The sequence below is a fragment of the Camelus bactrianus genome, chromosome 16 (assembly GCF_048773025.1).
Source record: "Camelus bactrianus isolate YW-2024 breed Bactrian camel chromosome 16, ASM4877302v1, whole genome shotgun sequence".
NCBI classification, from domain to species: domain Eukaryota; kingdom Metazoa; phylum Chordata; class Mammalia; order Artiodactyla; family Camelidae; genus Camelus; species Camelus bactrianus.
The window spans coordinates 50,672,861-50,744,949 of record NC_133554.1 but is presented as its reverse complement, the minus strand read 5'-3'; positions in this window follow the sequence as shown (position 1 = coordinate 50,744,949).

The window sequence follows — 72,089 nt, the reverse complement described above, 5'->3', positions numbered from 1 at the left end:
GCCTGTAGGAGGGGGCACAAATTACAAGTTCAATAATTCACAATAATGGCTATACATTTCGTAGGCAAAGCCAAAAGTGTCGAATTAAGAGATGTTCATTAGGAAAATTTTACCAGGTTCTTTTAAAATGTTGAATCTTCTTTTTGACTGTGAATCACTCCATGTTTAAACAATAATTAGTAAAAGTGGCTTCACAGTTTACCTTTGGGTAACCTCCTTTATGTAACAAAAGCCTGACTGAACAAACTGAGAGTGGTTACAAAAATAATTCTTTTTCTCATAAGGAAATGTCTAAAATTCTTCTTCTAACCCCAAAGAAAGAAATCTTAAATTTGATACGATTTAAACAGCAAATTTTGTGAAGCGATTCATGGTTTTCTAGTGAAGAAAAAGTAAACTTCTCCACTATAACTTTGGTGCGTCTTTACAGAAAGATGCTTCTTGTTTTGTTCTTTCTGTACAAAAGCCAATGTATTTTTTTTTTACCATCAACTTTCTGAATGTAAGTCACATTTAATGGTATCACTTATATGAGAGGTTTTTTTTTTCTGTTTTCCTTAATTTATAGAAAATAAGAAAGAAAGAAAAAGAAACCATACTATTTGCCAGAAATCATGATCAAATTTCAAATGACTTTTTGCACTCCACAATGAGCAAATGCTAAATTTAAGCCAAAGAATCTTCTGACAATCCTCAATGACATTAGGTTTTAAGGGATCATAGTTCAGACATCCAAGTGCACACTGATCACAGGAATTGCTAAAGACAGACATACAACAATTTATCCCCCAGAAGCAACTTTTGCCTTCTGCTGTGTTGGCAACCTCTTCAAAATTGCTTAACAAATGCTTTAAATTGTGAATACTGTTACAGTAAGCACCATTGACCGGTGGAATCCAGGAGCCCAGAATTTACTAGAACACTCTCATCCTTCATCAACAATTGCTAATATTTGATGGACATAGTAAGCGGCTTCTAACAAAAGCAGAACTATCTTTCCTAACATCACTCCCTTTTCACCTACATGGGCATTTGTTTCTTACTAAGATGTGTGAAGTAATAAAGCCACATACAGGCCATATCAGATCTGCCTTCCAGGAGCAATCACTTATTCCATAATTTGTTCAACAAATATTTAGCACCTTCTGCATACTAAGTAATTTCCTAAACATTGAGAACTCATTGGTCAACAAGAGACAAATTCATCCTTACCCTTGCAGAGCTTACATTCTGCTGGGAAGATGGAAAACAGACAAAAAAAAAAATGACCAATAATCTAATTTCAGGGGTTATATGTGCTATGACAAAAATAAAGCAGGATCCTCAAACAATAAGAGAATGTTAGTGCACAGTGGATAAAATCTGAGTAAGATCTGCAGTTCAGTTAATGTTACAACAATGCTGAGCTTTCTGTTCATGACTATTGAATTCGGGCTACATAAGATATTAACACTGGGGAAGAGGGGGAAGGGTACAACTCCTTCTCTGAGGAGATGACATTGGAACAGGCTTCTGTGTGCAAAGATTGAGGAGAGGAGTCATCCAGACAGAGGGAACAGCAAGGGCAAAGACCACGAGGTGGGAATGAGCTTCACAGATTCAAGAAAGAGAAAGAAGGCCAGTGTGGATGGAGTCGAGAGAACAAGTAAGGAACTGGCCACAAATTAGGCAGAGAACCACGTGCGGACAGACTGCGCTGGGCTACCTGGGTCACCGCCCCTGAGAAGCCATTGGGAGTTTTTAAGGAAGAGAATGATGTGATCTGATTTAAATATTTCTAGTATTTTAAGTCAGGTGGAGACAGAATGGAGGAAGACAAAGACAGAAGCCTGGAGATAAAATGGGAGACAACTGTAGAGCTCTGCACGTTTCTGGAGGAGTCTCTAGAACTAAGGGACCCAGGGCAGAAACGGGGAACTCTCCGGATCAGTTCTGAAAGCAGAGCCAATGGGATTTATGGATTGATGGGGTGCTGGGTCTCAGAAAAAGGGAGGAGGTAAGTATGACTCCCGGATGTTTGGCCTGACTTTTAATGTAGGACAACCTGGAACACTGGAGGCGGTTTCAGAGCACAATCTGAAATGTGAGTGCGGTTTATGTTGAATATTCTAGAAAGCCTTAGAGAAGAAAGACCACAATATGTTGATTTGACCATAAATATATGTTTCTCTTTTCATCCTGGGGTATTGATACAATCAAATTACATGGATTACAAAATTCATTACATCAGAAAACTTATGCAGTTCACGAGACGGCTTTCCCGAGGGGGAATCTGACTTTCACGTCACCCCTACCTGAAGCAGGACTTGCCCTTCCTCAGATTTACCATAGAAAATCCATTCTTACTGAAACCTTACCAAGTAATATATAGCTGAATTACCATTTTAAAGGGAAAGTGTGGAGTAAGGTTCAGGCCATACACTGTGACTTAGCAAATGGCCCCTGTATGACTGTAAAATAAGTGCTTCTCTCCAAGTCTCCTCCCTCCTGAAGCTGAACATCTATTTTCCCTTCCTTTTCTCCTACAAAATATTATCTCTCCTCAACTTCGCCAAAAAAAAAAAAAAATCAGTTCTGGTCCTAAACATGCCTGTTCCACTAGAAGAAGCAAACATTCTGCAGTTGACCAGACCACCCTTCATGCAGGACGGTTTGGGGCAGCTCTTGTTCCTTGCACTTGCTCATTGAAAGTCTCCCTCCCTCCATTCATCAAAATGTCCCTCCCCACTGCATAGAATATTCTTCCTTAGGGAAGCTCTTATGAACACAGCTTCATCCAGGTCATTATAGTCACCATTCAGTGACTAGAGAGTCTGCTGGGACATGAAAGAGGGTAGAATGTCATGGCTCACACTAAGGAAGGAGCTGTGGTTTATATAAAAGAGACTAGAGGAATGTTCACACCATGCAACTTTCAGGAATAACTGTATCCTAGGAGGGGTTTCCTCTATCAGTACATCTCCATTTTCCATCATTGCAGGTGGCCTGTTGGGTATCGTGGTGTATCCTGTGTTTCTTACTCACGTACTCCTGATACATTTTACAAACTAAATAAGACGTGCATCCAGGAAGGAAGGGTTATCGTCCTAAGAGTGACAGCAGGAATCTCAAAGTGCTCTCTGGCAGCTTGGAAATGCACGAGCTCCCTTGAGTGATACTGGGGGCTGTACTCTAGAGTAAAAAGAGCCCTGGACAGGGACTCCCAGAAACTCAATCTACATCCACCCAAGGGATGCCATATGAACAATGTAGCTATTACTACGTGCCAGACACTGTGCTATGCACTTCACCTGGACTGTCTCATTTAATCCTCCCAATAATTCTTTGAGACAGAGGTTACTTGTAGGAATACTATTATAATCCTTGAATTACGTGAGGGAAGAGAGGCCATCTGGTAGGGATGGTAGGGAAGATTTAATGAAAGAAAACAAAGACAAATATAAACACGTTTCCGTTACTTATGGGACTATGGCAGTGCTGGTAGCTGAAGTAGGAAGACAAAGACATAGATATAATCCGTCCCATGAAAGGTGAAGCTATTGTGCTTGCATGGCATTGTCAATGGTATACAGTCAATCACATGGTGGCTATCAAATTTGGGGCAGAAGACAAAGCAAGCGTCACTAGGTTTCTTCTAATATAAAGCAGCAAAAGAGAAAAGAGCTCAATCTGAAGAATCCTTTCAGAGATACGACTAGAGCTTGTGTGCTGCTCAAATAAGCTGGTTGGACAAGCTTTGGATCCTGGAGAGAGAAGATACTAAGTCAGTCTGAGTCATACAAAGGTACAAGTGATGTTTAAAAAAGAAAAAGATGTGGGGTTGAGAAGCACACTGTTGGCCACGAAGCCAGAAAGGGGAGTGTGAAGGACATGGGTTTCAGAGTTAGAAGCCTCACTTCCAGTCACAACACTGCTACTAACTTGCCTTCGGCAAAGCTTTTAACTTATCTGAGCCATAGCTTTCCAACTGTGAAACCATAATAATAGTTAATATCTAATTCATACGGTTGTTATGATGAATATGAAAAGGTTTAGGGTATAGCGCAGGGAAATATATTCAATATCTTGTAGTAGGTCATGGTGAAAAAGAATATGAAAATGAATATATGTATATTCATGTGTGACTGAAGAATCGTGCTGTACACCAGAAACTGACACAACATTGTAAACTGACTATAACTCAATAAAAAAAAATGAATAAAAATTTTTAAAAAAAGACGAAAGAAAAGGTTTAGAGACTACATATGGTTACTAGCTCATCCAAGAATATATTTCCTAGGAGATAGTGGCTTTCCAGATGTGGAGTCAAATAAGGAAAAAAATGTGATAATCCTCTCTAAATAGTAAGCAATTATAATGATATTATCTTTCTGTGAACTTAAGGATTGTCTGTGTTGGGAATCAAGGTAGATGGATTTCAGATTAAAAAGATGGAATTTTCTACACAAATCCTCACTTACTCATCTTCTTTCTAATTTAAAGTAAAATTCCAAATATGACAGCTGATATGACATCAAATTACTTTAAAGAAGCTCATTAAGGTAGCACATCACCTCATCCCCCTTCTCTAAAAATAAATTTACCCTAGGCCCCTCCAAAAAATTCATTATTTGTCATTTATAAAAATAATGCATGAAGTACAGAGCTGATCCAATTTTCTGATTAATCTGGACTTTAATCCTGTGTGATTCCCATGAAATAGGGGAATGTGATCCACAGCCCACAGAAGTGATGGCTGGCACTCCACTCCCGACTGTAGGCATCGTTTTTGCTACTCTCTTCCTCCCCATGTTTCCTTCCCCTAATCCTGCTTTTGGGGCCAAAGATTATAAATAAAAATTAGTGTATAATAATCTTAGTGAATAATCTCAGGAGTCTATTTATGAAAACAACCATGTGTGAGAGCTTTTGTCTTTTGATGCCACTAAAGAGAAATGCAGATGGCAAGAGAGGGAAGGGCGCTATTCCGGGAAAGAGTATTTTTTGCGCATGAGGCACACAGAGTGTTCCATTCGACCCATGTGAAAACGTGAGGCGTGAAAATTTGGAAGAAACACCCACCACTCTTGTATAGCTTTATTTTTTTTCTTGACAATTCACCGACAACTCAGGTGCTGAGGGCATGCAGAAGGAGCAAGCTGTGTTACCAAGAGGAAAGTTAAAACAAAGGGAGAAAAGACGTGATTATGTTTATTTCTGTGATAGCTGTTGGTGCTGCAGCCCACCATGGTACTCCCCCATCTGGTGGCAGGAGCATGGGGTTTGCTTTTCGGGGAGTATACTCTCCAGCGTTGAGCCCTAGTGCTTCTGGTGAAGCTAATGCTAGCCCTCAGCTCCAAAAATGAAACACACAAGCAGGTTAAGGCAATCAGTACCTTCCATGACCCAGGCCACAAGCTCAGATGTGAGCACCTGCCCCACATTAGACCAACCAGAGCCACAGAAGCTCAACTTGGGTTTTCCATTTGAAGTACTGGAGAAAAAGACCTTCCTTTCAATAGTTCTCTGAATATCCTGTTGAGAATGTGGCTACCACAAGAGCTTGACAACCAGACATCTAGGGAAACCAGAGACAAGAAATGGCTTCTACTGACATCTTTTGAGCCCAACTCAAGTAATGCAATAAGCTAGTGCTACACTTATGTTAATACTCCTTTTTGGTTTAAGTTAATTTGAGTTTACTTTTCTATTACCTGTAAGGGAAAGAAACAGTACTCCCAGAATTCCCAAGATGATATCAATTTAAACCATTCTATATAAGTAACCTATGAATGGCCATGTACATCTATGTTTATGGTGACTACAGGCAGCTCCTACAGAGGTCTGTACTGGAATGAGAGGGAATTGCTATTAGGGACTCTGCAGAGCCAAAGGGGGAAAAAAAGTCTTGGGAAATGAAAAATTCTTTGAAAGAAATATAAAGTATCAGAGACCAATTCTGACTGACTCATAGTTCAGAGTTTTCCCTGGAGCCAACTCAGTGTGATAACTTGATTCAAACTGCCAAGGGAAACCATCACCAATGACATACACATCCTTAATATCAAACAGGGGCTATGTGGCATTATAAGATCTGGTCACATCTGTTCTACAGGTTTAAAGTCCAAATGAATCAAATAATTGGATCAACTACCTTCTTTAGGTGGACACCACCAAACTTCAAAAATTAAAGACCTTAAGTACAGAATAACTGGATTTACCCATCTTTGAAATACCCTGACATAAAGAGTATTAATTACTGAAAGGGACCACTGAGAACTAAGGCATAACTGAAGAAGTTCAGATATTAAAACTCCTGAGAAATCAAGGGTGTTTCTTCAATCCGTGGATGCGAACCTGAGGTAAGCAATTTGAGACAGTATCTTGGTCTCAAAATAGAAAATTAAAATTGACAATAAAATATCGGCCCCATGATACTTGGTGAGTATTTTTTTTTTAACATTCTGTGTTAAAACATCCAGTGGAAGTCAGAACACAGAATGTTAAAAAGAAAAAAAAAATATTAAAAGCCTCAGAGTGAGAACAAGAGTCCCACTATGAGAAACCTAATTCACAAAATGGAGGCAACATGGGAGACTGTCTCCAAGACAGCTGTCATCCACAGTTCCTTTCCTGGACGTGTACGCCAAAGGCCATCAGATCTATTCCTTCCATCCCTCTGAATCTGGTCTGACTTTAGGAACTTGATTGACCAATAGAATGAGGTTAGGTCCTATGAAGTCTCTCAGTTTCCACTTGGGCCTTTTGGTACTTTCTACATCAGAAGCCAGGCACTATGTAAGAAGTTTGACTCGCCTGAGCCACCACACTATGAGGAAACACGAGGTGGTCATGTGGAAAAGTCATGTGAAGAAAGAGAGAGAGGAAGACAGAGGAAAGAAAGAGAGGAATAAGGGAAGAGTGAGGAGGAGGAGAGGGGAGAGGAGGGAAGGAAAGTACTTTCTTGTCTGGCCCTACCTGTTCCAGCCATCCCAGCCCACACTCCAGACAGGTAAAGGGATGAAGAAGGCATCTTGGATATTCCATCCCAGCAAACGTGTTACAGAGACAAACTGAGGAAGAGAACCCAACAAGGCACACCAAAGCCCCAGTCTAACCATCCCACCCAACTCAATTCGCCAGTCAGGCCACCTGAAGCCCCCAGTCATCATGGAATGTTGATCAGCAATCCCATCCCTGCCGGGTTTGAATTCCTGACCCAGAAAACCATGAGCACAATCGAGTGATTGTTGTTTCATGCCACTAAGTGTTAGAGTAGTTTGCTAGTCAGTAATAAGTAGCCAGAACAGCAAATAGCATTGGGAGTCAACAGTGTGGCTGGATTAGTACTTTCAAAACGAATTGCTCACTATGATCTAAAATCTGCATCAGGAAGCAGAATATTCATATGTTCCACAGAAGCAAAACCAGAGCTAGGATACCAAGTTTTTTTAATTGTCATATTGTGCTTTTTTAAAGCAGGAGAGCAAGTAAATCATATTTCACAGATCACTTTAAGGAACAAAGAAATGGAAGCAATATTTATGAACCTGACTTCTGAGACCTAGTCTTGAAACATTACAGGCCATTAAAAATCATGCAATCAGCAATTGATCACTTAAGAAACAAAAGCCTCTCACCATCTGTTTTAGTTAATTTGTGCAACTTAACACATATGAGATGAAGCAGTTTTGCCAACAGTCTGTGTTTCTGATTTTCTAAACTTATACTACCTCTGACCTTTATGATTAAAATCTAATTAAAAATATGGTTATTTTTAAAAGGTAGAGATGGCGTAATTGTTTCATCTATTAAAGTTATGACTAATTGTTAACCTTCTTAACTTGCTGATTCACTGCCATGACTTTCATTTCAACCTTTTTCAAAGCAAGATCCAAAAAATCCAGATTGCGAAACAAACTCTGCTGAAAAAAAATATGCAATTCACTTTCATTGCATGATCAAAACAATTGGAGAGACTTTCACAGATTTACAAGTCTAATCTTCCAGAATTGTAAATTAACTGAGTCTTTGACTCAATTACCCAACTTTTCAATTTAATCGATTAACCAAAGCATTTATTTAACAACTACTATGTGTCTTTCCTTATCTCGGGTTCTACGAAGGAACATAAAAGAATTACATGGCATTGCCCATGCTCAGGATTGTGAAATCTAGTTGGGAAAATAAAACTTGTGAATGTGGACAAATTCAATGATAAGAGAGATCTGCTTTCTTCCAGGAATATAATTCACCCACAAACAGAAGAAAATCATATATGCAGACAATAATCTTCTAATCTACCAAATGCCACAAGAGCTTTCCCAGAGCTCTAACTGGAAACTATCTAGACATCCTGCAAAATTTACAAGAATCCTTAGTGATTTTTAAGTTAGTGCCTTCCTGCTGTTATCCTCAGTCACAGAGTTGCCCATTTGAGAAACAGCCATCACAGAAATTGCAACATTTCAAACTTTGTTCTTGAGACTTTTGATTTGGGGCTCATATGTGGACCCACCATGTTCTCTGTCCATGGTCCTCAGTATAAATTTCATGTCTGTTTTGAAGAGTCATTAGAACCTCTTGTCTATCTGGTTTCATCTTTTCAAGAGGATGACTCAATATCTCTTTGATGTGTTTCCCAGGGAGTCTCCAAAGTTCATCATTTGTGAGCCACATAACTATATCTGAAGTTAGGTCAGCACAAATATGCTGTGCAAATCTGGCAAAACACTTCGCAGCCATCCTCACACAAAGCACCAACAAGTGCAACTTTTCTTCTTAATTTAGCTTATTAAGATATAGAAAGCTTGTAGGAAGGGCTAGGCATATTTGAATCATATTGGCTTCCAAAAAAATTAGGAAAGCCTGTGTACTATCTCCTCCAATAGTATTTTTTTTTTTAAAGTGTGACTGCTTTCAGGAAAAAAAAAATCTTAACTAGAAAGTCAACATAAAACAGATAAAGTAGTATTGCTTTGATGTTCTTCAAAATACTATCTGCCTTGTGTCCACTCCCTGGGCTCAGGGCCCGCACACAGCCCACAGTGTACCAGTGTATTTCCCAGAATGGCTAGGACTCTGCTGAACCTCACCACATCATTCTCTCTCTCTCTGTACGTGTACACACACACACACACACACACACACACACACATATTTTTTTTTACCACTGAATTATTTTTCTTCTTTTCAAATACTTCACCTCAGATTCTTACCATTACCTCAGAGTCTTCTATCCAGAGACAGAAGATAGACACATTATGGATGTCCAAATACTTCACTAATTTTTTTTTCAAATGCAACTCCTTGAAACATAGTTCAGGATTAGATGTTCCAAACTCAAGACAATGGAAAGGAAGGAAGGAAGGATGGACGGACGGACGAATGAAGGAAAGGTGGAGGGAGGAAGAAATGAAGGAGGGAAGGAGAGAAGGAAGTGAAGGAAGGAAGGGGAAAAAAAGGAGGTCACAAAACCTTCAACAGTGTCTGTAAACTTACAGAGAATCACAGAATTTACTTTGTTTTTCTCATCTGTCTAATCCAAAATTTTCCATGTGGATTTTAGGTTTGTGAAAGCAAGCTCATTTTTTGAGGCAGCACTCCCAAACTTATACACTTAAGCCTCTCAAGCAGACACTTTCTACCATGAAATTATTTTCTGTGGAGCGCAAGATTTAATTCTTTGATTTGACGTGAACTATTACCACTAGCTTCCCCGATCTCCTTCTTTCCCACTCTCCAGCTAAAACAAACTGTGGACTGCCCAGTCCTTCATTGTTCCTGTGCTAGCTCTCACTGCCTGAGACCATCCATCATCCTACCCGCTTTCCAAGTTGAGCTGTCTCTCTGAACTCTTCTGGCTAACTTTTGAGTTAAGGAAAGTGCTTTAAGTCATTAAGAATCCTCTATTGTTTCTTTAAGGGCTATTTCAAGATGTCCTGTGTACCTCACCCCGGTTAGACTATGATATCTGAGACTTTTTCCCCTTCAAATCTAAACTAATAGAGAGTCTTTTTAAAAGAATGGGTAAACATTCCAGAGAGGTTCTTGTTTTTCCCCCAACAGGTCTGCCCATCCCTACAAGTTGCATTCTTTTAAGAATAGTCCCAAAGTGAGTCACAAAAACAAGAGAAACAGAGTTTCTCAATGTGACACAGGAAGAATTTTTTTTATCTGAATTTGCATGTTGTTTATGTTTTCAAACAGGAACTGGAAGAAAGGGGTTTCACTCTCATTGACTATATCCAGTCATGAGTTCCTTTTAAGCTTTTCTGTTTGCTCCGTTCCCTTACGCAGTGAATATTTGGAATGGGGGACTATGACTCAATTTCCCTTCCTTTCATCTCACTCACTCTTTCATCCGTCTTTCCCAACATGCTGAGAGTGGATTCTTTGCCAGTGTTGATTCCAAACTTCAATTCTAACCACATCTCTCTACCAATCCCTCCCCATCTTGGAAAGCCCAAGGTTCCACCCTTTCAAAGCCCTTCGTAACCCTGCCTCATTCTCTGTTACTTCCCCCAAATGTTACTGCTCCAGCTAACCTTTTCTAAGTGTCCTTTCTCTCCTCTTTCCTAGAAAAATATTTTTCTAAAATGCTGCATTCCCTTCCCCTTCAGTTTTTGGTCTCCAGATCTATAAATAGCTATTCTTAAGTCACCAAGATTCATTCTCAGAAGAATGACTTTGCCTTCAATTATGATATTTTCACCCATGACTCGTCCTTATTTGCCTGGTCCATAACACGCTGCCTGCTGTATATCGTCTTCTCATAGTCCTTGATTTTAATGTATGAATGAATCATGTTTGTCCTTGTTGCTGCTAGTTTTGTTAACAATGACTCTTCCTTGGGTTAAGTATAACAAGAACTCAGATTGTGGGTTCTGGTTTGGTCCTGCTGCTAAGATCAATACACGATGAACACCTTTGATATCTCATCGTGAGCCATGGTTGTGCCGTAGCCCAGAAAGAGACAAGAGAGGAGTTCTAACGCTGGGCAGGTGTCAGGGGATGGGGGAGGGAAGGACAGTGGTAGATGGAGAAGCAGGAGGACAGAAGGAAAGCGACTCGGTGGGAAAATGACTAAATCCAAAATGGCCATAATTTGCCTTCTCCTTTTAGGGAAGTGATGTGTAGTAAAGTGGCAAGATGAAGCTGGAGGATGTTGTAATGTGTGGGAAGTCCTGGTGTGGTGTCAGGTGTAGAAGCCCTACTAACGGAACAGAGGAACTGCAGGAGGGAGAGGCACAGCTGGCGAGGGGTGTAGGGGGAGGAAATTCCAGGTCATCCAAAACAGAAAACAGAATAAGGAAGCCTCATAAGTTATGCTGGAGTGGGTGGAATTGGAACTGACGTTTATTTAAATACTTCTTGGGTCAGGATTAGTCAGGGAAATAGAGTGAGACTGGCTCCACATATAAGAAAACAAGTCAGTCCGGCTTTGGAACGAAGAAACCCAGAGGGAGGAAAAATGAGAGAGAGAAACCAATAGTAAACTTTGATGAATGGGTCGCTTCATTCCTTGGGCTTCGATGTCTTAATCTGCAAAGTGGAGAAAGTGCTGTTTGCCCTTTGGCCCAGCTGGATTGTTGTGACGCTTACACGAGAAGGAGGTGCAGAGCCACTAAAAACCTGAAGATAAATGATTGTTGTTGCTACTATTGTCTCCGCTGGGGACTGGAAGTTTCCATTAGCTCAGTCTAGACATTAACGCACTACTTACTAAATGAGATCTTCAAAAACGGAGAAGGGTGATCCGGTGGAGGGAGCCGGTTTGTAGAGCTGTTTGGAGGCTAAGCGAACATGCTTAACACTTGTGATATGCATGGAAGAGCTTCAGTTGCTATTAAAAAGTAATACCTCCCATGTGCCCCAGTACGTAGGTCTCCTTGGATGCACTCTGTAGGTAGAGTGGTTAATCAGCTTGCCCAGAGTCGTCCTGATCATTTGGCTGCAGGCCTGCCCGATTCCAAAAATACTGCTGTTCCCACTAATCCAGCTCTTTTCAAAACTTCTATTATTTTAACAGAAAACCTTTTCTTTTCACTAACTGCTACTCAGAAGTCCTTTGTAGTAGAGCTGTTCCTCTGAAGTGGGGAGGAGTGGGAGGAAGAAATCCCATCTACTTAGTTTCTCTCCACACACCCTTCACCCCCAAAGACAGTATCCCCAAAGACACACTCAACGCTCCCTTGGAGTTCCTGGAAAATCATCTGGAAGCTCCTGTTTCACCATGCCTCCTTGTCCACTTTCCAATGCCCACTGAAAATTCAAGGGTCATCCATCTGAAAGGAGGAGGGGGGACATGCTTTAAAAGAGCAGAATCCTTTTCAGCCAGCACTGAAGCAGTTTGTTTAAACAAATGTGCTTCTTTTCACATCAGTTTCGATGGCATTCCTTGCGGGTCCTTTAAGAGACCCAGTACTCACCATGGACAAGCTACGCGATGAGGCTGATTATGGCTCTTAGGCATTTCATATGAAATGGGTGACAGGGAAGGCAAATTGCGGTGTGTGGTCCAGTGAGAGAGACGAGGGCTGGTCGTACAAGCCCCGGGGCTGCCATTTATGTGCCGTGTTGTCCTGGGACATCCATCCTGACACTGAGCCTCAATTCCTCATTTGTGAAAATGAAAAATGAAGTGGTCGGGTCAGGTTCTAACCAAAGACTTTCTCCTTTCCCTAGCCCTCTACATGTGGGAAGAACCTCTCCAGCCTTGTTCAACTCTACTCCCCAGTCCAATACTCTGTCCCAGCCAAAGCACACAAACCCCTAAACAGGTTTTTGTGATTTCTTTTGTCTCTTTTTGGTAAACATGGTCCTGCCCTGTGGTGTGCTGGTAAACACTTCCCAGTAGTACGATTCTATCATTATTATTATTATTATAAGAGAGCTGGCTGAGAAACAACAATGTCCCAGGCCTATGCGGGCGCTATGGGAGAAGCAGAGGAAAATTCCCAGAGCTGACTTCCTTCTTTGCCTGGCTTACTTGTTTATTTTCCAAGTCTGCACTCAGCAGTCGCCCCTTCTAGAAAGTCTTCCCTCATTATAACTCCCAAGGTGGGTTCCAGTGTTCTTCACCACCAGTGGGCACCAGAATCCCCTAGGCAACTGCATTGTTACTACTGTAAGAACACTTAACAAGAGACCTACCCCCCTCAACAAATGAGTAAGTACGCAACACCGTGCTGTTAGCCACGGGCACAACGTTTACACAGCTGATCACTGGAACGTACTCATCCTGCATCACTGAAGCTTTATGCTTGTTGAACAGCAAGCCCCCGTTTCTCCCTCCCCCGAGTCCCAGCCTCTGGCAATCGCCCTTTTACTCTGTTTCTATGAGTCTGATTACTTGAGATACTCCATGTAAGTGGAATTGTGCAGTATCTGTCCTTCTGTGGCTAATTTCACGTAGCATGATGTCCTCCAGCCTCATTTATGTTGTCATGTATGGCAGGGTTTCCTCCTTTTTCAAATGCTGCATAATCTTCTGATGAATGTCTATACCAAATTTTAAAGTATGTCTCAATCCCCCTGGTGTAAAAACTCCCAAATGGCCAATGTCTACCTATCAATGTGACATCCCTGAATACAGAGCTGAGAAAAGGCGCACCACAGCTCACCGTGATGCAGCATTTCCACCATGCAGCTGCAATGGACAGATAACCTCGAGAAAACAGGTAACACTGAAATGTAGTAGAACCATTAGGAAGTGACAAGTGTGAGTATCTCTTTCTTCTGCTTTTAATGTAAACTATTTAATTTTATATAACTTAATGTTTAGTAAGGACTCTCACCATATTTTCTCTCCCATACGCGCACGCTCAGCTGGGTAATCTACTGCAAGTCTTAAAAGAAGTCTAGCTCTCTTACACAAAACAATAATATAAAATCAGAAATATTAGAAAGGTCACCTTTCAGAGTGGAAAGAAATGAGTCCATCAGCTTAGAGAGACTGAAGACCTGCAGCTTGCAGCTTCAACCATGTGGTTTTAAAGCTCAATGACTGGAGAGAAAACCAGAGTCCCAAACTACCACTGTAAAAACAATGGCTACACCTGTGTGAGTTCTATTACAGTAAAATGAAGACAACAAAGAAGGGTGTTTGGGGACATTTCTGCATTCCTGGCCATTTCCTAACGATTTATGCAGCTGCTCAATGAATAAGACAAATACAAAATGCATTTAAGAAAAAAAAGGTCATGAATTAAGTAAAAACAGAAAACTGGAGGTGGTAATAGAAGCAATTTTGGGATCCTGTTCATTTTTTCAACTTTTTGTCATTGTTGTTGGACTCAGTGACAGTACCAGCTTACTCCAAGTTAAGTGTGTTACATGTGAAGCTACCAGATGAAAACCAGGCTCAAACGGATGAATGAGATATTCAAAATGATATCCTGACTTTTACTAAAGCAAAACACATTGCACAATACAAATAATTCTAAGAAAGTAATAGCCATTACCTCACACCTAGTCACTCTGTGTGATTGAAACTGACAGTGAAATTTCGCTGGGAAAAAGTTACCATCATTTTCTGTTTGTTTCTATTATTACCTACATGGATAGTAGGTGATTAAACAAACTGTAGTAGACTTTGAACAAGAGCACACACTTCCTATAGCTCCTCCCAGTCCACGTTTGCAACAAACAGAAGAGTTTCTACTGAACGAGCCACTGCTTGTGACCATGTTGAGTGCTAAATGCATATCTGATAAAGAACCACTGAGAAGGAATAAATAATAGATAACATTCTATGAAGGCTTTACATAGTAACAGGGCTCCATGGAAAATGCTCACTGACGATATTAACAAACATTCTTCATTTGAGCTACAAGATCAACACCTTTTCCTTGGAACTCAGAATAAAGTACATTTGTTTGTTCCAAAGAACTTCCTAAGGTTTCAGTGACGACTGTGTTTTTCAGTGATACTTTGATTGCCCAGCTTCCAAGGAATGGTGCTGCCATGCATGGCTATCACACCTTCCTCATGTGTGCACTTTCCCAGGAGCACGATGGAGACAGATATGGTGTATGTAGGACCCAGGTGCTTATTTCTCTTAAAGCAAAATGGAAACTGACAATAGGAAGAACTCTGATGAAAATATCATACATTTGTGTTCAGATGGTAACACAGCAATTAATGTTGGCAGTAGGACTTTGCCTAGGAATCCCACACGTTTTTGTGATTTATCAGCCCAGAAGTGCAGTCAGGAATTAGGTCCTTTTCTGACTCCTTGAGCAGATTTGGTCCCTCTTCTAAGCACATCCTTCAGGAACAGTGAATGGGAGTTTCTCGGTGTCTCACTTTGAAGTTAATCCCTGCCTCTTCTTTGGGATCCCTTGTTCCCCTCATTTCTGCTGATAAGCTCCCTGAGCCAGGTCCTACGTGGGTAACTGCTTTCAAATTTAAATTTGTTCTGCTCTTCGCTGCAGTTGGTATAATAAATTGAAGTTCCTCTCCAGGGTCAACACACACACACACACACACACACACACACACACACACTAGTGGGGAGACAGGTGAACAAGAGACAAAAATGGGTTCTGGAGCCAGTCAGACTTGGATCCAAGCTACTAACACCATCAATTACTAATTGGATGACCTTGGCTCTCTTACCCCCGACTTCCTCAACTACCAAATGGGAGTTTAATGTCACCTACATCCCAAGACTATTATGAACTTTCAATGCAATAATCATTGTGAATTCCCTCAAACTAGACCCCTAAGAGAATAAAAAGAAAATGTATAACCACCTCCCACTTGCCACTTTTGTAGAGTCTATGGGTATGATGCAGCCACCCTGGAATTAGAGTGAAAAAAAAAAGTATTTGAGCTAGATTGTATACAGTACTGTGTCATTCTGTAAAGAATGGGATAGCTGAAAGTGGTTAAAAGCAATAGTCTGGAACTAAAAATGGAAAGATTGGGCAAGATATTAAAAACAAACCAACCACAACCACCTCCCAAGTCGTAACAAGAATTGGGCAATAGAAGGGTGGCCTGAATCACCGTCAAGGGGAGGATTCAGCGATAGGTTAGAAAGTGGGTGAGACCACGCTGGAATGACTACAGATGAAGACTGCTTGAGGTTGATGATATGAAATGGTTTTTCCAATCCCAATCTAGTTTATTTTTAACTTCCTCATGAAATGTAAAATAATTCACATGACAATTTGATTGAGACCTTATGGGTACCATTTCCATTGTGCAAGACAGGAATATTTAGGGCAGAAGATCTTTGCCAAATGGTAACAGAAGATGGCCAGTGTGAGCGAGAGTCGAGTAGAGGGTTGAGCAACAATTTCGTGAACTTGGGTAGTGGAGGGCCACCAGTGTGGATAATCAAAAATTACTGTTTTATTGTCATCATTAGAATCTCCTCTTGTTTGTGTCATTCGTGGACTTAATAAGAGAGGAAGTCATAAATGCCAAAAAGTCAGGACCTCTGATCAATGCCCTTTAGTCAGCAATGTGAAGTTGTCATACAAGGAATGCCTGCACATGTCTAAACCCTAGGCAGCTCTCAGATGCTCCAAAAGCTTAACTGTTTCTATAGCAGTGCCTGAAATCTATGGGAAATTGCAAAGTTTATACATTTGGCTCACAAGTGACTAGTTGTGTGTCCTTCAGTATTACTGCGTGATATCCACGGCAATCTAGATGAGATCTTAAAATCGCTAAAAAAACTCCAAAAGCCAGTGTAGCCCTAGTTTTAGACAATCTGTTCCTAATTTTGCTTTGCCCTTGGAGGACTATTAAGAGTTTTATAAAAGGATTGCCATTTCCATGCTGGCTGGCTCAGGCAGTTTAAGTCTCAAATGTATGGTAGAGAGTGAGAATAATTAGAGCTATGAAAAATCAGTCCCTCCCATCAATTCCCAGGTACAGGCTGTCCCGTTGTCGGGCAATTTCATAATCTCCTTTGCGCATCTGTGTTTGTTTAATGTTTTAGTGTGCCTGGATGTGCTTTTACAAATGGCTATCTATAAATCCCCATCCATTAGGTAGACTGGGACTTTCATAAGGGGATCCAAAGAACTAATGAAAAGAACATTTTGGTAACAATTCTCTGTTTATAGAGAGGATCTTTTTTTTTTTCCCCCAAAGAGCTCAAAGTACTTTCCATTAAAACATTACAGCCTGTCTACAAGGTAGGTAGTAGGTTGGAATCAGTAGCTCTATATTTTATAGATGAGCAGCTAAGCCTCCAGCCAGCATGACAGAGTCCTTAGGGGACAGAACCAGAAACCGGCAAGCCAGTTACGCTGACATGCTCTCTACACACATTGTCACTTAGAAGCCCACGAACCAAATAAAATTTAAATTTAGATCAACTTCAAAGAAATGAGTGCTCAATCAACCTGTAAAATGTATTTCCAATGTATTTCTATGACGTGCCCTTTCTAGATATGTAGGTTTTCAAGGATATTGTAACAGTAACATCCAGGAGTCTACATTCACCTCCCAAAACCAGAGAGATACCTTCATATGTGGTAGGGAAGTAAAACCTGAGAAATAAATCAGAGAAGTGCGAGAACACCAACATAATTCTCAAATGTGCCTTCTTGAGGAAAACGGTTAACAAGATACATTTTATAAAATACATCTGGCAATACTTACCATATGTATGTGTGTGTGTGTGTGTTCTTAAATATAAGAAAAAAAGACTTAAAGTAGAAAAGACTTCTGTTTGACACAAGGGAAATTTGTTGGATACCAGAATGACAAAAAAATCTCTAGAATAAGTTACAAAGAAATGTTACAGGCAGGCCTGCCCCTAGATATTTGCACGGCTTGAAACAACAGTATGAATGGAGCTTGATTTTAATATTGTCTCCCCCTAACTTTGAAAAATAAACCTTCATAATGACAAAATAAGAAATCCATAAAGTTATATTTATCATGACACTGAGAAATGACCAAATATCTAAGAGGGCTGAGTTTAATTCTTAATATGTTTGGGTGTTCTGTTCATAAGTTGGCAATATCTGGATGAGTACCAAATTAAAAACATACATAATTTATAACTTATTATATAGTTATCCCCAAAATTTATTTTTCTTGCTTTTATTTCAGCAAATTCATTAATTGCATTATTATAATAATGATCTTCACATCATTTATGATGTACTGAGAGTAGTAACTAAAGGACTAAAACACAAAATGTAATCATATTCAAAATATATACATTTGAGTGTACTTCTGTTAAAAAAGAAAAATGTAAAATATACAACAAAAAGAATTGGTTTCAAAAAAGTTATTTTTCTTCTAAGGATTCAAAATTACTGGGGGGAGGGCATAGCACAGTGGTGGAGCACATGCCTAGCAAGCACAAGGTCCTGGGTTCAATCCCCAGCACCTCTATTAAATACATTTTTTTAAAAAGGCAATAGGCTCTTTAAAAAATTATCTATTAAAATATAAAAAGAAAATTAAAAATTATTTTTGTAAAGATAAAATTATTTGCAATTCTAGTATTTGGCACTATAAAGAATGGATATCACATATCACGTATGATATTTACATATGTACAAATGTGAGAGTAATATGGACTGTTTAATATTGTGAAATGTACCTCAGCTTGTGAATCCTGCATTAATGTGTGAGTTCCTCATTTTCCAGGATCGATCATGTACTTGGGCACAAAAGAAACCTCAACAATTTTAAGAAGATAGAAATTATCTCAAGCATCTTTACTGACCACAATGCCATGAAACTGGAAATCAACAACAGAGAAACAAAGGAGAAAAAAAGGAAAGCATGGAGATTAAACAATATGTTATTGAAAAAACAATGGATCAATGAGGAAATCAAAGCTGAAATTAAAAAATACCTTGAGACAAATGATAATGAAAGCACAACCACTCAAAACCTATGGGACACAGCAAAGGCAGTGCTAAGAGGGAAGTTTATAGCGATACAGGCCTTCCTCAAAAAAGAAGAACAATCTCAAATAAACAATTTAACCCACCACCTGAATGAATTAGAAAAAGAAGAACAAAAAGCCCCAAAAAGCAGCAGAAAGAAGGAAATAATAAAGATCAGAGAGGAATTAAATACAATAGAGATTAACAAGACCATAGGAAAAATCAACCAAACCAAAAGCTGGTTTTTTGAAAAAGTAAATAAAATCGACAAACCTCTGGCCAAACTCACAAAGAAGAAAAAAGAGAGAGCACAAATTAGCAAAATAAGAAAGGAAAATGGAGAAATTACAACAAACAAAATAGAAATACAGAATATCATATGAGAATATTATGAAAAACTATACGGAACCAAACTGGATAACCTAGAGGAGATGGACAAGTTTCTGGAAACATACTGTCCACCAAAACTGAATCAAGAAGAATCTGAACACTTGAACAATCCGATCACTAGAAAGGAAATAGAAATAGCAATTAAAAACCTCCCTACAAATAAAAGTCCAGGACCGGACGGCTTAACCGGGGAATTCTACCAAACATACAAAGAAGAACTCATACCAGTCCTTCTCAAACTCTTCCAGACGATTGAAAAGGAGGGAATACTCCCAAACTCATTCTATGAAGCCACCATCACCCTGATATCAAAACCAGGCAAAGACACTACAAAAAAAGAGAATTATAGGCCAATATCACTGATGAACATAGACGCCAAAATCCTCACCAAAATTTTAGCAAATAGAATCCAACAACACATAAAAAAGATTATACATCATGACCAAATAGGGTTCATCCCAGGGACACAAGGCTGGTTCAACATATGCAAATCAATCAGTGTAATACATCACATCAACAAGAGAAAGGACAAAAACCACATGATCACCTCAATCGATGCAGAAAAAGCATTTGATAAAATTCAACACCCATTTATGATAAAAACTCTCGCCAAAGTGGGTATAGAGGGAACGTATCTCAACATCATAAAAGCTATATATGACAAACCTACAGCCAGCATAGTACTCAACGGTGAAAACCTCAAAAGCTTCCCACTAAAATCTGGGACAAGACAAGGATGCCCACTATCACCACTCCTACTCAACATAGTCCTGGAAGTCCTAGCCACAGCAGTCAGGCAAGAGAAAGAAATAAAAGGGATCCAAATTGGAAAAGAAGAGGTAAAAGTGTCATTATATGCTGATGACATGTTACTATATATAGAAAACCCTAAAAGGTCCACACAAAAGCTACTAGAGCTGATTGAAGAATTCAGCAAGGTAGCAGGTTACAAAATTAACGTTCAAAAATCAGTTGCATTTCTTTACACTAACGATAAATCAACAGAAGAAGAAAGTAAAGAAACAATCCCCTTTAAAATAGCATCCAAAGAAATAAAATATCTGGGAATAAATCTAACCAAGGAGGTGAAAGAATTATACACAGAAAACTATAAACCATTGATGAAGGAAATTAAAGAAGACTTTAAAAAATGGAAAGATATTCCATGCTCTTGGATTGGAAGAATCAATATTGTTAAAATGGTCACACTGCCTAAGGCAATCTACAGATTTAATACAATCCCTATCCAATTACCCAGGACATATTTCACAGAACTAGAACAAATCATAATAAAATTTATATGGAACCATCAAAGACCTAGAATTGCCAAAGCATTACTGAAGAGAAAGAAAGAGGCTGGAGGAATAACTCTCCCAGACTTCAGACAATACTATAGAGCTACAGTCATCAAGACAGCATGGTATTGGTACCAAAACAGACATATAGACCAATGGAACAGAATAGAAAGCCCAGAAATGAACCCACAAACTTTTGGTCAACTCATCTTCGACAAAGGAGGCGAGAATATACAATGGAATAAAGACAGTCTCTTCAGCAAATGGTGTTGGGAAAACTGGACAGCAGCATGTAAAACAATGAAGCTAGAACACTCCCTTACACCATATACAAAAATCAACTCAAAATGGATTAAAGACTTAAACATAAGACAAGATACAAGAAACCTCCTAGAGGAAAACATAGGCAAAACATTATCTGACATACATTTAAAAAATTTTCTCCTAGAAGAAATAAAAGCAAGAATAAACAAATGGGACCTAATGAAACTTACAAGCTTCTGCACAGCAAAGGAAACCAGAAGTAAAACAAGAAGAAAACCTACGGAATGGGAGAAAATTTTTGCAAGTGAAACCGACAAAGGCTTGATCTCCAGAATATATAAGCAGCTCATACGACTCAATAAGAAAAAAATAAACAACCCAATCCAAAAATGGTCAGAAGACCTAAACAAGCAATTCTCCAAGGAAGACATACAAATGATCAAAAAGCACGTGCAAGAAATGCTCAATATCACTAATTATCAGAGAAATGCAAATCAAAACTACAATGAGGTATCACCTCACACCAGTCAGAATGGCCGTCATTCAAAAATCCACAAATGACAAATGCTGGAGAGGCTGTGGAGAAAGGGGAAATCTCCTACACTGCTGGTGGGAATGCAGTTTGGTGCAGCCACTAGGGAAAACAGTGTGGAGATTCCTCAAAAGACTAGGAATAGACTTACCATATGACCCAGGAATCCCACTCCTGGGCTTGTATCCAGAAGGAACCCCACTTCAGGATGACACCTGCACCCCAATGTTCATAGCAGCACTATTTACAATAGCCAAAACATGGAAGCAGCCTAAATGTCCATCAACAGGTGACTGGATAAAGAAGAGGTGGTATATTTATACAATGGAATACTACTCAGCCATAAAAACTGACAACATAATGCCATTTGCAGCAACATGGATGCTCCTGGAGAATGTCATTCTAAGTGAAGTAAGCCAGAAAGAGAAAGAAAAATACCATATGAGATCGCTCATATGTGGAATCTAAAAAACAAAACCAAAAACAAACAAACAAACAAAAACAAAGCGTAAATACAGGACAGAAATAGACTCACAGACAGAGAATACAGACTTGTGGTTACCAGGGGGGTGGAGGGTGGGAAGGGATAGACTGGGATTTCAAAATTGTAGAATAGATAAACAAGATTACACTGTATAGCACAGGGAAATATACACAAAATGTTATGATAACTCACAGAGAAAAAAATGTGACAATGAGTGTGTATATGTCCATGAATGACTGAAGAATTGTGCTGAACACTGGAATTTGACACAACATTGTAAAATGATTATAAATCAATAAAAAATGTTAAAAAAAATGTGTGAGTTCCTCTGGAATCACAAACTAGATAATGAAGAGAAGCAAGAAAATGAGTGCTTGGCACTATTGAGAAATGATACTTTGTTATGCAAGAATCTAGTGCATCTGCACTGTATAATACTGTATCATATTATGTGATGAGTTAATTTATCTTTCCTTTCAATGAAGCCCTCCTATTGTCCCAGTTCTGCCTGCACTCTGAAGCAGTACCAATTTCTGTTGTCAGCACAGGTACGATCCACAGACCTTCATGGCATTTGGATACGGCTCCTTTCATTTTGAGGACATACTATAAGGAATACGGAGGAGTTTTTCTCCAGGGTTCGAATAATACTGGTCACAAGAGCAGACGTGAAGTGTTCTTGATAACACTGTGCCAAGTGCTAGATCTCAAATGACAAGGAAGCCTGTGTGTTCTTCAATAAGTTTAGTGTGTGTGTGTGTTGTGTGTGGCTATCTAAGTACGAAGCCCAGAAGAGCCCTTATGCCTGGGTCTTAGGGTGTTATTGGTTACAGGATCTTGGAACCCCAGCTTTCAAGATGCTTTTGTGAGCACAGGTGATTCAACTGAAAATGTTAAGGGTGCTGAGAGAGAGGAGGATGCCCACATCCGAAGGGCTGATTTGTTGTTCTAGTGAATGTATATGCAAGGCATCTCAGTTGTCAACCAGGTTGTAGGACTAAAGCATCTGAATACAGTTTAACTAAAGATCCTTTGTAAGGTTTATGAAAAGGGCATGGTGACGGGTTCTTGTTTAACAGTAGCAAAAGAGAGACTCTACTTTCTTGTATTTTCATCATGAAAACCACACCCCAGGATAACAGTGGGCACTTCAGTCCAAATCTGCCCACACACCCATCAAACACCATGAAGAGCAGCAAGCAGAGCAAGTAAAATCTGCTGCAGCCCATGACTTTTACAAAACCGGAAGACAGAAATGCTATGGACTCCAATTTTCATACAAATAGGTACGTAACCCTGGAAGCCTGCAGTGAGAGGTCCAGAGCCTGCACAGGAGCAAGGAATCAGGGGAAGACTGTGTGTGGTGGGATCCAGGGAGTGGGAGAAACCAGATTACATTACCCACAGGAGGAGAGGGACCCATCATGAGTGGGAAAATACAGAGAATAGGTCTGAGCCCTGAGGAATCAGAATTCTGGCATGGAGTGTTCAAAGAAAGAGGGCTTCAAAGTGTGCAGGGTCAGAGAGAGTCCTGCTAAGAAGGCAGCACTTCGGGAGAGGGCAGGTGACATGGGTGGGAAAAGCATCTCTCGGGGAGGTTTGAGATTTCTATCAGGGGGGCAGAAGAAGGGAGAAAAGGGTGGTGATGGGTTCTGGGCAAGTGACAATCATTCAAAAGGAATAACATACGATTTCAGTATGATGGATTACCAAGAACATTCTAGGCAGGCAGAGAGAAAATATTCCAGATGAAACAAGAGCATATAAATGCTCAGCTTCTCTTCTGTGTTATACATACCACATACCAGGCTTTATTGTGTGGATGAGTAATCCCGCTTCCTTTTCCTTACATAACTTCTGAGACGTTAAGACATTCAACAGATGACCCTAAATACTGATGAGAAGTTGAAGTATTCATGTAATACTTGTTGTCATTTTAAATCAAAGGGACAGCAGGCACCCCAATGTTCACAGCAGCACTATATACAATAGCCAAGAAATGGAAGCAACCTAAATGTCCATCAACAGATGACTGGATAAAGAGCTGTGGTATAGTTATACAACGGAATACCACACAGCTATGAAAAAGAGTAAAATAATGCCTTTTGCAGCAACATGGATGAACCTAGAGATCGTTATTCTAAGTGAAATAAGCCAGGAAGAGAAAGAAAATTACCATACGGTATCACTCATATGTGGAACCTAAAAAAAAAAGGACACTATGAACTCACCTACAAAACAGAAACAGACCCGCGACATAGTAAACAATCTATGGTTACTGGGGAAAGGGGGTGGGAAGGGGTAAATTTGGGAGTTTGAGATTTACAAATGCCACTATATATAAAAATAGATTTTGAAAAGTATCTGCTGTGTAGCACAGGGAACTATGTTCAATATCTTGCAATAACTTTTAATGAATAAAATATGAAAATGAATATACGTATGTATATGCACGACTGGGACATTGTGCTGTACACCAGAAATTGACACACTGTAACGGTACTTCAATTAAAAAAAGGGGGTGGGGGAAGAGCGGGTATAAGGAAGTCCATCCATAATCCTCTAAGTTGTTTTCCTGTTTGTGTGTTTATGAAAAGATTGACACTTTAAAGACAGAATAAGCAATACCCCTAAGATCACAAGGCAAATGAAACTGACACTGAGATCTCTGAACAAAGTGGTGTGCTGAGTTAGGAACCAGATCTCCATTTTCTGTAATGATGACCTCAGAACTCTGCTGATTAAAAGTAAAACACTTTGGACTGAAATTCTTTCCTTCTTAAAATAAAAAAAAAATGAAGCTTCCAAATCCTGCCAAAGATGTTGATCCAAAATTAAAAAGAAAAAGAAAACCCAATGTACTTGGAGTATTTTAAAAAGACATTTCTGCTTATTTCTACCCACCCCCACCATCTCCAAAAGCAAGTTCATTTGAAAAATTATGAGAACAAAAAGCACTGGCAGGTTATTCAAGCTGCTCCTGGATACATATTGCCTAGAATTCTGCGTTCTTTTAACAGATGTTTGACTTCTAGAAAGTCTTATTTTGCAAAAATCTTGGATTACAGCTCACTTTTAAATACATATCACCTTTGAGTTAGATAAGCCTGGAACTTACTGGTGGTTTCATCACCTGCCATTACTCAGATGGAAATGTAGATGATTTTCTGCAGACTCAGTTGAGAGAACGATGGGCAAAGTCTTCTTTTCGACTCCTTCTTCCCCATCAATCACTCCATGAGTAAAAGAGCAAGGCAGCGATCATGCTTCTCAGCTGGCTATAATGACAAGTTATCAAACGCCCCGCAGGTCAGAAGAAAGATGGAAGTGACCTGCTCTTCTCCCCCAGTGTCTGAGACATGAGAAAACGGCTCTAATTGGTGGTGGGAATAAGTTGATCCAGACTGAAAAGTAGCAAGGTATTAGCTACTTGAACTTTGGGAGCACTGAATGGATTCAAGGTAAAATGCAAAATCTCCTTCCTCAAGTATTTGGCAGAAGACAAAATCAGTGATAAGAAGATCTAATATCTACTGTGTACAGACTAGATAAAACATGATGATACTTCTTTATGTGCATTATCTTACTTAATCATTACACTGATTTTTATTGGATAGATACTATTATTTTACAAATTTATAGACAGGAAAGTTAAGGCTCAGGGAGGTAAGACAATTTGTCCAAAATTAGAGTCGAGACTCAAATCCAGAGTTCACTACTGTATCTCATTGGCAAAAAAAGCAACATGAAAAAAAAAAAACTAAAAAGAAGTTATAAGACAAACAATTGGAGAAAATTTTGACAATACATGTGACTGAAATAGAGTCAACATCCTTAATACAAAAATAGCCTTTAAAAACATATAAGAAAAAACTCAAAATCATCAAAATAAAAATTAAGCTAAGGGCCAAGGAAAAATAATACACAAACATAAGTAAAAAAACAACATAAAAAAATAGTCATTCCATTAGTTTCTTGCTGCTGCTATAACAAGTTACCACAAACGAAGTGGCTTACAACAGCGTAAATTTATGATCTTACACGTGAGTTCTGGAGGTCAGAAACCTAAAACAGAACCACAGGACTGTGCCCTATGGGAGTCCATCCCTTGACTTCACCAGCTTCTAGAGACTCCACCCAGTTCCTTGGCTCATGGACCCCTTTCTCCATCTCCAAAGCCAGAAGCATATTCTCCTCCTCTCTCTGAAATCTGCTTCCATTCTAACATTTTCTTTATATGACTTTGACCCTCCTGTCTTCTTCCAAGGACTTTTGAAATTACATTTGATCTACCAGATAATCTAGGATAATCTCATCTCAAAATCATTAACTGAATTATATCTGCAAAGTCTCTTTTACCACATAAAGTGACATATTCACAGGTTGAGGGGTGTTTGGGACAAGGGGACTAGGACAATTTGGGGGGAAGGGCATGATTCAGCCTACCACAGTTGCAAGCAAAAATTTCATCTAAAACAACCAAGTGATGCCATGTTTTGTTCACTGAATTGGCAAGAGCACAGAAAATAGATAAGCTCACACTCTAATGGTAGAAGTGCCAAATAGCATAAATTTTCTGAAAGGTTCTATACATATATGTATGTGTGTGTATATATATCTCATATATAATATAACTATATATACAGTTATATAGTATATAGGCTATATATATAATGTAGTGATATATATGTAACTCTATATATATATATTGCTGTCACTATGTATCACTATATATCAAAGAACTTAACATGTTATTCCTCCTGACTAGAAATTTAGTTTGTTGCAGTTGGTCATATGGAAATTACCACAGACACTAATGAAAGATGTTAACCTCAATGACAAATTTGTTTCGATAAATAATGGTACTGTCATCTAATAGTGCTCAACGTTATTAGAGTAGTGTGTGTTCATATTTTAGAAAAATAGTCATACTGTAGAAAAATACTTAAGAATATGAGAAATGTCATTTTGTATGAGAAAGTCTACAAATAAACAGCATATTCTTCCTTTTTATAAAGAATATTAGTCAATAAAAATGTGGGTATTTTTATTTCCTCTGTGTTTTCCAGCTTTTCTTCAGTGTACATGCCATACTGTTACAATGGTATCAATGTTAATTCTAAAGGAACCTTCTTGTTCAGCTTGATATCAAGCAGGAAGAGCTTCAGTCTTGCCAGGCAATAGGGAGAGGGGTGAGATCATCTCCTGGGACGCGTCCAGCCTTGGAGTTCTCTAATTTTCCTAACTATCAGTAAAGTCTATGACAGTTCATGAAGGTGGACTCCTTCCAGGAGCCAGGAAAACACAGTGGAAGGAGAAAGTCCTTGGGATTAATGACCTAAACTGGAAAGTCAGCTCAACTACTTATGGCCTGTGTGATCTTGGACAATTTGTTTAACTTACCAGAACACTGGCTCATCACCCCTCAAGAGGTTCTGATGATACTTACGTTCCAGGATTTCATGAAGAATGAATGAAATCACTTAGAGTGTCACATACATAGGTGCTGTAGGGTCAGGAGGCTGGAATTCAGAGCCTGGGTTTTTCCTTCACTGAATATGTGAATGAGGCCAGGATGATACGATCCTGTATGTCTCTGCTTCCTCCATAGGTAATGGAGTTAACAGAACCTAAAAACTGAATGCTCTAAAGCACTTTAGAGTTTAACACAGTGCCTGGCCTCTCATGCACAGTGAACAAATAATAGCGGATGTAACAGGTACTCAGTAAATTGTGAAGTTCTGTTATTTCTAATGGTTATATTACACAGTCCTTGGTTATCATTGTGATGACCAAAATCAGGTTCTTTATCTCTCTAGCACTCCAACTGGGAAAAGTCAAATGGCCAAACTTTCATATTGGCCAGGTACATGGCTTGAGAAAATATATCTTTCAAACTATGACTCCTCTTTCTGTGTCACTGAGGATGTGGATGTTTGGGATAAATGTTCCCAAGTTGATTATCCATGAAAATGAGCCTTAAAAAATGTGTTTGGAGATCTCTGCAGGAATTTCTTAGGTTTTCTTAAAAGAGTCTCAATTCTTTTTATCTAGAATGCCTACTGTGTGAAATCCTTTTGATTAAGTATTGGGTTGGAAATCTTAAAATAATAATAATAATAATAAAGTATGTGGCTGCAGCCTTTGAGAAACACCAAGTCTATTGAAGGAGAAAAAAATCCACACAAATGCAAAATACTTAGGAATATATATATATAATATAATATAACATAATATAGTATGATAATAATAAAAGACAACAAAAACTAGGATTTATAGTATGGACACAGTGCATTAATGCTTTAGGAAATGGAATAAGAAAATCAATGTTCTATTTACACTAGATTTAGGAACACTTTTATTATCCCTGGTTAAAAAATTTACCTAAAAACCTGGGCCAAAATTCCCTCTGCCTGGCATTTGATCTGAGTTGCTGAAACACAGAAACTTAAAGTTATGCCTGTGAAATTCTGCTTACTGAATGTATCTGTGGTATCTTGCACTGCTGATACTTCCTTTTTCTACAAATTCTCTACTTCCTATGGGTTCTGTAACACCATTAACACATGTTTAACTGCCACTTTGCTACAGATTTCTTTTTAAAGTATGGCTCATTATTCTTTGCTAATTTCCTAAGTGTTGCTGTTCCTCAGGGTCTCATATGTGACAATTATCTCTTCTGAGTCTACATACTCTCACAGGCAGAGCATGTTTCAACCAATGTCACTGCTTATGACTCCAAATTTGCATCACTGACCTGATTCTCTCACCCCAAACTGTAGACCCTGTACTTCTGTGTTCTGGATATCCCCACTGGAAGTCCCAAAATACTTAAGTTCAATTTGTCTGAGACAGAATACATCATTCATGCCCAAACTTAGCTTCCTATTTTAGGGTCTTGGCTACTGACCTCACCTTCCTCACAGTTGCATAAACCAAAAGTTTAGAAATCATCACAGATTTCTCCCCTCTCCTCACTTTCCATAATTCACAGCCAGCACTTCCTAAACACTGATGCAGTCACACACACCACCCCCAACACTCCAGAGTCATGGCCAATGCTTTGATCCAGGAACTCACTGTTTTTCTTACAATTCAATAGCTTTTTAAGTATATTTTCCTCTCTATTGTCTCTCAGAATATTCTCATGCTCACACATTAGCAAGACTAATCTTTGTAAAATCCAAATTTGACAGTCATCCCCAATTTATCCCTACAGAGAATCCTTCGATGGTTCTCCTCCATGCCTAAGATAAAAATCCGAACTCCTTGTGATAATACCCAAGGCCTTTTATTATCTCACCAGTTCATCCATTCAGTCGTCTCCCTCATACCATGCTCCCTTGCCTAACTTACCCCTCAGAGCTATAAAAGTTTTACTAAAATTCCACAAAGCAATTTTGTTTCCTCAGTCTAGAATTTCCCAGCTTCTTCCTCCTGCACGATTCACCCCTGTCACCTACTTGGCTAATTTTTACATATTTTTCAAGAGTCATCTTAGTTGCCATTTCCTCTGTGAAGCATTTTTTAACTGTTTCAGGCTGATTTAGAAGTCCTAGCTTTGAATAAAGAATAAAAGCTCACTTCTAAACCATGAACATTTGCAAAGACTAGAAAATCACTGCAGAATCTTCTGTGATGATGGAAATGTTTCTTATCTGTCTTATCTGAAACAATAGCCACTGACCACATGGGGCTATTCAGCACTTGAAATGTGACTCAAGCAACTAAATCAGAATTTTAAGTTTATCTAATTTACACTTACATTTAAATAAATACTTGTCTTTGACAGTACAGGTCTAAGGTTAATTAGGTACCTGTAATCTGTATGCAGCCCCAGAAACTTTTACAAAAGCTTCAGCCACACATTTTTTGGATCAACATTTTCTTATTTGAGTCTCTCAGTGGAAGGACTTCGCAGAGGAGCAGATAAAATCTTTACATCAAAAACCCTTACACTGTGGGGAGAACTTCCCGTCACGCAGACTTCTGGTGTTTTGCTCTCAACTGTAGGCTCTTCCTGAGGGCATACCCACTTGGCCAAAACTGCAGACTCACAGGACGTTAGGCTGGGAAAGGACTTTAGTTAACATCTAGACCAACACTCTTCTCTTACTGCCAAAATGTTGTGCCTTGAATTCTTGTCCTCATGTCACTTAAAGTGGCTTAAAAGCTTTATTTTTCTTCTAGGTTATCTTGAGTATCTAAAAACATCTAAGATAAGCCAATTTAGGTGATCATTTTATTTCCAATTTTAGGAGATTCTACCTTTGTCTACTTAAAGAAGCAACAAAGCTGACCTCTGCCTATGAATCGCAAACCAACAGGCACCTGAGTGTACAACCGGCACCCTAGCTTTACATTCCACCCCCACCCCAACCCCACACATCAGCAGAAGAGCCCCTTTCGTAGTGACCTTAAATTCCATTCAGGCAGCCGCCAGCACTGATCATTCTCAGCACTATCTGTGTAGTCCAGATTTGCAAACTGCAAGTTGCAGTCCCACTCGCATGCTGTCCCTCAAGGGAAAAAGGGCGTTTACAAAACAGGGACAAACCTTGCAGAAAGGCTTGAGAATGTTTGCCTATCTTACCCTTCCAGGAAGGTGTGTGTCAACTGCTTGCTTCCTGTAGCCTAAAATTATAACTCATGGTGAGATTCCACATTTAATTCTTCTTCTGGACTACATGTAATATCACACTCAAGAAGGAGACCTGGATCACATCAACAAAGCAGAAGAGCACGATGTCTGTCTCACTCGACCCCAGAGGATGGCAGAAATAGTTACAATGTACTAGAAGGCATAGGGTGCAAAGGACCAGGCCTGGAAAGCCCCATACAACAGTCACAGGAATTCCCTCATTGCTACTCTACCAAGGCTAAGAGCAGGATACCATGAAAACCCAAGATGGAGGTCTCTTCTGTTTACCTGCCATGATGCTTTCAAATTTATGTGGTTTCCCAGAAAAGGAAGATTCCAATAAACAGAAGCCTGGGGCCCTGGGAGGATGAGCCTGACTTACCCAGCAGGCCATTTGAGAGCCCTGGGGTACACTAAGTCCACCAAGAGAAGAAGCGCAGTCAGTGCCCCTGGGTGGAGCGTGGCTACAACACTGCAGGATGAAACACAGTGCCCCTTATACTTAGGAATAGAATTAGCTGTAAAAACCTGGGCAGCATCCAGATTAAAGTTGCTAACTTGCTCTTACCCAAAGCCTGAGGAACACATTCTCTGTGTTGCTGACTTCTAATGAAGATTTTAAGGGGACATTTGCATCCAGAGTCTCCCTGACCCTAAACTCGAGCACCTGGTTCCCACTGTGCAGCTGTAACCCATACCCGTAACTGACTGCATCAATGACCCAGCTCCTGCTGGTAAACCTAACTCATGCTGACTCGTACCTTCCTCACCAGGCTGTTGTCTGTGTCCAGCAGTAGGCTTATTCCTCCTAAATCCGTTTTTGCTTTTCTGGTACCACTGCACAGCCCAAGAGATAAAAGTTCAAAGCCAACATTTCTTCTGCCATCAAATTCAGATAAAGCAAAATGCATTAATTAGATCATATTCCAAACACCAGTTTTAATACTCTGTGGTAGATTTAGTACTCCTGGAAATGAGAAGCTAACAATAACAGTGGGTCAGGCCAAGGAAGGGCCATCCCTGAGGATGGACTCCTGCCCACTGGCTCTGCCAAGAGTATTAGTGCACAACACCCTGATCCCTCAACCTCATCTCCCAGGATGTCTATCTCAGTCGTGACCCTCAGCACATCTGGCTGGGATCTGACTGCCCTGGGCTTTCTGAGAACAGCGATCAGAAAAAGGGAACAATTTGTCCAATAGTTCCATGGCAGGCAAGGGTTTTTGCCTTTGGCAACTTTCTTAGATGGTTGAAAGATTTAAAGATTTTTCAACCCAAGTGCACCACTCTGACTTTCCCACTTTCTCGGAACCCCCTTCTCAACAGCCTGATCTCTGGTTTCCATCCCCCAGCACTCTAATAACATGGCTCTTTCCAAGGTCATCAACAACCTCATTCTGAATAAATCTCAAGGTGACGTCTCTGTTCTCATGCTCCTTCATGACTTCTTTCTTAAAAGCCAATCCTGTCTCCCCTTGCAGACAAGACTGTGGGCTCTATTCTCTTCACTTGCCACCTTTCTGCCAACTTTCTTCCTTGTATCCTTTTTCTCTGACACTTTGGAGCTGTGGTTATCCCTCTAAGTGTTAAACGTCTCTTTCTCCTCCTCCTCCTTTTTCTGTATATTCACACCCTTCTGCTGCAACACCACGTAGAGCTCCCCAGAGGAATTTCACCCCCAGCCGTGAACAGCTCTGGGCACCGGGGGCACCCTCTCTGCTTTGGGTACCAGGCTGAAATCCTGGTCTAACCACACTTAAGATAGGGCAAACCCTGACAAAGAGAAAATGCCTTTGTTTAGAGACCAGCAATCCTACCTCTGTAATGCTGCCTCTTTGAACCCCCAAATCAATGTCTGGCTTCAAAATGAAGTTCAGAGCCTGGCTGATGTGAAATTCACTTCCTGTCCTTTAGTTTCTGTAGCCTAAAACTGATGCTGACCTTGACGTGTTCCCTTCAAAGCCCCTTCCAAGTTGTTTGCCCCAGTCTCCTTCTCTTCAACTTCTTAGCTTTAAATTCGGAACCTCCCTCTTGACTTGACAGCACTCCCATCCTCTTCCCACAGAGTTCGCCATCTTTAAATCAACCACCAGGGGCAAAAAGATGCCTGAAACAGAGTCATTGTTCTCACTGAGGGGGCAAGGTAGGCATCAGCTTGTGTAGAATTATAGATTGTGATCAGGGTGAGGAAGGAGACTTGCAGGTGCTATGTGAGGGAATACCAGGAGAAACTGACAATATCTGGAGATTTAGGGGAGAGATTTGAAAGATGAGAAGCAGTTGAGTGTTATGAAGTCCAGTGGGAAGAGCATTCCAGGAAGCAAACATAGCATGTGCAAAGGTCCAGTGGCAAGAGGAATCATGATGCACTTGAGGATCAGAGGAAAGGGCTAGTCTGACTAGACTGCAGAGAATGGGTTTGGCTGGGCCTAAGAGATGACACTGGGGCCAAAACAAGTAGGGCTTTATGGACCACACAGAGAATAGTGATCTTTATTCCCCCTCATAAAAGGATATTACTAAATGACTTTCATCTTGATGTGACCAGAATTGCCATGAATGCAGAACAAACTGAGGGCTAAATGGAAGACAGGGAAATCAGTAAGAGAGACATAAGGCACCATGACTACTTTTGAGGTGCTCAGAGTTAGTGGGGGAAATTATTACCAATTAGTCAAGCAAGACTTTGCACCTCTCCCATCACGTGGAAAGACTAAATGACCTCTAGTAACAGGAATCAAGATCCCCAACTTCATCTCTCTTGTGTGTTACTATTGATTTTCCCCAAGAACTTGTTCCTTAAAATTTATATGTAAATATTAAAACCTAGTTACACAATTAATCATAAAAGAAAGGGCTAGACAAATATGTGACATTGCTGCTGCCTGAGTTAACATTTCAAATTGCAGCCAGCACTGGGGAGAGTAACCTATGTAGGGAAACTGTGTGAAAAATCAGGCTGGAGACTATGGTGTCTGTGTTCTCATAAAATGCAAACACAACAACAATAATAATGGTCTCTGCAATGCCACACCTGAGAAAGAAATGCAGGGAAAGGGCCAAACCAGCTGGGAAGCAAAGTGGAGAGGTTGGTACAGTCAGTTCACCCGAGGCCACAGAAGATGGGCTGTTGGCTGCTCACTGTCTCAGGGTGGCATGTTGTTTCAGGCTCCAGCAAGCTTAGCACAGTCACAGGCAGCAAACGGCAAAGTCAGAAGGATCAAGTGACTCTGCTGCCTGCGTGTGAGTTGGCCCTATAGCCGAGTGCAGAAGATGCCAACTGGCACTCGGGCTGAAACTCCCATCTTAAAGAGAAATGAACATTCCCCTTCCACAGACCAGAATGTCTCCTTCTGGTTGATCCCCTCCTAGCAAACCCATCCTTGGCTTTGCAAACATATGTAAAAACACAGCCCCCCATTTTTCCTGCCTTCCCCAACGTGTATCTGCAAATCCCTACGAGGCACAAATGCAAAACAGTTGCCAATCGTCCTTTCTGGGATTTGCAGGGCAACCAGCCAACTGGCCGCCCACAGGTTGTTCACACTGCAATAGGAAACAAATTTCTTCTGCAATTATCCTTAAATTTCTACTGTTTACCCCGGGAATAAACTAATTGCTGCTGTAAAACACCCTTTCCCACACTGTCCAGCACACATCTGTAAATTCCAAGAGGGATGGGGGTGAGCTGGTTGCCAGTTGGCTTCTGGAAAGGAATGGCAACTGGCCAACTAAAAGCCAGTTTATTATTCATGGTGAAATTGAACTTGAACTTCTTATTGCAAATACCCTGCATGCTTCAGTGTTTACCTTTTAAGTACACCACTTCGACCTTAATTTGTAATAAGCCCATGTTTACTGCTGGCTGTGGACTGGTTGTAGAGGAATAGGAAAAGGAAGACAGTACCATGCTTCAAATATTTACTGAATACCTATTAAGTGCCAGGTGGTATGTTGGATGTTGACAATCGTACAGAGGAGTTTTATATTATGAGAGGAATTCACAGAAGCAGGGTAAAATGCATTCTTTCCACTGCCACCAACTATTAAACTTGTAGATGGAAGTTTCATCTTAAACATCCTGTCAACTTCTCTTCCTTACGCTTCCATCATCAGGACTGGTGGTCTCACCAAGATTTCACACGGTGTATGATGAGGGCATCTGGAGTAGCTTGCCCTCAGAATGTTTATGTTTTATGCCTTTGGACAAACTATTGTTTCTGCCTAAAACCTCTTTCTCCTGCTTCTCTGATTGTGAAAAGCATACAAATCTTTGAAGACCCAACCCAAGGATGAGAGGTGGTGAGAGTCACAAGTGTCCCACAAGGATACAGCAGACAACCTCACAGGTAAAGAACCAAAATGAGCCCAGAGTTGTGAAGATTGCAACGGTGGAGTCCCTAGGAACTGGTACTTTTCATTAGGTATTTCAAATACTGTAAGCTGTTGCTAATCCTCTGCCTCTTCTCTGGCTCTTCTAGACGACCGGCTTCTGCTGGTTGCAGTGTCCGACGTAAACAGTAACCTCAGGGCTGTATCGCCTTCGAGGCCCAGTGCTCACCAGCAGTGATCACACTCTCTGTGTTGCTTAAATTCGTAAGGGAGGATGTAAGGTATCTCTGGTCTGTGGTGGACTGACTCTCCTTGGGTCAGGTGTCCCACCCCAGATGAATCATCTGTGGTTGGAAGGCTAGGTTCCAGGATATTAACCTCCTAGACCCTATCATTTCAGCAAAGCCATGGAAAGGTTCAGGGAAGGTTTTGTGTGCGACACAAAATACTTTGTTATGTAACTTACCATAATCCCATGGTTACTAATGGATGTGTCTGTCTCCCCCACACACGCTCCAATCCATTAGGCTATGTATGCCCCTTCAGGTCCCTGCGTTAACTTCCTGCCAGGTTATCACTCGGCACAGCCCCAGGAGAATAAATAGGCTTTCAGTCAATGTCTGTTAAGTAAGCTTTTTTAAAATTAAACTCAATTATGTCATTCCTTTGCTTAAATACTTCAGTGGCTTCCCATTGCCTCTAAAATAAAATCCAAATTTCCTTTCATGACCTAAAAGGTCCAGGGGGGACTGGCCCCTCCTACATCTCCAAGATAATCAGATGCCTCTCACTTCTTCCTTCTCCGATGGTCAACCACACAGGCTTTTTCTTTTATTCCCTCTAACACATCAAAATCTTTCCAGGCTCAGGACCTTGACAAGCATTGTTCCCTCTGTCCAGAATGTTCTCTTGCTCTTCACACAGCTGGCTCTTTCCCATTCCTGCTTTGGGATGCAGCTTAAAGGTCACCTCATCAGAGAAGCCTTTCATGACCAACCTTTCTTTCCAACAACATTCTCCATTACTCTACTCTGTTGGGTTTGTTCATAGTGTGTATTACAATTTTGGATTATTAGTGAGTTGGTTTACTTACTTATTTGCTGTCTTTATCCCAAGTTAGACTGTAAGCTCCACAAAGTTAGACATGTCCCCTTTATTCTCTCCCATAGATAGATAAAGCCTAATACAGTGCCTGGAACTCAATGAATATTTCCTGGTGGATGAATATATCAAAAGATAATGATTGAAATTCTGGTTTGGTCACTGACAGTGATCTTGGATCTCCTTTCTAAGATTCAGTTTCCTCTTCTACAAAATCAGGAGATTCTAGAGCTGATATAATTATTATTCAGGTTCACTTAAAAACTACTCAAGCCTCCCTCTCTGAGATACTTTCCCTAACTAACTCATCTCATTCTTACCTTGAATGCCTATGCTGAAATATTATTTTGCAGCAGTTTCTTAGTTATTCTAAGGTCTCTGGAGACAGAAAGGAGTGACTCTTGAAGAAGAAGAGAAATCTGGGTCACCTGGAATTTCTGAGAATCTGGATATATCTTTTAAGAAGGTAGAAATTGCTATATATGTTTACAAAAAATATAATAAAATATTAATGCTTATATTGAACATATTATATTTTAAACACAGAAACGTGCAATGCAATGTAGCTATGCTATGTGTCCATTTCTTTCAACAAAAATATTACACAGATCCTTAATGATTGTCAATTATGGGCATTAAAGACCATTATCTTTGGTAGGGGAGGGTGTAGCTCAGTGGCAGAGTGCATGTTTAGCACCATGAAGGTCTTGGGTTCAATCCCCAGTACCTCCATTAAATGAATGAATGAATGACTGAAACTAATTACTCCCTCCACAAAAATAAAAAAGACCATTATTCACCTGCTTTCTCATTTAATATAACAAAAACTGCATGACAGACTGTTATTTCAGGCATCCCAGTGAACCATACTTCCCAGTATTTACACTCTTGTGAGTCTCCACCCACACTGAGGCTGAGCTTGGCCATGTGACCAGATTTGACCAACAGGAAGAGGAATGCAGTGGAACCTAGATACATGCTTACACATGGAGCTTGTCCTCATGAACTGCTCCTCCATGGAACCCAGCCACCATGCTTCAAGGAAGCCCAAGCAGCCACATAGAGAGGTCCACGTGGAGGAGAACCTAGTGCCCTAGTCCTAGCTGAGCTCTCAGGCAGCAGCCAGCACCAATTACCAATCATGTGAGAGAAGATATTTTTGACTTTCCATGCATTCCACAGTGACACCCCATGAAGTAAAACTGCCCATCAACCGACTGAGAGAACCACGAGAAAAAATAATTTATTGTTGCTTTAGGCCATGACATTTTGGGATGGTTTTTAAGTCAGCAAGAGATAAAAGAAATGTCCTGAAAAGCAGATATTATCTCATTTGCACAGAGAATAAATTGAGGCTCAGAAACAGCAAACGATCAGACTCATATCACTGTTGTAATTCTCGTTTGTACTTACCACCCACTCTGGAGAAGAGCAAACCTTCAAAACAGCCAATATGTCTACAGGTCCAATGGAAGAGGAGGCTCTGTGTGGATCATCTGACCCTGTTCCCTCCACCTCAAAGCCATAGATGACTGAAACAGTTGGCAATGAACTCAAAAACAGCCAAATCATCAACTGACCTGCAACCTACAATAGGGCTTACAAAGGCATAAAAAGTCATACTAAACAAACCAGCTTCCCTTTTTCAAGAATCTTAACTAAAAATGCTTAACTGCACACATGATAACGCACCACCACACACCACAGGAGATGAGTGATAAAAACTGAAACCAACACGGTAGCCTGAGTTAGGATAAGACAGATCACAACACAGTAAAGTTATGAGAAAGCATAACAAAATAATATGAACAAGCAGAAGGTATAAAGCAGAAAAAAGTAAGAGTTCAGGTCAGTAACTAACTGGTTGGTATTTAGAAGCAGAAGGAGGCAGAGAGAACAGTCCAAAGAAGCAGAAAGAGGAAAATGTGCTACATATTGGAGTCTCCACATGGACCCCAAGAGCTGCCTGGTTTCCCAACGGTTTTCCAGTTGCAAATTTAAGAGGTTATAGTCTTTCAATAAACTGATCTTTTCTTAAAGTAATCTGAGTAATCTTCTATTCCCTGCAGCCTTGACAGTCACACTAAAACAAATTTCCACCAGGAAATAATTCCCACTATGGAAAATTCACCTAAGGATGATTATGATTTTTCTAGTTCCTTTTAACAAGTGTTTAATTTCCAATAAGTAGGTTCTCAGGATTATTAGGTGGAGGCAATAAAAGGAGAAAAGCCTGAGAAATTTTTGTTTCCCATGACAATTTTCTACTGAGAGTGATTTTATGCTGGATCAAATAATTTGAGTTATCTTCATTATTAGATTGTCAAAATGCTGGATTTAGAGTTTAAGGGCCCAGGGCCACTTTCAGACACTTACATACAATAACTTTTCATTTCATATAACTCTCCTTGTGCATCAATATGAACCGCACACATGATAAACACACCACCAAAAATTTCTATCACTCATGAGTAGCTATATCAAACCTTACAAGTCTGGAAAGGAGACGGACAAACTGGTCGAGGTAGGGAGGGGAGAGATCAGTGCTGCAAGAGAGACCAATCTCACAAATAAATTTTTATTTTAAACCTGACTTTGATTAGATGATTTGAACCCTTAGAATAATTTACTTTGGTTTTTCTTTGTCAGATTTATGAAGTTCTCCCCTTTTAAAAAAAAAAAAGTGTATATTGCTGAAAGATTGTAAAATTTAATAGCAAACAGATTACACACTTAGGAATAGACTAAGCACAATTAGCGCTCACATTCCTCCCACTCCTATAAATAACTCGGTTTCCTTTCCATGTCTGCAAATTTTATTAGAGTGGCGGAAAAAAAGATGGGGGGTGGGGAGAAGGAAAAAAGAAAAGCTTTCTGACTCTCTTTCATTGCAAAGTATAGAGCCAATCATTCAGTCAGGGGCTTTGTACTACCTGGGAAGGAGTGTCAGGGGAGGCAGAGTAAATTAACTTCCCCACCCCCCATCATATACCCCTAGCTATGGAAAGAAACTTCTCTACATATGGATTTGAAATTCACCTGCCAAAAAGACACACACATGTTGGCTATTCCAGCAAGCAACCTGCTTCATGAGGTCTTCCATGATGAGCTTCAGTGACCAGAGAACAGAGGTTTTGTCCCTCCCATAATTTTAAACTGTATATACTTTGGACAAGGTACCTAATTTAGCAGTTACTGTTAATCATATCTGTGAAAAGAAAAAAATTCGAACTTCCCATTTATGAGAAGGCAAAAACAAGTATTAGTGCGAGGAGGATATGTGGAAAAGAGTAAAAGTCTGAAGCATGAGATACACAAAGTCCCTTCAGAGTCCCTTGAATTCCCTTCCCCTCCCCTCATCCACACTAGGGAAAGGTCTATGCCTAAAACTATTTGGTACATATTTGGAACATATTGGGTTTATGTTCAGTTCTTGGATAGTGTCTGTCTATATAAAGTGAAGGGGAGAATTTGGTCCATTTTTTTAGTAATCATGTGAAGGAAAAATACATTATTTTATCATTATCTGGATATTTCAAAGCACTTGGGTAAAAGTTACTGATTTAAAATTGTGTGTGAACTTGGACTTTATTTTAAAATTCTAAGTCAGTTATTAGGAGCATCCAAAAAACCAAATCACTTCCTAATAAAATCTGTAGAGACTGATTTCATGGAGTGGTCCTTTTTTAAAAGCAGCATAAGCACAAAACACTCAGAAGAACTGAGATTAAAATCAAGAATTTCCTAATGCTTTCATGCCTTAATCAGGGATATTTGATTACAAAGAACAGAAACTCATCTTAATAAGTGCAAGTAAATAAGAAGTCATTGCTAACATGTATCTTGTAATGGGTTACTATCCAGAATATATAAAGAACTACAAAACCACAACAGTAAAACAAACAACCTGGTTTTAAAATAGTCTAAGGACTTAAATACACATTTCTCCAAAGAACATGTGTGAATGGCCAACAAGCACATGAAAAGATGCTTAACATCACTAATCATTAAGGAAATGCAAATCAAAACCACAATGATATACCACCTCATATCCATTAAGATGGCTGCTGTCAAGAAAGAAAGAAAGAAAGAAAGAAAGGAAAGAAAGAAAGAAAGAAAGAAAGAAAGAAAGAAAGAAAGAAAGAAAGAAAGAAAGAAAGAAAAGAAAGAAAGAAAGAAAGAAAGAAAGAAAGAAAGAAAGAAAGAAAGAAAGAAAGAAAGAAAGAAAGAAAGAAAGAGAAATAACAAGTGTTATCCAGACTGGACTGAGTAAAGAAGTTGTGGTATATTTACATAATGGAATACTACTCAGCCATAAAAAAGAATAAAATAATGCCATTTGCAGCAACACAGATGGACCTGAAGATCATCATTCTAAGTGTAGTAAGCCAGAAAGAAAAAGAAAAATACCATATGATAGCACTTATATGTGGAATCTTAAAAAAAAAAAAAAAGACACAAATGAACTTATTTACAAAACAGAAACAGACTCACAGACATAGAAAACAAACTTATGCTTATCAGAAAGGAAAGTGGGTGGGAAGAGATAAATTGGGAGTTCGAGATTTGCAGATGCTAGCTACTATATATAAAATAGATAAACAAGTTTCTATTGTATAGCACAGGGAACTATTCAATATCTTGTAGTAATCTACAATGAAAAAGAATATGAAAAAGAATATATATGTGTGTATAGGTAGGACTGAAACACTATGCTGTACACCAGAAATTGATGCAACGTTTGAAAAAAAGAAAATAATAAGTGTTGGAAAAGATGCAGAGAAATCAGAAATCCTGTGCATTATTAATTGGTGAGAATGTAAAATAGAGCAGCTATTGTAGAAAACATTATGGTGATTCCTTAAAAAACTAAAAGTAGAATTACCATATGACTCAGTAATTTCACTTCTGGATGTATTCCCAAAAGAACTGAAAACAAGATCTCAAAATATTTGTACAACTATTTTTTTATAGCATCATTATTCCAAAAGGTGGAAGCAAACCTACTGTCCATTGGTGGATGAATGGATAAAGAAAATGTGGTATATACATGCAATGGAATATTATTCAGCCTTAAAAAAGAAGAAAATCTTGTCACATGTTATCACATAGATGAACCTTGACATTATACTAAGTGAAATATGACAGTCACAAAAAAGCAAACACTGTATGATTTCACTTATGTAAAGTACCTAGAGTAATCAAATTCATAGAGACAGAAAATAAAAAATAGTTGCCAAGAGTTCGTGGAAGGAGGGAATGGAGAGTTATAGTTTAATGGATAGAGAGTTTCAGTTTTGCAAGATAAAAGAGAGTTCTGGATGTGGATGGTGGTGACAGCAGCACAACAACATGAATGCACCTAACACTACTGAACAGTACATTTAAAAATGATTAAGAAGATAACAAGGACCTACTGCACAGCACAGGGAACTATATTCAATATTTTGTAATAACCTAGAATGGAAAAGAATCTGAAAAATAATATATATATGTATATATATGTACACACACACAACTAAATCACTAACATAAGACATCTAAGAAAATAATATAACATTGTAAATTAACTATTATTCAATAAAAATAAACAAAATTTTAATAAATACTGACTAAGAAAGTAAATTTTATGTGTGTGTTACCAAAATTAAAATTCTAATTTTTGAAAGAGTTGTAATGTAATGCTAATGGGAGTATTTCATATGACTCAGTTTCTAAGAAATAGAACCAGATCCCTCACAAGAAGTAGGAAAATTTCTCTTTTCTTTCTTTTGAAACAAAGTTGAAAATTTGATTATTATTAATCTAAGCTTAGCAACTAACTAAATAAATAAAACTAAACAACCTGTATAAGCAATATCCACATTGTCTAATCTTGAAACTAAAAGCTAACTTTTAAAATATTTACATATTATAGTGGACTTCACAGGTGCCTGCAGTTAAATTAGCACCCAAGGTAAATTTTCTTATTTAAAAATTACCAAATTGTGAAATATTCACAGTTGCCCAGTTCAGCTTCAATCAGAATAATTGTTTATAACATCTACCAAAACCTTATTTTCCTAGGTATAAACACCAAAAAATCATCCAGTAATACCCCATATCACCAGCTTTTTCATTTGTATGCATTTTGGCTAGCTGCCTAAAATACTTTTTCAAAAGAAGTTTTTAATTTATCAAATAAAGGAAGAAAGGTAGTCTTTCTCTAAAGACCTGTTTATTTTGTAAATCAACAGAAGATGAGGGAGATACTTTGGAACTGTGACCAGTGGGGAGCCAGAACTAAATTGCTCGGGACCTTGGGCTTGCCTAAATGCTTTTAAGCTGCTCTTGAACAGAACTGGGTGGCATCCCTTAGCATATGGGTGTGCTTTGCTTAAACCAGGAGGTAATCTGTTAAATTCTTTAGTGTTTCCAAATACAGAGCAGACTTCTACCTCTTCTCCAAAAGTGTTGCATAATTAATAAAATTCATATCATTGAACCAACTCTTTGCTCTTTTGCTTGCAAAAGTCAAAGTTTATTTTCCTATTCTCTCTTTGAAGAAAGACACTTGTGATAGAGTGGATGACAGTCTAGGAATTTGACCAAAATGACAGTACACGCCCTATAAGCAGCTGTGGGTTGGCTAAAGTTCTGCCTTTTGTGCACATCGAGTGCAGTGCAGCCAATGGAAAGAAACAGTCATATCAGAGTGTGCCATTAGTCCAAAGGGCATTTGTACTGGGTGTCAAAGACCCAAAAATGCCGTTGCTAGAGGTCACTCTGGCTTACAGGAACAGGAAGACAGGTGGGACATATTTGATAAAATATTGTTTAAAACTTCTCAGCAAATACACTACACCTGACTTCAACTATCTGATATGGTACAGCAGGCAGGCCCTAGAGAGAAGACACAGGAGGGTGGGGCCAGCTGGTCCCCGGTCCCATCTCAGGATTCTGATTTGGTGGATCTGGAGCTAAAGCCCAGAAATCTGTATGTAACAGAATGCCCACAGGTGATTCTAATGCAGCCAATCATGGACCCATGTTCTGAATCAGCATTTAGAACCACACCCAAAGCATTAGATTATTACAGAAATAGAATATTCTGGACTTCTGAAAGTCTGTGATATGGGAGATGCCCGCTGATAATTACATTCTGATTCTACTAAGGAAATCGACAGCCCCTGGGAAGACTAGTGACATCTGTCCTTCCTCTTTCCTATTTGCATTTGTCTTTTACTTTACATTCATTCTTCTCTCTACTTTTGTTCCTCTTATCCCACTCCTTCCCTACTCTTACCTTTTAAAAAAATTATTTCTACGTCATTTCCCATGTTTCAGCCATGGGAGTAGATACGCTTTTCTGATACAGTCACCCAGTCAAAGAGTCAGCTGTCTGCTGCCTGGATTCTTACCAGAAGAAAACACATTCTCAGGAGCCCAGAGATCCGCAGCCCCAGAAAGCTACTGTGAGGCCCTGGAATGAATCGCAGGGGCTGCTATTGCATATTCCAGTGTGTCACTCTCTCAGTTGAATTCAGCTGAAACTTGGGAAGTTATGCAAACTGCTGACCCATGGGATTACGCTGCCAGCAGTCCCAATAGTATCTCCCAACAGCAAAGATGCCCAGGACAAGAATTCAGTCTAAAAGCAGTCCAGCTTTCATCAAACGCAGCCAGCATTCCAATGCAGGTAATCACTGGGTGGATGCCTAACATCTATCAGGGGCTGTGGACAATCAGACTGGAAGGGGCAGCTTTGACTAAGATCTTACAAGTGAAACTCAACCAGCCATGTCCAGGAGGATAGGAGGGAAGGAGGAGGGGAGACTGGCAGACTGTTCCCTGCTACGTGTCACGTGCTGTGCTGGGGATTTCCACACCTGGTCATCGCCTGTGATCTTCATGAGAGGCCTGTAAGCATGAGTAGTTTTGCCCTATTTTACAGATGAGGAAACTGGGATGCAAAGAAATTAAGTATAATTCTCCCAGGGTCACACATTACCAAGTGGAGTCAACTGACTCCAAGTTCAGAGCTCTTTTTATTTCATATCCTTTACGTATCTCAAAGTTTCTGGCGTTGTGATGACCATCAAGCATTAAAAGAAAGGTGAAGGGAGAGTTCCCTGTTCAAATTCTTTTCTCTGTGAAGATACTTTGGACTTTTCTCACATCACAAAAAACCATGGAGCTAGAAGGGAGGTCAGGAGTCATCTAGTTAATATCCTCGTATTTCAGATAAAGCAGAGACCTAGAGAGGAAAAGTGCCTTGCCAAAAGTCATGGCATGACAGATAAAAACAGGACCAGAACCCAGCTTTCCTAATGTGTACTTCAGTATGTTTCTGTCGCTGTAGTGTTTTCCAAAAAATCATCACATTTCTTTGAAAAATATATCAAAACTTAACACGTGGCCACGTACAGCTCACCCCCAAGTTGTTATCCTAGGTCCAACGTGACACTAGTTTAGGACCTCCTAAAACATAGGCTCCTGGATTCCTGGATGTTAAGCGGTGTAACTGTCTCCAGGCATCTGCTCCAGTTGGAACCACCTAGAATTGCTATAAATTCTGTTACTCCCTTCAAGGTTCTTGCCACACAGCTGCTCCCCACCAAAGCGTGACCTCTAAAATTATCAAGAAATTAGTCACAGGGATCTCTCCCTTTAAGGAAATCCTGTGCCCACTCTGTGTGAATTTGCCGAGGCCAATAAAATGGGACACCAGTAGAGTGATACTTGTACCCTATCTCTCAAACTCCAAGGCAAAGATGAGAAAGGCGAATGACGGAAGGAGATGGTGGGGGGGGAAGTAAACAATTCTCAGGGCTTATCAGTCCCCACTCATAATCCATGACCCCTTCAGGGAATCTGCCTTTATATACGGTCTGGAAGTTCATGCTGCAAGGACACTCAGGCAACTGAAGGGGTTTGTGCAGCTGGGTATACAAGATGTTCAGATCCATAGGATTTAAGTATAAACTTCTGAATAACAATCAAAGCCTTTGCATCTGGCTTTCAGCCCGGTATGGGTACTTCTCCTTCCTACCTGTCCGCCCCAGTAATGACTGATTGGATGCATATATTCCTTAGTGTTTGATGGGTTGCATGAAGGCAGGAACCAACCCATGTGACTTTTTGATAACTGTATCCCCATTACCTAGAACTGTGTCTGTGACACAGAAGGGAGTTAGAAAATTCTGAATGAATGAATGAATAAATGACATGGCATGATAAGCTATGACATTACATAGTACAGTCATTCACCTATTCCTACACACGACTGGGCTCTCAAAACTAAGTTTCCCTATTCAGTTCATATTCAGTGAGTGAAAATTAGTAAAAATTAGTTTAAAACCCATAAAAATTAGTGAGTAAAAATGGGTTAATACCACTGTTCCTTGCTAACTAGTGCCAGATCTAAGAGAACTTCATAAAGATCTTGCAGAAAATTAATCGGGCATCTCTGAGCTTACAGATCAGGTAGTACATAATGAATAAATTAGAAACAAAGAGGAAATTTCCAACACGTAGTGAAAATTCAGCAGACTGATTGTAGAAAAGAGAAAGGTTAATATTATTTGTTTTAAACATGTCAGGAAAGGATGTGTGTATGTGTGTGTGTTTGTGTGTGTGTCATGTGACTGTAGTTATCTTTATTTTCCTTTTCTCAACATTTTATCCTTCAAGTTTTCTATATGGCCATTTGTTACCCAGGTTGAATAAAAAATGTGTTTTAAAAAAGGAAGGGAAGAAAGTAGGAAAAGAGAGAAGGAAGAGGTGGGGGGGGTGGTAAGGAGGAGAGGAAAAACACCTCATAAAATGAAAAAAGACAGGCTATTTCTTCGTGGCTCTAAAACCACTGATTGAAAATGGGTAATAGTCAAATCAACCAGTTGTTTTGTCTCCATGACACTAAACACTACTGGTTTTACTTCTTCAAAGAATATCTTGAACTGATTAGTTATTCTGGCATTGTGGGGACACATCAGCATGTGAACAAGGAAAACAACAGGAGCAACGGGAGAGAGCCGTGGGCCATGGGGAATGATGTCGAAAGACTTAAGGAGACCAAGACCCAGAGCTCCTTTTTGTATCCTCATCTTGAGGAATTAACACCTTTTAAAAATTTCTCCAGGGTATCAATATGTTGCGGTCAACGGAAAATATTTGAGACTTAGGAATCTAAACCCCTGGGTTCCATTACCCACCCTTTCAACAAATAGATCCGTGAACGAAACTAAACAGGTATTTCAAACATTCCTTCTCTTCTGCAAAAATTGGGATAATAATTTGTGCCCTCTTTATTCTCTGTGTAAGAGAACATAAGTAGGGAAGTGTTTATAGAGTACTTACTACATTTTCGAGTGATATTATTATCTCCAGTTATAATGTCCCTTCAAGGAAACGTAGAGTGGTAAAGTATGAAGCCTTATAACAAGAATCAGAAAAATCTGAGTTTCAGTGATACCACGGTCTAGTTAGTGTCAGAGCGTAAACCAGCACCCAAGGACATTGGTCATCTAAGGATCTCTAAATTGGCTCTCCTGACTACTGAGTGCAGATTCTCTGCCAATTCAAGTGTTAATTTCATGTCAGGTGACCACTCTTGATACTGCCAATTACTCCTCATTATAGATTTGGCTTAAAGCATTTACAGCACATATGAACAGGCTAGATAAAATAATTGCTTAATTAAGACATAACTGCAATCAACTGAATATTTTGAAGTGCTGTTTTAAATCTTCATTAGATCATACTGGGAGAGCCTTTATAATTAAGTGTTAAAATTTGTTTCACAGAGAAATGGCAGCTGGATCAAGGACAGTAACTTCTTGGTGTGCCTTACATGTTAAATGTAGAACATTGTAGACAAATGTGAACGGAGACATAACCCTGCATGACTGATTTGTTTCTGGGGCATAAGCTTTGCAACTTACACTTGTTTGGATTTATTATACATAGTATGTCTTCAGTATGGTAGGTACTGACTTTTTCTGCCATTAAATGACATTTAAAATCTGTCAACAAATTTAAAGGGTTAAAGTATCCAGTCTCTACTATACATGAGAATTTTCAAAAAGTCTTTCATCTGAGGATATGGTAACAAAGTTTCAACAGACGCTAGGAAGCATAGGTTTTCCCACCTAACCCAACAGTGTGTCTTGTGAGCCAGTCCTAGAACCCCAGGGTTACCAGTGGTCACAGGAGTTCTTGATACCATCTCAAGACAGTCTGCACAAATGGGTCTTTGCCTCCATTATCCAACAGAAACTGATGGCCACGACAAACCAGATGCAGCAGCAAGCACCCCTGCTTTCCACAGGATTCTATAAAATGCTGATGGAGCAGGAAATAGCTATAAAAGTTCCCCTGAAATCCTCTAGAGATGTCCTGTAACATTTTCCATGGAAATGCCATAAAATATTCCATGCAATTAGCCTCACTTAGAGAAACATTTGTCAACTTGCTTTACCTTCTTATAGGTGACATTTTTTTTCTTTAAATATGTGTCATTTACAAAAATAGTTTTGTTGTTTAACAAAATACACAGACATTATTATCACCATGGGATTCTGACTGACAGAAAGCTAAGAACAGCAAAATTACATTCAGCTAAAGCCAAAGTAAAATTTATAAATAAGGAGCAGAGTTGGGGCTGATAGAGTACAGAATGTGAATGAAAAATTTATAAAAAAATTTTTTGATTTTTTTTGGGAAATCAAAGTCTTACATTTTCAGGAGTTCATTTGCCAGTTTCAGAAAATATGAAATTTCCTAGGAATAGAAAGACTGTTATCCATGTGACCCCAGAGAATTCACATGAATTGAAATGAACTCCCAGGCTCCTAATCTGATGCCAAGAAAATATGCTGCAAATCAACCTATATTTTCCAAAGTAGGGAGTAATGTTACCACGTAGTCACCACATGCTGAGGATGGAAAACAGGTGTGTGGGTGAGGCTTCCTGACTGCAGCAACTTCATGCTCAGTCCCCAGGGGGCTTATCTACACCCTGCTCCAGACATAGGTCACTCCCAGCTTGGTGTGCAGTGATTTTCCACTGGGAAGCCCAGGGCTTTCATGGGGCTATTGAAGCGCAGGATTATCACCTAACACTTTCCCTCCCTGAAGCCATGACACCTTTGAATTCCTTCCATTTCTTCCAAAAGTCTCTGCCATCTGCAGACCCTCACGACCTTACCCAATTCTGCCCAACAGCCACCTGCAATTGAAAATTACCTTGTCGGAATTTACTGGGTTGTTCTATCAGGTTTCTGCTTAAACTCCTTCATTTCATTGGTTTCTCAAAATTCTTCTTGCTGTTCTTTGGTCAGACTCCACAGTATCAGGGACTGAGAAGATGCATCCAGCTTTAAAAGGCTTTGTTTAAAGTTTGGAGAGACTAGAGCAATAGGGGTAGGGGAGAGCTAGACCATGGAGGAAGTACCAAAGGCAGGAGTCTTAGTGCATTTGGTTATGAGAAGGAGTCACTGTTGAAACAGATGCAGAAAAGGTTGAAAATACAGACAAGGAGCTGAGACCAGCTGTCAGAAGACATGGCCAGAAGATATGCATCCAAACCTAGTTCGTGAAGCAAAAGCAGATTTGAGAATATGACCAACTAGGAGACACCCATCCGAAATAAGCAAAGGTAGTGTCAAGGGGATAGAGAAAAAGGTAAAATGTATTAAAAGAATGAGCTCAAAAGCTCTGATGGGTGCGTGGTGTTTTCTAGACAGATCTGTATGAGCAGTGAGTTAATTGCTTCCAACATGAGAAGCCGGGGGCTTGATTGTGTCACGGTGCCAGTTGTAGCCTTTGGAGTTTGTTTTATGACATGCCCTCAATTAGAGATCAGGAATGATAAATATATATATACATAGACACAAGGACTAAGATGTGGGAGAGGACAAACTAAATGTTCAAACTGCTCCCAGAATGCTCAGGGCCCTAAGACTGGTGAAGACCACACTCAAGAGAGATGCGTGGCATTCATGACTGTGCTGAGACCTAAAGCCAGCATCCCTGGTACCCGTACTTCTCCTGAGGCCCTTGAGTCACTTCATCTAGCCACCCACCTTATGTGTAAGCCCAGAACTGTGGTTTATTAACTGGAACTAAAAAACGAAACAGTCTCAGAAACTGGAGTATATCTACTTGTGAAGGAAGAGGATGAACTGTACTTGTTCGATGATCAGCAAAGTTAGCCAAGAATATTCATCAGGCCAACGGGCGAGTGTGGGATATTAACAAGGATGGTTAACACGTGGTCTGGATGTTCCAAGGACTTAGCCTTAGAAAACACAACACAGCCATCTCTACAACAGGGATGGACGGGCCAGTGAGTCAACAGGGCTTAAAGTCCCCCTCCCCCAGGGCAGCATTTGAAAGGACGCTGCCAGTATTCACCTCTGGGCACTTTCTGTTTGCATTGTTCATGTGTCTGTTTGACGCACACTTTTCTAATACATTTCCTCAGGCCACACGCAGTTCAGTCTTCTAAGTTTAAGAGCCTTTCCTTCTTCTTCAGTTGTCTTCACGCACTTTGTTGTGATTTATGTAATAATACACTGATTTAAAAGTCTGACTCCTAGAGATCAATCTCTTGTTTCTATTTTCTGCTTCTCAGAGGGAAGAAGGAGAGCAAAGTGCTTCACCATAGTTCTCAAGAACTGGAACAGAAGGGACTGGCTTTCCCTCTCATTTAAAAATTTAATGGGATTTTTTTTTAAGGGCCTATTATTGCACTTTCTCATTTATATGTTCATGTCAACAGGCACTGAATCATTTTAGTCTTCCCAGGATGCTGGATGTGGAAAGTTCTTTTTTTATCAAGGTCATTAATGAATTCACACTAACAAAGGAACTTTATCTGTGTTACATTCAATATTTGCAGAGGCAAAATTGTGAGCTTCTCTAGAGAAACCCTGGCAAGTGATAATCAAAAGTATCGAGGAAACAAATGAGAAAAGAAGATAAGTTGTGCAAATCACGTTCGTAGTTTAGAAAGCCGAAGTTAAAAGAGTAAGACAGATTTAAGGCAAACTCAGAATTACACAATGGAAAAATACCGCACCGAAGATGAAAGGCCTGCCTGCAAAAGAGATAATGCCAAATTTGATGAGAAAATACATTACGTTTCCTTTCCTTTGAAACCTTAGTTGATATTTTCCACTTTTACTGGAAAGAAATAAGCTCTAAGATGTCACTCAACACTTGGAGAGAGGGGCCTCCCTTTCCAGATGCAAAAACATGGAGGAAGTGCTTAAATGTTTTTTTCTATGAAGTACAAGCCCCTGGAAAGTTCAAGATCAGCTCACAGACTGTGAAAAAAATCTGCTTTGGGTCTTTTGTTGTTTGGATGTGAACATTTTTCTCTCTACAGGAAACCTGTGAAGGGGCTGGAATCAGGAGAGAGAAGTACGTGAAAAGAATGGACTTTCCCATTCCTTTTAGGCAGGACTTTGTTCTCAGGCCTTTGTTTCCTGCTTGCATTTGCACTTACCTTTTACCTGGGCATTAACTTATACCAGATCACCTCTGACCTTTCTCTCGCTAACCTACATAGATTAACAAACAAGCATAACAACTTAACCAAAATAACATCAGCTCTCACCCTATCCGATGTTGGCATGTGGGGTCTCCTACAATTTCTGCAGCAGGCTGAGTTAGATTCTCAGCTGTCTCTTACTTTTCTGTCTTAGAAGCATCACCAAGATTAACCTGTCAGTGTCTAACTCTATGCTCTGTGCTCCACAACCAAGGTCAGCTTCATGTGTGGGCTCCCTGTCCAGCCACACAGGTCCTCGAACTTACAAAGGCTCTGCTGTTACCATCTTGATATTCTTATTAAGTTCTGAACAAGGAGGCTCACATTTTTATTTGCACAAGATCCTGCAAATCATATAGCTTTTCCTGTTCATGGCTATGTCTCCCTGCCTGAAAGCTAAAAGCACAACTGCATTCCTGACCTGACCTGAAAGACCTCAGTCTAGTGGGGCAAAACATACACTGTCGGCGGAGAAAGCACCTGGGTTAAAGAGCTGGGCTCGGCCGGCTGTGGTGGCAGCTCCAGCCACACACGCCTGTCACATCCATCCAATATTCAAGAGTGTGCACTCATTTGCTTGGTCACTGCCCTAAGCAAAACAAAGGCCTCCAGCCATGTCACATGCTAACATCAGGAGAACCGTGATTTGCGTTAATTGAAAAGTTGTGTCCAGACCTCGGCTCTTGCTCCCAGAAAGTTCAGGGCAAAACTCATGAATTCCAGGAATGCATGGAAAGAGAACCAAAGAGCAAAACTGGATTTCTACCTAAGTTTAGAAATCAGAGGCTACTGATCTAATGCTTTAGCTGAAATCCTTTATTAGAGATGGCAGTAAAACCTGATTAATCAGCTAGATGCTTTTACGTAATTATCTCTTAGCTTCACATGGACAAGAGCAAAGTGATCATGACTATTATTTCCTGGCTGGGAATAAAAATGCCTACCTTGTTTCTGCAGGAGGAGGACTTGCCGCCCTTCTCTGATTTCCTCTCTGTGTCACTACCCTCCCCTTCCCCCAGATGCCCAGAATTTGAGGTGAGGGTTGAGCTATACTTTTTTCTCATTTTGCTTACTTTTTACATCTATAAAGCATGTTAATGGCACTATGACATTTGCTCGCTTGATTCCAGGAGACTATAGCTGTTTAAGCAGATTTCCATTCCAAGAATTCTAACAAAAGGGTGTTTCAGGGCAAGTGTTCCAGAGTGGACCACCCATACCCACCACCCTTATCACACAAGTGTAATTCAAACTTTGCATGCAGACCTGTGTTAGAATCCCTACAATCAGGGAAATCCAGATACTTACTCAATATTTGATGGCATGAAGGAATTATTATTTAAATTTAGGCATAAAGTAGAGTTGTTGACCATATTTTTAATAAGTATTTATCTTTTGGAAATGCATACTGAAAGAGGATGTCTGGGAATTGCCCCAAATTAACCCAGTTGGGGAGGGGGCTGGAGTAGTACTGATGAACAAGACTGGCTATGAACTGGTAATTTTTGAAACGTGGTGATGGGTTCAGCACAGTAAATTATACTATGCTCTCAACTATTCTATATGTATGACATTTTCCATAAGAAAGCTTTTGAAAATGTATTTCTTTGTGTTATGGATTTATTTTGGTCCTACCATTTCTTAGCTGTGTGACTTTAGGCAAATGGCTCTCTGAGTCTGTTTTTGCCTGTGTAGTTTTCATAGTACCAGCTCCCTCTTGGGGTTGTCATGAGAAATGAATGAGAAGTGTGTATAAAGTGACCAGTAAACAGTGGGTACAAAGGAAAGGGCTCCTTCACCATGACCCAGTTACTTCCCGCATCTCAGGGTATCCTCCAAGTAGAATCTGCTACTGGCCCTTAACTGAGCGGATTCCTTTCTTTTGTCCCTGTGTCAGCCAGAGTCTAGACAGCTCGAATCTCTGCTTACTTTATGAAATCAGATAGAGCTTTAAGAATTCAGCTTGCTGTGGAAAGCTAGAGTCTTAATCTCCTGTGTGACCTCCCTTCCAACTCCCACCCCTTTTGAAAGAACACAAATATATATTTGGATTTTCCATAAACAAGAGCGCATGCCAAGCAGGTTTGTGCAGATTGCAGAAAAATGTTCCTTTGATTCAGGTCCCGAAAATACATCACTGAATGATTGTATTTAAGAAACAGCATCAACAAGAGCTCTCTTACCAAACCAGTTTGGAGGAGCAGCTGCCGACCAAGAACTAAGGAAACAGACAAAGTATCTTAACAGAACTGACCTTCTGAACATTTTTTCATTAATATGCTTTTTTTCACCCAACATGGAGCTGAATCACTCAGTGTTATTGGTATAAACAAACGGGAACATTGATCTAATGGCATTTACCTAGGGGACCTTCTGCTGTGCTGAATTTCCTCAAGAGAGGTAAACCAGTGTCAATAAATACTGTGTTCTTCCGAGAAAGTTGATAGAGTGGAAGACTTTCCAAATTTTAGTCCTAGAGAAAAGATATTTGCTGGTTATTTGACATTAACTTCATTGTCTCCTCCACTTCCTGCGATTTTTGTGGACTTTAACTCAAGCCCCCAGATACTAAATTCCTCTCAGGAATTCTTATCATGAAGAGGTATCCCTCAAAAATGGCTTTGCTTTTACAAATTAGGAATGTCTCCCTTTGTGCAAGAAGTATTATATTTACGAATCGCACGCTGGTCTGCAGTAGGCAAAAATTTAAAACACAGGGAATGTCCATCAACAAATAGTGGAATAAAGTGAGTTATATTCGTATCATGGAGCAGTCAGCAAAAATGACCTGAGAGATTGTCCTGAGATAACACTGAGTAATAAAAGGAATACTGCAAAAGAGAGTGCCATGTAGTCTCACTTTGAGACCACCTGTGTACAGAAAAAAATCCTGAAGAACACACATTAGAGTGCTATCATGGCTTCCCAGTTGGGGTGTGTAGACAGAGGCGGAATGAGGGGTGCTGATGTCAGGAAAGATGAGGATGTGTCCATGATAAAAAAAAAGGCAAACTGCCAGATATGGCTTAATCCCATGGAAGGAAAGCTGTGTGTGTGTATGTGTCTGCATATTTGCATACACAAGTGCATGCGTGTGTGTGCCCACGGAAAGACAGTCATGAAAGGGTGAACACCTAGAGGCTCACAGTGGTTGTCGTAGGGTAGCAGGATTCCCCATGACCTTTACTTTCCTTATTAAATTTTTGTATATTGTTAGATTTCTTTAAATTAAGCATATCATTGTAGCATTTATATTAAAAGGAAAGATAAAGCCTAACTGATCATAGGAACAAAAAGTTACCTCTTCAGGCTCAATTCAGCAGGTACTTATTGAGCCTTCTGTCAATTTCCTGCTGCTGCCCACGCTGCCTGCCTCATAACCCCTTTTCTCCATCTTCCAGGCCAGCAGTGTAGCACCTCTCTGACTCTACCTCCAATGTCACGTCTTTTTCTTTGAGTCTCTTTTCCTCCCTCTCCTACTTTGAAGGATCTTTACGATTACACTGGGCCCAACCAGATAATCTAACTTAGTCCTTCCTGTTTTAAGGTCAACTGACTAGCAATCTTAATTCAATATGCAACTTTAGTTCCTCTCTGCTGTGTTATCTAACATATTCACAGATTCGGGGATTAGAACATGGACATCTTTGGGGGAAGGGGCCATTCCACCGCCTGCCACAAGCATCTTTTCTCTATGTGCTAGTAGCACTGTGCTGGGTATTGAAAGTATGAAGGAAAGAGAATACTTACTTTCAAGAAAAGTTATACCAACAACCAACATTTATGAAGGGTCTACTCTGTTCCAGGCATTGTTCAAAATGCTGTATGTGTGCATTCATTCAACCAACATCAAGGGCCTCCTCTGTCTTGGGCAGTGGCTTGGGACTGCAGATGTCATGGCAAATACAACACACCGAAATCGCTGCCCTCACAGAGAAGACAGTAAACGGAAGAAAATCAACCTACTCGACAGAAGAATTCTATGAGGTGGATACTTTATAATTCCCACTTACAGATGAGGAAACTGGGGTACAGAAAAGGTAAGTCACTTCCTTAAGATTCTAGCAAGCAGTAATGTCGGACTTTGTATGTAGGCAGTCTCTCTCCAGAGCCCAAAGCCTTACCACTCTTTTATGATGCCTGCTGTAGTTTGATTTTGCCACCCCAAAACGGACCCAACTAGAGTGGGCCCAACGAGACCTTATAACTAGGAAGCTCTGATGCACACAGAGATACCCGGACAGATAGGCTGATGAACTGGGAGAGGCATTTAGAAGGCGAGATTCAGTCTACTGGAACCACCCTGGCTGCTCCGCTCACCAAGCCAGGCCAGCCTCACGGCCTGAGCGTCCTTCTGCCTCTGCTCTGTCACTTCCGTCTTACCAGTACTGTCATCGAATGGTAAGCCCTTGAGGCTGGAAGGAATTTGAGGTAATTCTAAGTCCCCCTTAAACTGAGAATGAGCCAGAGCCTGCGGTTGGCATCTCTCTTCCCGAATCTAAACTTAAATCTGTAAAGCCGCATATCACATTTCTAATTCTTTTTCTCCCTAACCTTTCTATGACTCTAATCTCTTAACCCCAAATCACAATCAGCACGACAGCTCTGGGCCTAGAAATTTCAATCAAATTCCTATGGGGTGTAGGTTTTGCAATACCAAGATTGGTAGGGCAATTAACTTTGGCAACCTAAGGGTCACACCTAATTTCCTGAGAAACTCATAAACTTCGTGTACTCCAAAATAATTGGACATCTATCAAAAGGGTTCATATCGTAATCCCCTTGAGAGATCATTATAACCTACCGGTTTGATTAATTCCCCAGAAATATAAAGCTTAGTCCTTCTCCTGCTGAGCAGAGCTGAGCCTGAGCTGCTGGCAACCTTTCAAGACTCTCTTTGGGCCCTAGTGGCTCCTGGGAAACTCTTTTCACATTTTGACAGTCTTTTCTATTGACTTACGCCCAGGATGAATCACAGAATCTCTACATTCAGTCCCAGCTTCAGGACGCCTCAAACTTCCCCATCAACAACACCTACCTCTTCGGTAGCTCCAGTGTTGTGAAAGAATGGGTATTGGTATAAATATGTAAAAAAAGTTTTTCTTGTGTGCCTTGTGAAAGTCACAGAAAATCATCCATATTGTAGTAGAAGACTGCACATGCCCTTCGAGTACTCTGCTATCAGAAAGCAGAATGGAGACACAGGTCCAAATCCAACAAAGATGCCCAGATACATACTGCGCTGAAGCTTCATGCTCGGATGTCCTGGAGGGCCACCTCTAGCCCTTGCCTCGAGGTGACTCAGAAATCAAGGCTCCTGTATCACCACTAGACAGCCTGAATATTTTGCTACTGTTCTTCATTTGCCTTCAATCTTCCTAGTGGATTAAGGACAAGAATGGACCACACTCCAGATCTTAACCAAAGACTCTCAACATAGGCTCAAGCAATTAGAAACCCAACCCTCTTGTTTCACAGTGTGGTTTTGTTTGATTGATTATTCTGGTGGTATTAGAGGAAGCTGTGTTTTTTAATTTTTTTTTCAGCTAATATACCAACCTCACTGCAATACATTTCTTTATCAAACAATACGAACCAAATACTAGAGAACTGCATGGATTGTTTTGAGCATTAGCTCCTTCTACCAGGACGGATGCTTAAAATGAAAAGTGAAAACTGTCGTATTCCCTCGTCTTGCTTGTTTCTCAGAATGTTTGTCAAATTATCCACGTGCTGCATCAAAGGCTATCGGAAATTCTTTTCAGTTTGCAAACGCAGACCCTTCTCAAAAAGTAGCGAGTCTGGTTTCCTGGATACCAGATCTGACATTTGCAAACAGACACTGGTTTTCCACACTATATTTTAAAGGAATTATTATATCATTACCCATGATTTATTCCACTCAAAGGGACCTCCCTGGCATTGTCAAGCAAAGCTTGCCTGAGCCAACTCTGAAAAGTCATAATGCCCTTCTAGTATTGACTCAGGGACATTTCATCTATTCTTTCTCTGAAAAAAGATCACAGTGCTTTCCTTTCATGCTTAAAAGCTCCACACAAATCACTAAGTAGTGTGAAGGCTAACATGCCCAGCAAAGGCCATGCATTCAACAGCCAGACTCAGCAAAGGTGCCTCTGTCTTGTCAAACAAAGGGCCCAGAATTGAAAACATCTGCTGGCTGCTCTGGTCCCAACCTGTTCATATTTTGAAATCTCCAAACACTTCATTACCTATAGGTACTAGAGATGCTATTTATAGGTACGTTATCGCTTTATGTACGATTTATTTAATATCTTGATTCCACTGGGAAAGCGCCTAATCTGTAGAGTACCGATGATTTATTATGATCTCTAGATATTTACAGCCCTGCTAACGTTAAAAAAAAAACAGTTAAAGCACCGTTTTTCAAAGATACTTAAAGGAAAACAGCATGTAACTGGTTAGCAGGGAAGAAAAAAAGGTAGAAGATTACTAGGTATTGCTGTTTTGCTTATGAATAAGAGCTTTTTTTTTTTTTAAGTTTTACAATACACAGATCTGCTGCTTTGGGCATAATTTATGATACTTCGGACAAGTTAATAGCCTGCTTTTGCTGTCAGCTTTGCTTTGACTCACCTCTCAATTGACTCATTGATTTCTGGGCTCAAGTGCAGGCAACAACAAGCCAAGAAAATACCAAGGCTGGCAGGACTAGATACATTAGTCAACGAGTCTCTATCGCTGCCACCAGGACTCTGAGCAAAACTGCAACACCCAGGAAGTTTAGTCTTTCAGTTCAGTTTGTTTCTTTGATCAGTTTCTCAACAGAAGGAAGAACACGCTTGAGGCATGGCAGGTCTTTGCATGGTCCTGTCGCCTGCAACTGCAGGAGGTTTAGCATCCACAGCTCAAGGCACCAAATGATAGATGTAGCCCGCTTCCTGCACATGTGTGCACGTGTGCACAAACATATCCCCCACACACGTACGCAGTCACATCACACAGTTCCAAACTGCTAAATGACACTGTCTTTCTAATATCTTGAAGCTGTCCAAAGTACCCATGCAAAATACTCTGTTCCCTCTGATTTTTCCTCCCCTTATCCATGTCCCAAACCTCTCACACACAAATGTCTAAATCCTGGTGAAATGCCTCAGGCAGATAGCTCAATACAGTTGTTGCTGAATTAAGGATTAATAAGTGTTCTGATCCCTGCTATTTGTAAAGATAAAATAATTTAAGGATCCAATTAAAATGATTAACAGTAAAGTCTCAAAGACTAGCAGACTTCATCCTTGTAGGAGTAATGGTACATGAAAGAGAAATGTCCCTGACCCGCCCTCATACAAGATACAGTCGTGAACTCAAGATTCCACTTAAGAGAGGTTGATGGCTCCCCATACGGTGGAAAACTTAGGAAACTCTCTTTCTGGTTATGAGAAATAGTAACCAGAGCAATCTCATTCCTCTCATGTCACTGAGAAAACTAGAGCCAGATTAATGTCATTATTTTCTCCTTCTCAAAGAGTAAGGCAAACAAAGTCCAACCGAGGGAGAAGGAACAAAAGGTTCTGAATCTTCAGGTAATATTTTAAAAATTCCAGAGTCTTTCTCCCTCTTCTCTGTGACAAACTAACCAGAAACCCAGGACATATCTTTTCTGCAAATGTCTTGAGGTTCGAATTTATTTGGCTGCCGAAGGAAAATGTAATTTCATTCAAGTTTTATTAAATGCAGTCCCTCTGCCCATAAAAATTATAATAAAATTCAAAGTCCAAGGATATGGCAAGTAATATCGCCCTTGAGAGTGAGCACATAAAATTTTGGAGGGATGAAAAGGCTTGGCTTTCACTGCATAAAAAACTATGGTAAGTACTTTCTCCTTGTGAAACTGCATTGCTGTCTTCATAATTACTCCACGAATGCTCAGACAGAACATCAGCACTCTCACAGTGATGTGAATGTCTTTTTTTCCCCCCTTTGGAGGGTCTCAGTCCTGTCATTAAATGGAATGATTTAGTTGCAAGTTAAGAAACCCAAGCATGTCCTCTGAGTTATTTTCCATTTGTCCCTTAGAATGGGCACTTTGCTTTGACGTCACTAACAGTCAGCCAGAGCAAAGAGAGGCTGTGGTAAGTAAGCGAAACCACAACTGGGGAAAAGGCACCGATACTGTTTCTCTTGTAGATGTCATGCCCCAGTGGTGAAATTCATCATGCACTCCTGTGTAAGTAGCCATCCAGAGACTAAAGCCCTACGGTGCAAGAACACACCACGCAGATTACGCTGCTATTCCTGGAAAACTCCTACCCGGAAGAAGTATCACAGCTCCCCCTGGAGCTGCCAGTGATAAAGCCTCATCTACACCATTTAAGCGAAGCTTTATGGCGCACTTCTTTGAGGAAAATCCATCTTACAACTTGGCACTATTCTCGAAGACGCTTTTGTAAAAACGACTTCATTTAATCATGTAGCCTTCTACATTCAGTGATTTTGTGTGATAATTGGAAGACGTCTACAAATCATCCTTTGCAGATGGAAATTACAGGCCACCAGCTAATTAAAATGTTAACGTATCAGGGCTTCAGCATGGACAGTGACGAAACAGTAACACATTAGAACTGTTTCCTCTGTTGTTTTATGTGAATATCTGTGTACATGTGTGTGTGGTAAATTCATTTCTTTTTTCAGTCATATTGTAAAAAAAGCCACAAAGGGAAGACTCGGAATCAACTTGGCTTATTCTCATGCTTCCATTCATACCCTAAGCCATCAAACCCCATGTTTTAAAATATATCTTGCATTAATTTAGAAATACTCCCAAAAAAGCATAATAATGTTATAATGAACACTGATGTACCCACCACCCAGTCTAATAAATAAAGCAATACCAACATCACTGAAGCTCCAAGGAACCTCTTTCCAATTATATTTCCTGTCAGTCCCCAGAAGTTAACCACCAGTCTGAATTTCGTATTTATTATCTCGATGCATTTCTTTGTATTTTTGGCATCCATGTTATTCAAGTATGTATCTCTGCACTATATGTAAGTGGTACATTTTTTACCTTTTTGTGGCACTATGCCACATGTTTTTCTCCTTGTCTTCTGATGCTCTATACTATATGTATAGGCTTCATTCAGGTATAGTCTTACTATGGAATAATAGTGGAAGAAAAATAACTATAGATGATTTGTTGTATTTGTTCTTCATCTGCCTGCTCATTACCAGTGCCTTATTTTCAGTCTCTCCACATTTCATATCTGGATCATTGCCACAGTTTTCTCACTGGCCTCCCTACTTCCAGTCTCTTCCTACACTAAAACAATTTCCATCACACCACCAGGCATGCAACTTAAAACATCAAGACCCTAACACGTGCAAAGAACATTCAGTGTATCCCTGTCCTCTCCCATGCCGGGTCGAAGCTTCCTTGTCTAACTTTCAAAATGGCAGTGTCATGCCCATGTCCTTCAGCCTGCCACAGAGGTCACCTGCAGCTTCGCTGGGCAGTTCTCACATGCAGCAATGGTTTCCTGCCTCAGCCATCAGCAACCCTTCCCACCAGAAGGTTCTGGCCATAGGTGCAAGCTCAGCCCATGGTGGGTCAGGCCAGAGGTGCCAGGGAGTTACTGCTCTAGGCAATTAGGAGGGACAAAAGCTGGTGGATAAACACCCAGATTTCTTGTCCATGGCGGATGATTCTGAGATGTGTTCCACATAGCCAAGGACCCTGCATGGGCTCTTCAGCAGGGTGGAGCCCCAGTGGTCCAGGCTGACCCATTCATTAACTTATGCTTTGTTGGTTTTCTTTCCTTCCTATCTCACCCATCCACTCTCCACGTGAGTCTCCTGGATTCAATTCCAATGTAAGCTACTTGTACTTGAGTCCTTGCTTCAGCGTCTGCTTTTTAGACAACTGCTACAAGAACTGGCCCTAGACAGAGACCCTCAGGAGGGATTCGGGAATCGGATCACTTGCCAGTCAAATGGTGAGAGGCATCCTATTGCTGATGACAAGGAAGGTAGGGATAATCTTGGCCAGCAGCAGGCTCACAATTAGTAAAATGCTCACCCGTAGTGGATCTGGTCCAGGCCGAAGGGAAAGCACTGCCTTACGTGTTTTCTCTGGTCCTGGAAAGATGTAAGAGCAGTGATAATTATGAAGATTGTAGATTTTGTTAAATAACCTGGAAGCTTTAAAGAAAGAGAATTACATGCTGAGACAGCCAGCCGTCAGCTCAGGGCAAGCTGTGGGAGCCAGAAAGCCTACAGGCAGCTTTGGAGAAACCTACACATCCTGCAGCCAGCAGGCAAACTGCTGAAAATCAGGCCCAAGCTTTGATCTTAAGAGGGGTGGAGTCACAAAGGAGTGTGCATTTACAGATCAAAACATCTCCTGTGTAAAACCCTAAAAATCCTGTGTATAGCCCTAAAAAGGTGGCAGTAGGACCCTAAGACCTGAGACAGGGATTTTGGAGGGTTGATACCTTCAGAAATTTTGAACTTCCACAGTCCCATGAACTGTCCAGGTGTTTAGAAGCAGCCTTTTGACCTTGGTAGTGAAAATTAGCAACCTGTGGCCTGAAGACTACCCTTTAAGAAAGACATCTTACAAGATGCTGTGTGGCCACTCAAGACGTTCCTTTGGCTCCTCTCACTTTTTCTAGCCCAATAGCCCGATCAGTCCTCAGCATGGCCAAGCTGGGGGAGTATACTAGGGAAGGAAATGGGTCATCATCAAAATAGTTAAGAGATGTGGCTTCTCTGTTCCTGCAGTAACTAGGAGGAAATGCCTGTAAGTAGATATTGAGGATACGGGACTCGAGGGCGGGAGTATATAGCCAGAATATAAGCCTGGAGAGGAGAGAATTTTCCACTAAAGGGGAATTCTCCCATGTCTTAGGATTTAACATCCTGGCAAAGACACCTAAGACATTGCTGGAATGGCCCTTTGAAGCTTAGAGAGGATGATGGCCTATAGGGTAAATTAGGTGGAGATGCCAGACTGTCTTGGCAAAGTATTAACAAAGAGATCAAAAGGCCCAGTTTTAGGAACAGCTTTAAATTTGATACTCTGAGCACTGGGGCGCTATCCTTCAAATGTGGTATATACTTTAATCAAATAGTCCATTATACAGTGCTATGTGCCCAGTAGCTAATACGCGGTCCTAGAACCAAAGCTTTTGTTTAATCACGTTAGAAATTAAAGCTGAGGAATTTATAAGATATTACTTTATCTGCTAAAATATAAACCTATTCCATGTTAACATAAATAATATATTTTATTAATAATGACTGTACTCCCCCCAAAAAAATTTAGTGATAAGAGTGGAATTGTTTTACTTTTGTAAATCTCTTTCACATCTGACCTAATTAAAGACTAAAATTTAAGGCTCTTGTATCTACTTCTGCTTTTACTCTGCTGTGATATGTTGTTTTGGTTGAAGTAGTTTAAAAGACAGAGCCTCACGGGTAATGTCGTTAGAAAAGGGAGAAGTATTTTAATGGTCTTTTAGTATAACTGTGGAAATTCATCCTCAACACTACACCAAAACTGCACCAGTTGGTAGTTTCTTAAAGTTAGCTGCATTGTGGTATCCACAATTATATCGATGTACTTTTTGTACTTTGCCTCATTAAAATTCATTGGTCTACCTTTCACTCTGCTGGATCTTTTATCCATGTATAATTGTGTATCATCAAGCCTTGGTCACTTGGAAAACATTAGTTCAATGAGTTTTGCAAATTTTCCAAATGCTAACACATTTTCATTACGCAAAAATCAAAAATCACATTTGTCATCACCTCCAATCTCATCAGAAAAGCCTAAAGGTATCAGGAAACTTATTTAGGCTCATGGTGGCACATGCTTGTTTTCCAAAGATTGTCTGAGGTTCAGTTTTTTAATCATTGGCCCCCAAAAGTACTGTCAGTTGTTTTCTTTAACATTACTGGGGTCGTTTCATTTACTTGCAAAAAAGTACCTGTCAAGACCCCATAGTCTGTCTGCTGTTCTTTTCAGTAAAAGAACATCCCACGAAAAAATGAGTTCTGTTTGCAACACACAAGGGCTCCTCCTCAAGACCATCGTTGCCGTTTGATGTGCAGCAGAGTGCTCTGTGTGTGCTTTTCATTTCATCACACCGTATCTTAGAAAGACAGGTTCCCTCCGCTTTGATTTGTCCTAAGGCATCAGCAGTTTTCCACCATTGCTTTTGTGCTATTAGTGTAAATGTCAACACAGCATAACATACAAACAGTGCTTCGTATTATTATGAAAAGAGTTTTGATGCCATGGGCTTCTGAGAGGGTCTTAGGGGGACCTCCAGGGGTTCATGGATCACATTTTGAAAACTGCTTCTCTATTAAAAGGAAACAATAACAAGAAGAGAAAAATCCTATGGCAGTGTTTCCATGGAGAAAAGATGAAGGGGAGGGTTTTCAGAATAATGACCTCTAAACACTAGACCCATGGGTCATATCTGAGTCCAATGCTGTCCACAATTACAAGCTGAATAACCTAGGGGCTTCACCTCTCTAATCAGTGGAAACAATCATACCTTCTTTACAAGTGGCAAAAATAGTTCAAAATTACAGCCCCAGTCATAACGGGAAAAAGATTTACACTCTACCCCAGAATGTCGAAGGCTATCAGGCTGCAAAACTCGGATTCCAAGAGGGGCGGTCACTGCTGTTTTCTCCCACCCAAGAAAATAAGAATGATTCAAATTCTCACAAAGGCATATACTTTGAAGTGCTCAAACGCCTTTTAACATTATTCAAAGTTGGCCATTACTGTCAGAGGGGACCGGTTAGGAGTGGTGCCACAGGGAAAAACTGCTCAATTTTTTGGCCACACCCATATACAGTAACATACACAGAGGCATCAGTGGTGCCACTGTCAACCGCAGTGTGATACTCTCTGCCCCGTGACACAGTCCCTTATTTTACCTTTAACTTTTCACAGACCTTCCAACTTACCAGTGACATGATTACCTTACTTTATAAGTTTATAATGATTCAGTTAGGATCTCCACAAAGTGTTTCTTAGACGATTGAAGCCAAATAAGAAACATATACAAACAAGGCCATTTAAACACGTTATATGAAAATACTGAAAACAAACAAAAGTAAAGATTATTCATTTTCCTATCATTTTTAATGAAAGAACATAAGGAGAGAAAGCATCCTCCCTCTCTATACTAGCGCAGAGGAAAAAAAAACCCAACAATTGTTAATAGTTTGAGACAATCTCCTCAATATTACAACACTTATACACATACATCTACTTATGCACATGTGCAACTTAAAAAAAAAAAAAAAAAGAAAACAACATCCCAAAGGTTATTTTGTACTTCCAGGTATGTCCCACCCTACCCTTTTTACCACCTAACAATGGCAGGGATGTACTTCCAGGTCTGTACACATACTGTTCCTAAGAGTCAGCTGTTTCACTATTGAAAATATTTTCTTTGGGGTGAAAAAAGAAGACAGAAATAGGCAGAGAAAAAAGAGAGAGAGACAGAGAGACAGAGGGGCGGGGGATTTAAAATAATAATGCTAATGTGGTATTTACAACATATCAAATTTCCTTTCATGGCTAAATAAGCACACATATTATTAGTATTCCGGTTTTAGCAATGAGGAAACCGAGTCAAACACAGAGGAATTAGGTATTAAATGGTAGAGTCATCCATCAACCCACCCACCACCGCCCACAGATACCAGCATTCACAGATGCTTAAGAACCTTACATAAAACGGCATAGTGTTGGTGTATAACCCAAGTACATCCTCCTGTATACTTTGAATCATCTCTAGATTACTTACAATGCCTACCACATTGTCAATGCTATATGCAAATAGTTGTGAATAGAAGGCAAATGTCATGTAAATAGTTGCCAGAGTAAATTCAAGATTTGCTTTTTTGGAACATTTTCTTCCCTGAATATTTTCAATTGGCAGCTAGTTGAGCCTGAGGACACAGAACCACGAATGAGGAAGGTCAACTATCGCATTGGGATAAATCTCAGGCAATGTTTCTAGAATCTTGAAAATTGATCTCTATACTGTTCTACCCCTTAAGGAAAAAGTAATCAATGCATCAGATATCATGGCAAAGAGGTGGCATCACACTTGGCTTTTAAAAGAAAAAACATTCAAGATGTATTTGCCAAACACATTCATGATATACAAGTTTTTTTTTTTTTTTTAAAGAATATCAATCTTAAACGGCACGTAGTCTTAGGAACACTGGTCTGGAAAATCCGTGTGTTGTAAATGGAATATCTGATGCCTATTCAAGCCTCTGCTCCTCCCCTTTCCTTGAAGCCTCCTGAAAGCACATCTTTCAGGGCTCTTGCTTCGGGCTTTGGACTAAAACTGAAAGTTGGGAGAAAAAAAAAAAAAAAAACGAGACACTTCAGGAAAACCTGGAAACTTTTTCTAGAAACATCAGCTCTATCTGGAATTTTGCAGCATTCTCATTGAGAAGAGCCACTTCCATTGGAGTCCCAGGTCTCTAACCCTTATAACCTGGAAATGAAGAAACAGTTCCTTCTCTCTAATCCTCAAAACTAGGCACCCTGGGACACCTCTGGCACTGAATGGAGATGCCCCACTTGATATATGTAACTTAAGGGTTTTTTAAGAATGAAGACTACACGTTTCACTAATGTGTAGGTGAGTTGATTCTCTGCTGGACTTAAAGTGAGAAAAAAATGAAATCGTTTTCCTCCATGAACCCCAACAAAGTCACTTCCCCCTGAATATCCCATACCTTACGGGAAAGGAAGCAAAAGTAAGAGGATGAAAAAGAGAGCAAAACTGAGAGAAAAGAGGAAACATCGGGAAAATAGATGGGGAAGAAACAGAGAAGAGGTGTGAGAAAAGTCATCACAGGTAAGACAAAGAGGGAATAGGAAACCCTGAGGGTTGCCTATTAACGCTCATTTCTCCCCTTTTCCTGGTTGGCAAAGCCCTGATTTTATCCAGGTATTGAATTGTTCCCACCCCCATCTCACTCCATATACATGATTCAAAAGACAGTCAGCAAACCCCGGCCGAGGAGTCAATCCTGATTGACACAGGTCAACTGCAGCGTTACCGTTTTCCTGGCCAATGACAAAGTTTAGAGGCAGGCCTGTGACCCATTTCTGATCAGGAAGGGACCAGAAGAGGTCTACTGCAAAATATGTCTCTACTTCCAACGTAACACAGAATGAAATGGCCCCTTTGCTACCTCTGGCTACCGCCACATCTGGAGGTGATACTTGAAGCCATGGCTGCCATTCTCCAACCATAAGGAAAACCAGCTTCACAAAGCAGCCTTCATTGGCAGGGACAGCAACAGGGAGATGGAAGGACACTGGGTTCTAAAATTAGTCATTTTTTCCAGTGGCAATAAACAACATCAATGTGTTAGTGGCTTAAGGCAACACACATTTATTTCCCTTTGTCATAGGAGGGGTGTGGGACTTCTGAGCGCTGGGCACCTCCAAGTGTCTTCTCCTTCCAGACCCGCCTAAGAAGCAGCTACTATTGAGAACTTCTGTTCCCCTGGCAGAAGGCAGCAGCTTGCAAAGGAAACGTAAGCTGGCGGCTCTTTTACAGCTTCTGTGTGGATGTGTCTGCTCCCTGCCCACTGGCCAGAGCTTGTTTTGTGTCCAGAGCCCAAAGTCATGGGGGGTTGGGAGGGTAGGCAGGAGGAGTGGAGCAAATTCTTCCCACAGGGGGAGGACAAGTCATGTGAACATGGGCAGGGATATTTAACTCTATTCCAGGGAAGGAATGGATATCTGGGAACAAAAATCCAAATCAGCCAAAGTCCTTGATGACATTATTGAGCCACTAATAAAAGGGCTCCCAGGATCCTATTTCTGGGTTTCCACTTCTATGAGATAACACATTTCTTTATGGCTTCAAGTCTGAGTTTTCTATGAGTTACACATTTTGGGGAAGAGCATCTTATTAACTAGTACAGAGAAAAGTCTCAAGGATTTGCTCATATTCAGAAGTAGAAGAAAACTGACTGCTAATAGACGAGATAAAAGACAAGCTCCCATCGCTCCAGGCCTGAGTGTCCTTCCCAAAGAGATCAAAACTCTTCTCTCCAACCATGAAAAGTAGGACACAGCTTCCTATAATGTTGTAATGGCTCTGAGCCTAGATGCTGAAGGACAAACACGACCAGGAGTTTCAAGCAGTGTAATGAATGAATACATGAGTTTTTACAGATTTTGTTCCCATTTCATTAAATGTATGTGTACCAAGGAGTTTAAGAAAAAAAAAAAAAAAGGAACTCAAAGTGATATTATTTTTCTTTACCAGTTCAATCAGATACCTCTTACAAGAAGAAAAATAAAATGTGTCTGTTTATGTCTTCTACTTACTCATTCTTTCATTCCAATATGGTCAAATATGGTGGCCCAAAAAACTAAAAATTAAAAAATGTATATATAGCACTAAAAATATATAGGTACAATTTACATCAGATGGTAGATTTTACAGTCTATTTGGCTGATAAAATACAACTTCATAGTAGGTAGTTTGGGAGAATCTGTAAAACCCACTGCTACAGCCTAGGATGACCTTATAAGAACTTTTACTGAACTCAGTGAAAGAAAAAAAAATTAATGAAAACCTTCAAACTGTACAAGAGGACAGAATGGAGGGAGTCACAACAATCATCTTTTGTTTTATTTTGTTTTACTATTTTTTTCTTCCCTTTCTTTTTTTTTAAGAACATTGAAGCTGTAACCACAGAGGTGATTGGAGAATCACAGCCTTCCTGGAGTGATATCCAAACAGAAAATTTTCCAATACATATCCTAAAATCACAGAGCATGTAATTCCACATTAGCTCCAGGAAAGCAGCATCTCTGCTTAGGATATGGAAATTTGGAAGCTCATTGCTATAATCTGTGGTTATGATTTCAAGCTCCCCCAGTGATGCCGGGAATCAAACCACAGACTCCGAGTGCTAGGAGCCTTTATTGTAATCCAATAAAACCTTAACAACCAGTCTTCTTTTTTATGATAAATTAAGGGCCTCATTTGCTTTGAAGCAGCCCCTCTGCCCTAGCGTTTACCTCACTGTGGAAACAGTCCTAGAGAAACACTGAATTCAGACGGGGTGAAGCTGGTGGGGGGACAATAGCCCAAATTTTCTCCACCTTGGTTTCACGGATTCAGAAACTACCAAACAAATAAAAAAGCTCACTCTTTCAAAAGAACTGATCTTCTTAGGGCGAGCCTCTGCTTGGGACTTTTGACAATATTTTATGAACAAACCATGACTTCTGAATGTCGCACCTCAATCACAGACTGTCCCCTTGAAATCATAAATGTGACTTTGGGGACTGAGGCCGACGTGTACTCTTTTACATTTATTTTATTTTATTTTTGCTAATTTGAAATTTTATTCAGAAGCTCAAATTCTGCCCCAACTGCCAACATTTACTTGGCGGCTATGTCATCTTAGTGAACCCATTTGTTAACGGAATGACTTCCAAACTCAAAAGAAACTCAACACAGGGGTCATATTTATTTCACAGACATAATTCTTTGCTAAGATCCAAGATACTGAGATGTCGAACTATCCCCAAACCTACATGTGTGTTTTTAAAAGGTTCCAGAGGCCAGCCCCAAAAGGAAAACTTCAGTGGCCCTAAAAAGAAGCATCCATTCTTCTTACAAAAAGAGTCAGAAAGAGGGAAGAGAGACAAAAAGGATATGCTGGCTAGCAGAGAACGCAACCCCCTAAATTCCATCTCCTATGTTCAAATATCAGGAAAGACCAGTGATAAACTCAACCCTTGGGACCTGAGCTCAGTCCCCACTGCACTTGTTAGTAGGCAGAAACTTGATATACACAGGTAAAAACCTGGGAATCTTTCATGTACGCACAGCTTTTCCATGTCCAGCTGCTTCTCAGTTTTATCATGTTTGCAATAAATGGGAAAAGGAGGAATGAGAAGGAAAAAAAAAAAAAAAGAATTTATCCAAGCTGTAAAATTTTAGATGTATAAGGCTTAAAAATTAGTGGTTTGAATGAGGTTTACATTGGTCTATGCTTTTTTCCTTCTCACCATCCCTCCTGACCCCAAAATCCCAAAGATAATAATGACATTGCATACTCCAAGGGGGACAGCACTGGAAGGTAACTGAAGACATCGGCCAGTGATTCCTCCCTCTCTCCAAAAGAAACAATGGGTTTTGGAATTCCAGACGCTCTCTTCACACACTTCAGCAGTCATATGATTTCCCTGGGAGTAAATTGGCCATCATTACTGATCCTTTGGCACACTGAAGGTGTTAACATATTAACCCAGAGTGCACTATTTTCACTTTTAAGATGTACTCACAATTAACATTTTTTTCATTCTCTCCCTGGGGTTATAATTTAATTAGTAGTTGACACATTACGGTCATTTCCTTTAAATAGGAATTCTATTTGGAAATAGCATATATTTTCTTGGTTTTATCAACTCATCAATATTTGCTCTGCTAAGACACCACCTGACATCTAGTTTATTAGAGTTGTGACTATAACCCTAATCACTTCTACTCCAAATCTTTTTTTAAAATGCTTGTTAATGTTGTTGACATTGATAGCGAATAATGGTGCTGACAACAGCCATCTTATGTTGCCTTTTCCATATTTGGTTCTCATCCCGCCTTCTCTTTTAGAAGTGTAATTTATCAGTGTCATACATTTATGGAGTTTGAAAAGTCAAATAGTTCTACAGGACTGATTTTGAAAATTAGCAGTCCTCTTCCCCTCCCATACACTCTGTTTCCATTCCCCAGAAGCAACTACTTTCTACTCTCTTAGATGTTTCTTTTGACATTTCCTTTCCAATATCTAAGCAACGAATACTACCATCTCTTAATTTTTCCGTTTTAGAAGACAATTTATGGACTTCCTGCTATAGGTCTTAAGGATTTAACTCTTATACCATCACCTTCCCCTACAACTGCTCTCCACACAATCTTGCCCTCCATGCAGCCTCCCAACTTACTTATATCAAAATTTGTTAGATTAGTACTTAATAATGGTATCATTATTCTTATGTAAATGTGAATTGGAACTAAGCCATGCCATACAGTTCAGACACCTTCCCTTCCTTGTACAGCTTTGCTTATCATGGAGTTGATATTTATTTTGTTTTGTTTTATTTTGCTTTTATTGTTGGTGCTGATGTTTCCATCTGCCCATCCCCATTTTATATGCAAATTCTCTATCAGAAGTAATTCTTCTTTCAGTTACATTTCAGATATTCCATCGTTTTCAACTTAGAGACTTTACTCCTGGAATCCTTTGTTCTCCAGTTGCAATTTAGACTAGTTTTTCTCTGGGCTTAATGCTTTGCTCTCATCCTTGGATTTTCCTTCACCATCATCCTGCAGATTCCTTTCACCTCCCCTCTGTTACATGCCCTGTGACCTCCTCTGTATTCTTTTACTCCCTTCTTTTGTTGGAGTACATTCTTTGGTATTATTACTTCTGTCTTGAGTTTCAGCTTTGATTTACCTATCTTACTCTGGACTTTAAGAGAGAACTTTTATTCCAACACGTTAAGTAGCTTGCTCAATGCTATGAATGAAAAAACAATACCAATAAATATAAGATGCTCTAGGTCCATCCATGGCACTAGTATTAGGCATGGCTGAATAAATGCAAAGTAAATGCAATCCATCACCTCCAGGCTACACAACTCCAATGTGATGGGAAAGTTCTGAAATATGAATCTTTGACTCTGATGACATAAGGTTCACAAGCAACAGCAACAAAAACTCAGATTCACTGCATTTTAATTTCAAGCATAGCTAATTAATTATGTTACTGAAGATGCAGAAAGGGCAAGAAGAGTAGATTTCTTTTTGGAAAGCTGTACCTAGACATCCATTCTTAGTCATAAAACCATGAAACATGACCCAGACAGTAGATTAAAAGGAAAGTACCCACAACCATTATGTTTTTATTGAGTGGGATTCCTTGACTAGCCCAGTTATAAAAGCAAACACAGATACAGAAAAATGTGATTATAAATCATTCATTACTAAACAAATGCAATTATGCTACCCGTCAAACTATATCTCTTATATGGACACATGTCCCATATAAAAGGAAATCTTAGTGCTGATGTCAAACTTGACCATTAACACTAGAGTTAAGACAAATGTCTTATGATTGCGTATCATCTCTGATTTTTTAAAAATCATATTGCTACAATTTTTCTTACACATCAGTACAAATGTCCATTTGATCTAAATTAATTTGTAAAGTTATGCAATCCCAACAAAAATTCTATTAGATTTTCCTTTAGAGCTAGACTTTATAAGTTGATTATTAAGATCATTTGGAAAAACAAATAAGAAGAGTAAAGAATATCATGAAAAAGAAGAGCAATGAGGTAGTGAGCACAGAGTTGGCCTTGCCAATATTATAACATATTATGAAGCCTCTGTAAAACAGTATCGTATCAGTACATAAGTTGTCACAGAATATTTGAACATATTAGAAAATCCAAAGTTGGACCCAACTGCAGATGCAAAATTAATATGCAATAAAAGCAGCATATCACATCACTGGGTAAAAGATGGTCTATTCAATAAGCTTTACTGAAATAACTAGATATTCATATAAAAAAATAAAATTGGATTCTTTCTTCGCATCATATTCTAGGATAGATTTCAAATGGATAAGATATTTAAGTGTAAAAATGTAAACCTGTCATACTAGAAGTTAACCCCTTTACAACCTAAAAGGAAGGTAAACTTTCCTAACTATAACTGAAATCCAGAAGCAATAAGGAATTAGATACATACATTTGAGAACATGAAAATTAAAATATTTGCATGACAAAAGATCACAGAAGTAAACTAAAAGACTAGGAAAATATTTTTATTTTTATCACAAAGTTTTAAACTCTCTAATACATGAAGAGCTTCTAAACAAAGGGAAGTAAAACACTAACCACTCGATAGAAAAATGGACTAGATTAATGAAAGGAAAGTTCACAGAAAGAGAAATGCAAATAGCTCTTAACTTTCACAGAAGAAATACAAACCAAAGCAACACTGAACCAACTCTTCTCATCCATTTTTTTGGTGAAAAGCCAAAAGGTTGAGGACACATATGCTATGGACACATTGTGAAGCAACATAGTTAGAAAGAATGATAAAAGGAGGAGAATCTGGCAATATGCAACAAAATTTTACATGTATCTGCCATTTCACCCAACAATCCCACCTTTCAGAATCCATCACAAAACTACATTTAAACAAGCAAACAAAAAAAGGTCTATGCACCAAGCTGTATACTGGCAAGACTTTTTGCAGTAACAGAATACTGGAAACAATCTATAGGTTCACTAAGAACTCTGACTGATGGAATAACCCATAGCACATCCACATGATGGGGAATGGTTCATTTCAGCAAAGAGATGAGGAATATCTTCATATACTGCTATGGCACGATTTTGAGCATATATTGTGCAGTAAAAAGAGCAAGATGAAGAAAATTGTTGTGATATACTATCAACCATGTAAGATAAGCAGATATAGGAATATACTTAAGTATCTGCTTGTATTTTAAAACAGTAAAAAAAAACCTAATAAATATGAAAATAAATATATACATCTCATATGATATATAGACCTGATTCATAAGTATCTG